Below are 69,024 nucleotides of genomic sequence, written 5' to 3'. Positions count from 1 at the left end.
GTCTAGTAGTGGTATGTTCCATCGTCCGGAATATTTTTGACATGGTCAATGCGAGTATTTGCGACAATAACTCTTATTAGCGCTTCTCCATGATCATGTCGTGACTTTGAACTAGGAGGCCATCCAAATATCTACTAGGTATGAGAACTCTCATTCCCCCAAACGCCACTGCCATCCCAAGCACTAAGACGAGGACGTCTCGAAAAGATCAATGTGAGAGAAATAGCTAAAAAGCTGCTACATCGACTTCATAATTGCTATAGATGCTTGACATGCAGAAGACGGCCTCTTGAACGCCACGTTTCTCACACATCAACACCATCATTCCGACTTGGAAGACACATTGTTGAACATTTTACCCATCAGAGTGTGCGCATTGAGATCTAGAAATGCATTCAAAGATTCAAGAGTAGTGATATTCGAGGATATAGACTTATATCTGTGAATTGACGGAGTGAAAATGTCATCACATCATCCGTTGCATCGCTCTCGCCAGGAGGCTGAGCCCACCTGACCGTCTTTGGTGACTCCCACAATCGTGTTGTCTCGAAATCCTGTGACTCTGCGGTACCTGTAGGCAAGAGCTGCAGATCCTAGTGTTACATCGGCTACACTCCAGACTGCTATCGATAGACGTGTGTGATGTACACGTCCATTCCCGATGGGCGGTACTCTGGCAACACGCCTCATAACTATAAGATTTACAAACTTTGATGCTGTCTTTTATGTACACAAGAGTGTAAACGGTCAAGTGAACAACATCTTACATCCATACAGTCATCGAAGGATCTTGCTAGATGCCGAAACAAGACCGATCGGTTATTTTCCGGGACCGTTTGTCGTTTTCATCCTTACGAAGGTAGATTTTGTGTGGAGTGATAGTTAGTGGTGAAGGTTGAGATTATATAAAAAACCTCGTGATTGTATCCTGAATCAGTGCCGTCAATGAAATGGTATCAAATCGTGGCCAGAGTGACTTTCGCCTAGTTTGACAGAACCAGCATGTACACAAATGCAAAGTATAGGATTTTGACCTGAACTCGCCTGATGGAGAATATTCTATCAGGGCTCTCGTCACCCTGATACTGTAAAGAATATTCAAGCTTGGATGGCTACTCGATCGCCGGGGTTGTCGGCTTGAAAAGACGCCAACAAGAGTGACTGAGGAATTTTTATTGAAATTAAGCTTCACGTTTGTCGGTGTCTTCATCGGATACCTCCTGCCATCTCCGAGTGTAATAGAAATGGCTCTGAACGGGAAAGCCTTTTTCACACAAAGGCCACAGGCCACTTGTCCTTTGTCGTGATGACGAACGTGTACGATAGAGGTCGAATATGGCAACTTAGGGTTGCTATCACCGATCTTCAGCAACTGGAGGTGTCCCCTGGGCTCTCTCACGGACGTGTGCTTGCTTGGGACTTCTGGAGTCTCGATTATGATGGCCGAATCTAGAGTCAACAACATGTATTAAAGCCACCAAAGTACCATAGTGAACCGTGAAAGTCTCACTTATATACATGGGCATTATCCATTACACGCGTTTCAACTTAATCTCGGGTTTTTGGTTGAGGGCAGAGCGACTTTCGACTCTCCACAGATTGAACACACCACACGGAGGAAACTGTTGGACTACATTGCACCGAAAGGTTTATAATGAGCTGCCCGCCTGGTGAAGAGAGGAGTGAAGTGATCATATGACTGGAGTCATGGTCCGGTAGTTCTTACAAACCGCAACCAACGGTCAGAACTCATCAACTAATGTTGTGGCTACAGAACGAGAATTTCGGATGGCTACATCAGCTCTATGATAGTCTTTGACACTCTGGTATCTTTTGTTGCCTGAATCTTCTCTGGAGGTGACGGGTTGGGCTCGCAGGCTCACATCGAAAAATGGAAATTGATTTGGGCGTGAATCAGTAGATGCGCCAGGAAACAACATCTCAACAGCTGTTAGTATATTTCTTTCACTATACCTCGTGATATGGATTTCCTTCATTGGCACTCTTGTCCTCTTGATCGGCCAATTGTTATGTTACAATGTTTCAAGGAACATGATGGACGTCTGAGTTAAAGAGTTTCTCAACGCCACAGATCATAAGCAAGTCTAGTATCTGCAGACAATGTATGATGCTCCTGAAGAATCGTATGGTTTTAGTCAGCCAGAGAGTCTCAGATGGGTTACTGTTGTGGACACCCTGACGTACGCTCAGGGATCTTTCGACGAGAAACGCTATATGTACAGCTCATATGAATGAAGCCTAGAATGCATAATCCTTACACGAGGCTCCAGTGGACGTTCCATCTCGTAAGGTTCGCTGGCAGAGTCTTTCCTGATAAACTGACAAAACAGCCTCGTGCCTTCTAATCTGTGACTCAGACGCCAATATGTTATGGTAGCTTCCAAAGATACTCTTGAGTGTATATGTACTATGAATATGTGGCCCATAGTAACATGATCTTGTTTGATCAACCGATTGCTTCAAAACAAAGGAAGAGCTAATTGTTGGGCCGCTTGAAGACATCGCTCTCAGCCTTAATGTCACTCAGTTCTGATTGAGAAGTAGATTTAAAGTACATAGAGCCATGTCTGAGGTAGTTGGGCGTCGTTGACAGATATATTACTTAGATAGGTAGGTGCTGTAACTTTTGAGCAATTTCTTGAGGAATGAAAGTCGAACGAGAAAACTACATGGAGCGAGATCCAAAGGCTATCTAGTTTCAAAGATTAAACGGAAATCTACATTCCTGTATGTGTAGTACGACTAGCTGCACCTAGGATTAGAATATTTTTAATTGCGGCAAACGCTACAATTGGCGAGATCAAGGACTACACTGTGGCTCTACTGGGCTGTTATACCAAGGCTGACTGCATCCTGAAACATGTCATACCTAGCTGATCTGTATATCCGGTCCTCGATTTCTCTTAACAAACTGATGATATTTGAGCATTCTGAGTTCGCACTCGACCAACCCTTTCGCTTCCTTATTTCCATACCAAGGAGCACAAAATTTCGGCAATGCTATTGAATACGTGACAAAAAAGCGATCTGTTCAGGATTATCCTTCTTTCTCAGGCAGGTATCTCCCAAGTATCTTGTGCAGATGGGTGTGGCTATTTCAGTGATGGTCATAAGCCGGTGAAGTAGAGCATACACGAATGAAGCTAAGTCAAATATCTGTTTGTGAAATATCGATTCATGCATACCTTCTTACACCCGGAACGTTGCAAACGCGCAATCGTCACCCTTTCGCAAACATTGTTGTGATTTCTCCGATTCGTAGGCACTTTGGGCAGCTATGATGTGTATGGTGTATCAGATGCCTCTTCAGATTTGGATTGGCTCTTGTTTCTTCCTGCTATCTATGGAACAGGCCTCGTGTGTTCCACACAACGTTCGTTACATGCGCGGTTGCAATTGTGTCAGATCACATACCAAAGGTATCTGAAACCGTGACTCTATCCATTTGCATAAACCATAAACATCTCACTTCTCTATCTTTGCCAATGTGCTTATGGACTGGTCGGCTATTCAAGAAGGTTTTTTCCTGGCAGTGTAAGACTCATTTTGATGACGAAGGCGTGTTTGCATCATGATATGGATGGACAGTGGGAAGGTAAGCATTACCGAGCTGAACCAAGCAAAATTGAAAGGTAGCGGTTAGCTATTGGAGGTTGACGCCGCGTGGTGCTGGATTGCAATGTGCTGGTGTACTGCAACCCAGCTAATGAACAATGAATGATGTGCTAATAATAATCAAAAATAAATGAGTCATAATTTATTCATAACGAAGGATCCTTACTTGATGTTCATTGGTCGCTAGTTCCGTCTCCCTTCTTCTTCACATCACAAAACCACAAATGAGGAAGGCGAGCCTACCGTCACGATCAAACAGGTAAGAGCTGCATCGTATCAAAGAGAGTCACGCCATGAAGTACATTTGCCATAGAAATACCTATGCAAGTCGCCGTCTTGGCTGTGACTGTAAGGATGAAAATACCAAACATTTTTGACAACTCAGTTGGTCGCGGATAAGACGTGAAAGTAATCTATCAAATAACATCCATCCATCTAGATCTCGAAATAGAGGAGACTCTGCCACTCATCCGCTTCCTTTTCTTCTCTGGCATGAACTCTCGGAGCGTGACATCAACAAACAATGACTTCATCAACATTAGGAACCATGTTTCTTCGAGTCCTTTAAATTTGCTGAATCTTTCTCAAGAACCCTGCTAATAGTTTCTGGTCTTGGTGTCGTCTTCTCTTTAAGGTACTCCTCGTTGCAGTGACTGTCGCGATAGCCACCAATCTATCCCCTAATTGCAACAGACGTACACACAATTCACCTTTTTTGGATGGTTAGGGCTATTACAGACATCCAATGAGCCTCCAAATGCTGACCTCATGCGAGAATCCTCCACGAGCACGTTCTCATGTCTAGAATGTCAGTCCCTCACTACAGATTTTCGTTTGGAGGATCTAAGAATAAGCATTTCTCTGCTCCAATAACCCGTGCAAGCTTTGCTTTGATAAAGGGGCAGACTAATGCTTGCTCGAGATCCTTCAAACGGAAGGCAGAGAACTCTGAAGGAACAAGAGAAGGATCCTCCAAATGATGTTAGTAGGCCTTGACACTTGGAGATCGACCTGTATGGCGTTCTAAGACAAGGAACTTTGCCTTGTACCTTCATCGGTCTTTGTATTTAAGTCTTCTTAGAAACGATCCTTCAACTATAATAATCTTCCAAAGTTTGCTTCTTTTATTTGCATCGTTCTTGTTGAAGTCTGCCTTCAAAGCACCGCTTGTTAACAGTGGCAGTTGCGAGATTATCAGAGCAAAGCGATGGGTGCCATGTGATTGTGGTAGAGGCAAGGAGGTGGAATCCGTAGAATGAGGTCCTGAGGTCCGTCTGACGCGATGATCAGTTGGATTTGGACGTCGACTATAAGAAAAATTCACCAACCTTCCAAGGTCCACACCTCTCAAACGAGGGTGCAAGAGATGACTGCACATGAACAGTACGAGACGCGCGTTACCATGTAACAATACTATGCTAATTGCAGATGTCTTCTCGAATATGTGGTGATGCTTGGTGGTGATGCTGATTATTCAAACCTCACTCGTTTGATTTGGGAATGATTACGCAGTCGATGATGTGACCTCCAAGGTCTCGCCCAAGCACTCTTGCATCCCACCTCTAACCGTACTGAGAAAAGGTGGGAACGAGGAGATATAGAAACCTTGCCCGACATTATCTGGTCTGCACAATCCACCAAATGTTACCTGACTCTATTTCGGCTGCCCTATTGTTTGGTGAGTTGCTGTGCATTTTTGTTAGACATGCAAAGTGTGTCTTTGAGACTATTCGCAATGTTCCATCCATTTTATGATGGAATTTACATCCATCCATCCTGTTTCATTGCCTGCCGTTGTTGCTTCTAAAAGCATTCATCCAACATCAAACCATCTTTATCCCACTCTTAATGGTGGCCATATTGCATCATACTGACTTGAATCTCATCGCTTCTAGGTGGAGTTTCAGATCAGCTTCTCTGCTATGACGACTGATGGCACTCAAGTCCTACACTTTCTAGGCTTGTGTATGTTCAATACATGTTGAAAGATTGGCACTGATGCTGACGGAATTTCCGCCAAACAATACGTGGTATTTGGCTAAACAAATTGCCTTTGTTTTGTCTTTGTTTATCGTTCTGGTACTGATACTAACGAATATCGCTCCGTTGGGCTGTCGTGACGTCGGAGAAAGGACATCATGACCTACCAAACCATATGTAAACTCGAGGTCATCATTTTGCAAACCAATACATCCATTTATTCTATTTCATCTACCTCAGTTCATGATGAAACTAGCGGTTATCGAAACAAGCACTACATTCCTATCTACCAAGCGCTTAACTACTGTGAACAAAGTACCATTATTGCGACAATATTGAGTTCGATTTGCTGCTCGTCTATATCACCACGTCATGACTTTTACCTACCAGGATATCCAATATCTACTCTTTTTTCCAGAATGAGAGGTGTTAAGCCTTCTTCTTCACCACGTGACACCTACTCATCGATCATATGGTTTTGGAGAACGATTACCAAACTGTAAGAAGAACACTACGAAGGCTTAGATGACTCGACGGCATAGCTGTTTTGTTCTTCTTTATGCATTTGGATCCTAGATCATGATCTTCGACAGCGCCAACAGTAAGGTTAACTTTGGTCGGGATTGCTCACCAAGAGAAGCCCATTGGGTCCATGAATTTTATTTGACCTTGCTCAAGGCTCCAACTGTCGTTTCGATCACGACTTAAAGGGTTAATGTGCATCTGATCATCATTCACTGAATAGTCTGCCTCTCCTTACTAACATGACTCCCATGCAATAATGTCACGGACGAATAATGGATTCTGTTTTGCTTCATACGAAATTGAAGGTGGCCGGTTATGAATCGTCACATTTCGCGTTTGCTGATGAAGATGAAGACTGAGCTCCGAGGAGCTTGAAGACAGTCCGCTGGTAATAAGAATCGTGATCTTCCCAGTGCAAGTTCGATGCCGCAAATTGAACAGAAACAATGGGACCGTTGCAAGTCTATTTGGTATGAGAGCTCGAGAACCATCAATGCCACTTCACATTCTGCACATCTCTTTTCAGCTTGCCATGGGTTTCTGACATCGGACGGTTACAGAAATCTACGATATAGCTGGCAATCGTTGTTTCGTGGTGAAAGTGTTGTCTTAGAGGTAGGTAGGTGATATTTACGTTATGCTGAAACAAAGTTTTGTGAGGTATCGATTTTGTTACTTACAATTGATTCAGTTTACATGGAATCAGGCATATATCTGTTTCGGACTTCAAGAACATACCTTTCACACTCTCGAACGTAATGCACCAGTATGTCACGCTTCCCAACTTTCTCGTCAATTTAGCCCCATATTCTGCTCATAAATGGAGTCAAGGTTGTTTATTTGTAGTTAAACAGGACCGACCGCTTATTATTCTGTGGTGGTTTGGTCGTGTCTGTGTGTTTAAATATGACACAATGATACAAACTGCTATCTGACGAGCACCTCACGACCAACGGATTTAAAGGAAGGTTTGAAACACCTTCTAGAAGACACGGACACCACGTGAAGAATGGCTTTGGTACCAGCTAGCAAATTCCCGGGTCGCGCCACATTTGGAACCGCACATGCTGTGCTAGTACATTTTGCCCATAGTTGACCCAATTTGATTCTTCTTACACTATAGACGTATATGAAATAAAGCCAATAAAGCTCTATTTTTGAACAGATTTGCAAAGAAAGCACGTCTTTTGAGAAGAGTCACTGTTTCCTACTTGAGGTGACGTGTCTCGTGTGGCAGTCTTGCAGTCTTAAAGTTCAAGCTCAATAACTGGATTAATCATACTTTTCTCCTAATAGGTAGAAAATATTCTTATGAAGGTACTATCCGATCGACCAGTCGCAGCTGTGAAATTGGCTTATTCCAAACACCAACTACTACTCACGACGATTAGCCGCTTCCAACACCACCAGCACGTCATATCGAAATCTATGGCCATTCCTCAAGAATCGCCTACACGGTATCCTTCTATTCGCCTATGCGAGCCAAGGGTTGATGGGTCACGATGAGGAAAAGCAACAGTCTGGGATGTTTTGCAATCACGATGTAAAGGAGCCAAAAGCGTCTCAGGATACATGTCATAGATACGGATCTGCTTTGGGATCCTTTGGACATTTTTGTTTCCGTTTATCCAAGAACGAATGTAAACCTACTATAGAGGAATCGCAGAAGCACAATCTTAGGATCTCAAAGCTCGTTTATAAGTACGAGCGATGGAAAATACACGCGTTTTAACCAAAATATTCGGTTTTGGTTGAGACGTTATTCGAATTTTGACTTGCAGCAGCACGAGCAGGTCACGTCAACGATGTGGATGGATTTCCTAGATGTTATAGCAGCAAAACGAGGATCACAGACTGCCAGTTTGGTGATGATGCTACTGCTGTCGCTATACAATCTAAATCGACCGTCCACTGATATATGATGGCAAATCAACCAAACACTTGTAACAGACATGCTGGTTTGCAGTATAGAAGGAAAGTGGTATCGAAGAAAGCCGCTTCAGCACGCATCAAATAACGTGAATTGCTCACGCTACCATGAATCTCATGGGATGGACAAGCTTGCCATTGAAAACGAACTAAATAAATTGGGTCGAAGACATACATCATCGAACAGAAGCCAAAAGAACGTGATCAGAACCTCAAGGAAATATATTTGTCCCACCAGTGCTTCTTTTGGCCTTCACGTACACTCTGGTCGCTTTGCAACATAATCACCTGTTTGGAAAAACACTGACATCAATGATTGAGGTAGAGAACCTACTCCAACGAGCTGCAAAGTAAGCGATGTGAAGAGATAGATGGCCCCTGACTGTGATCTCAAGTACAAAGCCTCAGTTGTGATCCATGCACCAGGCTCGTCGCCAGAACACGTTGCTTGACCTTGTCGATATGTATGGTTTACAACTAGATTTCTGCACATCATATGGACGAGCTCTGGAATATTCATGTGAGGCCCAAGTATCAGCTGCTGGGCCCCTTGAATTGCTAAAGTTGAGATTGCCCGGCAAGTTGGACTGGATTTTGAAAATGGAACGATTTAGTGCCTTCCAATCTGTGACTCAGACACTAACATCTCACCAGGATCTCCCGACGTTGCGCTAGAACGATAGTAGGCTGGTTCTTTCTATCTTGAGGCGAGCCTGTCTTATTGTGACCAACAGACTGCATCGTCGACAAAATGGCTGCATAGGAATCGCTAAAAGAGAGAGTTTTCGGGGAGTTTCTGGCCCAATTCTGATCGCCATGTAAGCGCTTGATCTATGTAGACTGTATTTATGTGATAAGACGAAGTTGACCGGTATAATCTTTGAATGGTCAGTTGCTGGAAACTATTTAGTACTTTCTGTGATGAACAATGTCGATTGATTGAACTATGTGACGTGCCCACCAACGACAGCCTAGTCGCAAAGACCAAAAGGTAATTTTGATCCCTGCAGATTGCATACAGCCTGCTTCAGTTAAAATCAGAATTTTTTTGATTGCGGCAAAATCTGGAATTGTCCTGCTATGAAACAACACAATTAGGCATATTGTACTTCAATTCTGAAACCGCAAGCATTATCAAATCTGTTATTGGAAACGGCCTTATCGACCAGAATCTCGAGTACCTTGGAGAAACGACTGGTGTCTTGTGTTTCGAAATCGTACTTTGGTTTTGTGGCTTTTCTCCAACATTTGCGATGCAAGGGAGTCGCATTATAATCATTGGGTGACAATAAGACAGACAGAGATATGTTAGAGTAAACGTAGCTATCGCTAGTAGGTATTGTTTCTGGACCACAACGTCATGACTCGTGATGCGCTCGCCAAAACGGTTACTCTATAGGAAGTACTATCTGCCAGATGAATCTGTTTCCTACACGCCATGATTACTACTAGGCATATTTTTCATTCGAAAAGAACGCCAACGAACCATCTTCATCTTTGTAGTTTTCAAGAGTGGATTTCAGAGAGTACATGAATATCTCAGCTATCAGTATCGCCATAAAGAATTCTCAAGGTTGGACCGGCCATACTCTCAACCTATCGATCCTTTACATGGCCACTTGCATCCCGGCATTCTTCTCTAAGGATCTACTATAACAGGCTGATTGAGCTAAAACCCTGTTGCGATAGGCCTCAATATTCAAATCGCCCAATTGAATTCAGACTGTCGTTTGGAGGATCTAAGAATAAGCTTTTCTCTGCTCTGTTGGTGCTATGAAGGAGCAGACTGATGCTTGCTCGAGGTCCTTCAAACGGGCGTTTGAACTTCTGAATGGTGAAAGAGCATCCTCCAAAATGTTTCAGATAATTATTACCGCTCCGGTGCGAGCCTACTCTTGAATTAGCAGCTTCCATAACATGACCTGCGTTAGTACCAGAATCCCCGTCCAGCAAACAGCCTTGACATTGTAGTTGCAAGGCAGTTCTGGTCGTGCTGTCATAGATTCCATACATGCCCGTAACGGCAAGGAAGTTCTTCTTGTTGTTCCGTAATGCGACCTGACGACTTTTGTTAGGTTTGGAGTTGGAAGAAGTTTCGGGACTGCCAGTGACAAGTGAAGCAATTACGCGTTGTGAAGCAAAGCAGAATGAGTCTTTGCTGCCGCCACGATGCCAACTCAGGAGAAACACGTCCAGTAGCTTCAACACTCAACCAACATTGGTCTAGGCTTGAGAATCAGGCGTCCAATAATATCACTTATCAATAATCACTAGCATATCAATATCAATAAATCAAGCTACTCTAAGCGTTGAACTTGACAATGAACGCGAATGTCACTGAAAGGCAGGAACGCTACCTCAAACAATCTTGCAACCACCACTTTTCGATTCGCAGCCATGGCATGGAGAGCAGCAGTGTCCAAGTACAGAAACAGTACAGTCACGCCAGCTTCCAAAGAAAACTGGTATCAATTTCAAACATCGTCGGTATTCACGTCCACTGACTATGTGCCGATATGTTCAAGTAAAACGCTGATTGCGACCAAACTACAAGCCGGAGGTAAGTTGCTCGTATCAAAAATCCGTGATTTTGAGCAGAGATCGTTCTGTATCGGATAGTCGTCTTGAAACATGTAATGATCAACATTGGCAAATGTATCATCAACATTTACGATTTGTTGCGCTATCGTGTCGTAACCACCTTATTTCGTTGCAGGAGGATCTTCAGTCGCTATTATTCCACTAAGCTCTACTGGCCGTTTGGCTTCCACTCCAACTCTAAGTCTCAGTAGTGTGGTTATCGACCTGGATTTTTCGCCATTCAATCACGGCTTGCTCGCTGTTGGCCACGATGACGGATCTGTTCGCGTCTTCCAGCTACCACCTGAAGGCATTAGTGACAATACTTCCTCATCAACAACATCACTACCACCGTAAGGAGATACGAAGAATCATTCATAAGACGATTTTGCTTGATCTACGATACAACCTTGACAGCTCACACTAACATTTGGAATTTTTTCGTGTCTAGGTCACAGAAGAGGGTTGATGTGGTTCGTTTTCATCCAACTGCTTCAGACGTACTCTCCAGTGCATCGAATTCTGAAATCTCGCTTTGGAATTTGGAATCTACAACAAAGCGAATAACGTTTGACAATGACGGTGCTCTAGTCAACTCGTTATCATGGAAGGATGATGGTTCCCTGTTTGTTACAACAGCCAAGGATAATATTGTTAGAGTCTATGATCCACGTGCTGGTGCAAAGATCGTCGCTTCTTGTAAAATTCACGACGGAGTCAAGCCCGGAAGGGCAGTATGGTTGGGATCGTCAGATCAGATTGCTAGTACTGGATTTAGTAGGTTTAGGGATAGAGAATATGGGCTTTATGATATAAGAAAACCGGAAAAGGCTGCCACAGTTGTGAAAATGGACCAAGGTACAGGTCCTTTGATCCCACTTTACGATGTGGACACGAGCATATTGGTCATCGTTGGAAAAGGCGACACACGTATCAATTGGATGGAAACAAAGGACTCAGATCCATGGCTTATGCCTCCAGGACAACCAACGATCCTCCCAACACCATATGCAGCAGCTACGCTTATTCCCAAGTACTCTTTGGACGTATTGCAGTGTGAAGTTGCTAGACTTCTTCTCGCCACTAGTGATGGTCTCAGTATAGTGCCTGTCTCATTCAAGGTACCGAGACGCTCATACATCGATTTTGCTGGCGGTAAGTCAGAGTCTACTTTAATAGAATAGCTAAGTATGCCAACATTTTGGTTGTGTAGATATCTTTCCCTTGACCAAGTCAGATATCCCAGCACTCTCCTCAACTCAATGGTTTGCTGGTGAGAACAAGGAATGTACCAAAATATCTTTAGACCCTCGTAACGCTGTCTCCGCCACCGCCACAAGCCAACCCTATAAAAGTCAACAAAGTGTCTCTACTTCCTCCACGTCGTCAGCTCCACCCACCGTGACAACCCTCTTCTCGAAGCAAATGCCTTCAGATACTGTGGCATCCCCGATATCGTCTTCCCCTGTAGTAACGTCTCCCGTAATCAGTAGTCCTTTAGCATTGAACCCAGATCTTGCGAGTCGTATGACTAGATCTGGCTCCGAATCATCTATAAACTCAACATCAAGTGGCCGAAAGGGCTTCATTGCCATGAAGACGAGCTCGTACAGGTTCTTGACAGGAAAGAGCGCATTAAAGTTTGAAGACCTCAAAGGCTTGGCCACAAATGTACCATTTGAAGCAGAGATGATTGACGCGAATGAAGACTTTATCTGCTTTCCAATGGCAGGAAATGGCGGGAGACTAGCTGTCATAGATGCAACCAAACCGTGTAGATTACCCAACAGATTACCCTGCTTTGTTGGAGGTTCCGACCTCACCAGTTTCTCCTTCGACCCTTTTGATTCATCGAGAATAGTAACGGGATGTGATGATGGCAAGGTGAGAATATGGAAAGTACCATCTGGTGGTTTACAAGGTGAAGATGACGAAGCAACACCACAATCTCGCTTCTCAGCACATGAAAATCGAGTCGTCCACCTTGTGTTTCACCCTGCTGCGAAGGATGTAATATTGACATCTTCACCAGAACGGGGAACTCCGGCAGTCAAGATCTGGAATCTTGTCACTGAATCCGTAATTAGTAGTTTAGCACACCCAGATCAAATCTTAGCATGTTGTTGGAGTTGGGACGGTACGCAAATCGCAACGTGCTGTCGTGATAAGAAGATTAGGATATTTGATGCTCGTAGTGGAAAGCAGCTTCAAGAGGGTCCATCGCATGATGGCATTAAAGGTGCCCGAATCGTCTTCCTCGGTGACTCTGGTCGTCTCGTATCTTTAGGCTTTGGAAGAGGGTCTCAACGAGAGATCAATATCTACTCGACATCATCCTTGTCTTCGCCATTGTCGACGACCGTCGTTGACACCAGCCCATCCTTATTCGCTGTCCTATATAATGAACCTGTGTTATATTTAGTAGGACGTGGCGAGACGTATGTGACAATGTTCGAGGTTGGGGATTCATGTACTTTCTTGACTCGATATGATGCACCTGGCATATCCCAAGGTGTTGCATATCTTCCGCCAAGAACTGTTGATGTGAAGGCAGTTGAAATGGTTAAAGGGTTCCGCCTGACACAGACGGGTGTTGAAAGTATTAGTTTCACGGTGCCACGTCTGAAAAAGGTAGAGTATACACCTCTGAACAGTAATTTGGGGTAAAAGTCTGACTCTCTGCGCACGTATTAGGAATACTTTCAAGATGACTTATACCCTCCAATCCGAGATACTACTACACCTTTGTTATCAGCTGAACAATGGGCTTCAGGTCAAAACTATGAATGGAAATTTGTGTCTTTAGCTCCATCAGACATGACGCCACGTAAGTCTTGTACAATGCTATTGTAGATTTGTGGTCAGAAAGTGATTTTTTACCGTCTTTTCTTGTAGTGTCTCAAGCACCACCAGACGCCGTAAAGCCAGGGCAGATCAAAGCGAAAAATATGGTCCGAGAAATGACTGCCGCTGAGCAAAAGGCGGCGTCTATGAAGGCCATGTGGGAGCAAGCTCAATTGGAAGCAAAAGACGACGTCTTGCCACAAGACAAAGCCCAAGGTGTTGCGGATGATGAGTGGGATTGAGATAAACCCTGTAAATCATAATATACGCAGCTGGATATACTTATATTCGATGAACTGATTCCGTGTTTTGCGGTCTCGCGAAACATCAAAATTCCGGTCTGCCGACTTTTTTCAGATATTGTATGTATGTACTAATTAATCTACAAAAAGATATATCCATGCACTGCATCTTACAATTTATGAATCTAAAACTCTGCTGCAGAATGAAGCTGGATGGCATCATTCGCTGGGTGCCGGCTCAGGTATACCTTATCCCTAAACAAATTCCAGATTTCCATCAGACTGTCTTCACGATTCCCTTGATCTCGATCAAGCGTAATATCTTCTAATGTTTTGCCTGCTGTTTCAGGCAGCCACAACGTGAATATGAAACCCATGCACATGAAGAGGGCAAAGACAAAAAGTAATGATGGGAGAGCCGCGTTATGCCCACCAATGTCTTTCAATGGACCTAAAAGAAACTTATCTGTCAAAGTCAGGGTCTAACTTCAAAGAGCAATTGTATCGACATACCAAATAGAAAGGCACCTAAAATAGCACCCAACTTCCCACTTGCTGCTGATATACCATGCGCTTGCGCCCGAAATTGTGTAGGGAAGACCTCGGAAGGGAGCACAAATGTTGTCGTATTCGGTCCGAACTAGCGAAAGGAGTTGTCAGCAACGGCAAGTCAGCCTAAGCCACGTTCATTACTCACGTTGAAAAAGAACTGTGCAATGGTATAAATGACCACAAACAAGCCTGTCGAAAGAGACAAGATTACATTATACCCAATAGAGAGGATAAAGAGACACACTGCTAGCGCCGCAAATCCAATCAGTTGTATAGTCTTTCGACCGAGCTTTTCAATCAGAAACACCGAGGCCCAGTATCCTGGAACTAGAAAAGGTTGGTGTCATTCAGTTTGAATTTGAGCCTCACAGAGATGCAAGGACATGTAATACCAGTTCCTAGCAAAGAAATGACAAGATTTCCGATGGCTCGATGCCACAAGTCATCAAATGGTTCCTTGCCTGTTCCGTACCCGATAGCTTGCAACACGATGCTCTGATTGAGTTGTATTCCATAGAATGCAACATCCAAGCAAACTTTGGGCGAAAAATGGGGTTAACACACGATGATAGAGGGAAAAAACATCATTCATTCTCGCTTACACCAAGTCAAACAACACCCCAGCAGCACTTTGAGATTTCGCCATTGCCGAAAGTATTCTAGGAAGGGTTGACTTGACGAGAGGGTATCGTTCAATGTATTGGCGGCATCAAAGATATCTTCATCTTCACTCTCGGCGTCTTCAGACTGTCGAATACTCTTATGAAGAGGCTGACTGGTTTCATGTAAGGACGACGTCCCACATTCAGTATTCTGGGCTACATGAGCAGCATATCGAGGCGATTCTGGCATTGTAAGTCGGAAGTAGATGGTAGCTAGAGCAGGAATGGCACCAAATCCCTAAGGATCAAAATACATGAGCAAAAAAAATTCCAGGTAACAGGACGGATGGTTACTACCAGACATATTCTCCACACATCATCGAGATACAGAAGGTCGGTTCGAATGCGTGCAGAGTAGCTGGCAAGAGACATTACTGCCACTAGTGCTGCAATCAGGATTCCAGTTCCTTGATTCGCAAACACAATTGCAATCATCATTCCTCGATTATGTTTATTAGCAAACTCGGATGTGATTGTTGCTAAATTGCACACGAATACGAGGTTCAGTTTAAAGTAAACCATTGTATCCGTTAACCCACAGGTACCCACCACTTAATGGATAATCTCCACCAATTCCGAACCCCAATATGAGTCTCCAAACGAAGAGTAATCCAGCAATGCCAGAACCACGGGCAAAGTTGGCTGACAATGCAGATCCCACAGTCGCAATAAAGATGATCATGAGTTCAGTTCCGTAGATGCGCTTCCTCCCAAGTTTATCAGCCAAGTAGCCAAACGTGAGTTGCCCGATCAAAGTTCCAAACGTGGCAGCTCCTTTGATGGCTGAATCCAGGCTCGAAGGTACTTTTTGAGAATGGAATTGTTTGGTCAGAAAAGAGACGATATAGTAAGCAAAGGGATGAAGTAGACAGCCTGATGAACGAGCGAGCTATTCACGTACTCTGTCCCTCAAAGTACACGTAGGAAATCATCGGCATGGCAAGATTTCTAGGTAGAAAGTAGAAAAATGAATTCAGGAGCGCTCTCCAGCGTACTGACGCGTTTCCTCTCACATGATAAACACTACAGATCAAATGTTGCAGGCAATATTAGATGATCATAAATCACATCGATAAACACGATCACGACAACGACATACGATCATAGGCGTCCAAGAAAAAGCCCACTCCTGCTACAAGAATGGTCTTGTAATGGATGTATGTCCACTGTTGCGTGTTTTCAAGTCCCTGCACATCCGGCATCTTGAGTCTAGGAGCTCGTACAGCGAAAAGGAAACTCTCTAAGCTAGCTGTGTAGCCCTTAACTAGACCATTTGGACCATGCTCTACGTAGTCGGTCTTGGACTAGCCGATGAAAAGGATGTCACTGTGAAAGGGCTTGAGGCAATCAAGAAATGTGAACGCGTTTATTTGGAAGCTTATACGAGCATACTGCTAGTCGAGAAAACTATATTAGTATGGCATATAATTTGACACGTTACGGAACGTGATTTCCGCGTGCTGGTCTCGCACATCAACGTTTTTTTACTGCTTGTTACGAGATCAAACCCACGCGGCGTATCTGGATCTATTATTGGAATTCATGTGTCTCTGAATGGTATCAAGATGTTTGGACTAATACTTTGCTCCCTGCTTTGCTAGGAAGAGTTTTATGGCAAGCCTATCGTCATTGCCGACAGAGAAATGGTTGAATCCGAAGCAGACACCATACTGGACGGTGCAGACAAGATCGATGTAGCTTTTCTCGTAGTAGGAGATCCATTTGGGTAAGTATCTCGCTCACACAAAGACAAATCACACACTTTTTCACACCCTTCAATTCTTGAAGTGCCACGACACACACTGATCTCATGTTACGGGCACGTGAAAGGAACATACCGACAATGGCTATACACAATGCGTCGATAATGAACGCTGTAGGAGCATGTGGACTACAGCTATACAACTATGGAGCAACTGTTTCGATTGTATACTTCCAAGACGACTGGAGGCCAGACTCGTTCTATGAAAAGATCAAGGGCAATCAAAGTTTGGGACTACATACATTGTGTTTGCTGGATATCAAGGTCAAGGAGCAGAGTATAGAGAATATGGCTAGGTATATTATAGGTTCTGTGGTCGATATCATTTTTTGGTGATTTCGCTCTCATGCTTTCAATAGAGGACGCAAGATATACGAACCACCACGATACATGTCTGTGAATCTCGCGGTTGCTCAACTTTTAGAGATTGAAGAAAAGAGGGGTGAGGGTGGTAAGTGCCAAAAAAAGCCCTCCTCGTGCAACGATAGACAAACGTAACTGACTTTTGGACGCTCTCAACTAGTTTGTGGAGCAAACACCATAGCAGTCGGACTCGCACGTGTAGGAGCGTCCAACCAACGCATCGTATCAGGTACCCTGTCAGAGTTATTGAATGCCGACTTTGGACCTCCTTTACATTCACTCGTCCTTGCTGGGAATATGCACTTTTTGGAAGCAGATGCTTTGAAAGTGTTCGCTCTGAACGTCAAGTCTATTGACGAGCACGGTCACATACATCATTAGAAGGTGATTTTGTACCATAGACGGGATTCTTTTTCGGATGCAATATAGACGCCTCACGCACTTGCAAGCTGTTTCGCCCCTGTTCTTGGTCTGACTGAGAATAATATCTGCAATGTATTAAGAAGGACTATGTGTTTACTTGTCAGAGTCTTGATGAGCTACGTGCATCACACCAGAAACAGTGTAGAAGGCCACATCCAGATCGGAAGCAGAGAATCTAGGCTTGGAGTTCTTGTCACCATTACTTGTTTGAAGAGCATTGTAGACCTAGAGAGGTGGATATTTGCATAAGCCGAACCTGTAATGCAAGACGAACTGGGTTTTTTCATAAATCGCTTCATACCTCGCAAGCACTGGAATCCCATTGGTTACCCCACAGCTTCAAGCTTTGAAGGGTAGTGTTTTGTTGGAAGGCTTGTGCAATAGCTTTTAGTCCAACACTGGTGATCCCATTGTTATCAATAGTCAACTTTTTGAGCACCGTGTTGCTCATCAACATTTTTCGGCACTCTTCGGCTCCTTGATCTTGAATTTTACAGCTCGATAGGAAGAGGGATCTCAAGTAAGGTTGTTGTCTCAGTTCCATGAACAACTTGCAGGATCCGTCTTGAGTAATCTTGTTTCTATGAAGCGTCCTCCGGTCAGCTTCTTTTTTTGCATAGGCCAACTTGCAAAGGATATTGCTATTTAAACCTACCCGCTAAGATCAAGAACTCTCAAACCCTTATTTGCACCAACAGCGGAGGCAAAATCATCTACAACACCCCAATCAGTCAACCCCATTTTACGTAACCTCAACTCCCTTAATGTCGAGTTAACACGAAGAGTACGACTCCAATGAGATGTGAATGCATTCTGGAGAGATTGAGTGGCTGATGAAGTAGGTGATGCGTTGTCAGACAAGTCCAACACAGTTATAGTGGCATTGTTTCGAAGTACAGTGGCCAAGGCAATGAGAGGATCCAGTGTGAGTGAGCAGCCACTCAAATTCAGGGTTCGTAGCGTTGTATTCAACTAGATTTAACGCCAAAAAGTCAGGCCTTGAACGAGGCATGATCTCAACACACACCTGTAGCATGCTCGCTAGATCCATTCCACCTCCTTTTCCTATGTCGTTATTACTCAAATCCAACTCCTTGACGTGATCATTCAAAGTCAAGGCATGAGCGAGTGCACTGCCACCATCCGACGCAATATTGTTGGATTTCAGTATGATGGTCTCAAGAAACTTGTCCTCCTACCAGAATACGTGTTAAATTGAGCATATTAGGCTGGCGACAATGCATGAGTGTCCTGTACCGTTAAGAATTGCGCCAGCTCCATTACACCGTCATCACCAATTTTGTTGTAGGATAGTTCCAGCTTCTTGAACAGCGGCACCGAAGAGAGTGGCGTTATCAAGACTCTTAACGTGGTGTCATCTAGTCTCTACAGTGAGTGCATTGGAGAAGGCGGTGAGCAAATAGCCTCCGTACACACAAAGTACACTACAATGGCACCTGTTCTCGAAGTGGCGCCTCATTTCCCATCAACTTTAAAGCAGTTGGAGGCATCGAATCATCCCTTTTATGAAGAGCGGGGTGAAGAATGAGCTACGTCTGTCTGTGATATAATGCCAACACCAAAAGCATACGTCTCAGCCAGCAAAGATTGGATCAGTCCAATTGCAGGCGCATCTTCTACGTCTGATTGTCTGCAAGAATCCGCCAAATGTTGTAGCCATGCTTTAGCCTTCAAGCATTCCTCCTCACGAACGGCGGGCGAAATTTTCGGCACTAGTGGCATTTTGATCTAAAGAACGAGGACGATTAGCGGCGATTAAATGGCGAATGATACGATACAGAATCGATATTTTAAGACACACTTACCGGTTCTCTCCTGGTTGTCCTAGATCTCAAGCTTGATGTTTCAGCAGCAAACAAAAGTTTCATCAAACAGAATTAGTTCCAGTTGACCAACACTATCGTTCCAAGTCAGAAATTAACAAGTAATGTTATCTTCGGGCAATAGCCTTACTCCTACACGAGTCAAAACTCGTCTTGGTCTGCCAGCTGAACGAGTCACTCTACATGAGACAAATCCAACAACATCAACCCAAACCTCATCGCCTGGCAGTAATCACAGTAGCAGTAAATCTCCCAGACCTGCCTGGACTACTGAATTCAGCTCTCCAGCCCAACCGATCTCTCGTTACGGCCTGAAACCATCGACATCAACCTCACATTTGCCAACTACGCCATTCAAGACTGATGTAAACAAACCAGTCAACCAGCTGAGGGGCAAGGATCCTATAGTCACAGGGGCTGGCATCTTACTCGGCGTAGGGGCTGCGTCATACAACAACAACAATTCTACTGCTGCTCACCTACAGAAATCACATGGACGAAACACTCACGCCAATACATTCAATGCAAACTTGGAAGCTGCTGGGCGCGACATGCTATTGTCAGAGCTGCAAGATGCTAGAAAGAAGCTCGCTCGCTTGGAACTATTGTTAAAGATAAAGGACGAGAAAGTGCGAAGTCTGGAGGATGACTTTGAATCCATGCAGCTCAATGCTTATGTGGAAAATCAGAATGCTACTGATGCTGAAAAGCAGCTTGCTCATCTACTCAAGAAGGAACGGGAACGCAGGTATGCTTAATGACTTGGAACGACATAGTGTAGCATGTTTCAGTAGAATGTTTCACGTACGATGATTCACGTATGATGACTGTCCTGGCCTGATTGGCCTGACTCTCACTTGATACTTTGCTGATCCTGGCAGATTCTTATTTGACCCACTGTTGACTTATTTTCTAACCGTTAGTGCCAAATTGGATGTGGAATTGGAACAGTATCGATCAGCATTCACTACTGAACGTTCGGACAAGGTCGACGTCAGCATGGATTTGACGAATGTATTGCGAAAGTTGGAGGAAGCAGAATCTGTGAGTTGCATTTGTGAAAAGAAAAAAAAGTATAGCATAGATCGCTCACACCAGAGTATTCTCTTTAGGTCATGTTGGCACAACAAAAGCACATAATCGCCGCAGAGCAACAAGGCAATCTGCCAAGGTTGGTGTCTACTCAAACACAGCTGAGTGTCTGAGGTCATCTCTAACAAACCTCTCCGTCCTTTGCAGGACAAAATCTATGCAAGATAATCGAGCACAGCTAGATGCTTACTTGAATAACAATGCACCGTCATACCGTGAAAAGGTGGATGAACTTGAAAAGCGGATCTCGTCGTTGGAAATATCGTTGGCCAGAGAACGCAAACTACGAGTTGAAGCAGAACTACAATTACAGAAGCAAACCGAAAAATAAAGAACTCGTGACTTGTGTATAGTACCCACTTTGAACAAACAAAATCTTAGCATTTGTAAACAAAACATCCAAGTGTGCCTCCTCTACTTTTCTATGGTTGTGATATTGTGTGCAAACTATACTAAACAAAAAAGAAACTGGGCAAAAGTGCATATGTGTGGTGTATCTTTTTACTCGTCAGCAGAGGTCTTCTGTTTCTTCTTCTTCTTCTTTTTGGGTTCTTCGCCACCATCATGAGCTACTGCAGCAGGTGGTGCTTCAACAACGACTTCAGCTTCTTCAGTTGCCTTCCTCTTTTTCTTCTTCTTGCCACTTTCAGCTGCATCAGATTCTGCTACTTGCTCTACTACTGGTTCTGGTGCTTCTACTTCTTCAACGACAGCAGCCTTCTTTTCCTTTTTTGACTTTTTCTTCTTCTTGCCTTCAGCTGCGGTATCTTCCGCCGCTGGTGCTTCTCCTTCCGTTATGGGTGCAGCAGCGACTGAATCACCATTGGTTTCAGAGTGCTTTCGTTTGGTTTTTGTTGATGATGTTGGTTCTGGGCCTGCTAGTAATATATCGGATGCATTATTGTAGTTTTTGACGCTATATAAGGATAAATGTTAAATGCGAGCTGGCAGTTTCAGCGAAAGCAAAAAAAAGCTTCTGGTAGGTTATAGCGCACTGAGAGAGACTTACGCAGACGTATTCATCTTGGAAGACTTGGGACCTCGCGACTGACTAGGAGACGGTCCTCCCAACTCTTTAGCTTTACCACGACCCTCCAACTGTTTAAGACGAGCTTCGACCTTGGCTCGTTGTTCCAAACCTAATTCTACAGATGGTTCCTGTCCTGGCTCAGTTTCACCTAACGCATCTACACGTATTGACAACGCAGCCTTTGTAGCAACAGACCTGGCAATCTTTCCTTTCATCTTGGATGACGCTTGGCCAACCAACGAAGCATGATAAATCAACCCGTATTTAGGTGTATCGTGTTTAGACTTTAAAGCTCTAAACAAGGCCTTTTCAGCACCGAGGATCTGGACTGTCGATGCTGGATATTTAGCCAAGTTGAGTAATGATCCGGCGTGGGCAATCAGTCGTGCTCCAACCAACTCGCCAACGAGACAGGTCAAGTTGGGAGCAATAGCAGCCATACGGTTTTTTAAATAATCATATAATTGGGCTCGGTACTCGGATATGGATATGATTTGATCACAGAGGTAAGTAATGTTTTCAATATCCTCTTCATTGATTTCAGTACCCATGGATATTTCAGCAGCGTCCTTGACTTCGGTTTCTATTTCTTCGGGCAGGATGCTACTGAGGTCGACTGTAGATGCATTCGAGCGGTATCCCATGGTTTTGACTACCTTGGCATATGCTAGATTATCCACCACTACTTTGGTCATTTCGGGAAAGTGCCATCCATACCACTCCTTGACTCGCATACTATATGTGTTTAATTCCTTGTCCAAGTCATCCAGCAAATGAATGGCTTGAATAATCATCGTGTCGACTTTATCTGGAGAGAATTTGAGCTTGTATCGGGATAGCGAGTGTGATAGACCAAGCACCATAGCATTCATGTCTGCTTCAGCGATACCCGAGACCAAAGCATTCAATTGAGACCTTATTCCTCTAAATAACTCGTTCACTGTGCTATCTGATACGACTTTGATGCCCAGCTTTTTGGCAATTGCACCTCCTGTACCAAGTGTCGAGTTTTTTTTTTCAGCACATAATTTTGTTTGAGCCAATATAAAGCCACACGTTCAGTTTCATACCTAGCTTTGGATCACCAACAGCCAAAGTTCCCTTTAAATCTATATCCGACAGCTCGTCGCTCAGAAACTTTTTCAGATTTTTTGACATTTTGCCCTCAACCAATGCTGTGACTGCCGACAGCGCATCTGTTGTATTATCAAACTTCTGGAAGGCTTTCAGCTTGACACTATAATAGTAGATTTGATAGATTAGCTTCTTTTCTTGATTGCTGTATCAAATAAACAACCAAAAATTTACGTCTCGTTAGCCTTGACAGGAGTTTCAAAGTGCTTGTGTATATCGTCTGGATTTGATAGCTTGCCATCATCTGCCATTCTAAACAACGCATATCCAGCTGGAGTCTCATAGAGCACTAGCATCCCTCCGGTAACCATGTCTGTTTGTATCTTGTTTTTTTCAGTGTGTTTGAGTACACTACTCGAGCTCGAGTTTGGCAAAAAAAAAAAACTCGCCACGTCCTGAAAAGCTATTTGGGAGGCATAAGAGCGAGCGTAGAGTAGTCCTCAGGTATTCATTACGTGTTTAATGAAGATTTCAGTTGCTACGAGGGACCGACCGCATGGAAATTCAATGCAAATGGCCTGTCAAATTTACACTACTGGAGGCAGTGTGGTGATATTTTGGAGATAATTTCAGACGCGCTACCGTACGGTTTCTGTCTAATGGAAGACTCTTCTATCTCAGGGAAGAGCATTCTCGGTATGTTGAATGTAAGAACCGCTAGCGAACGGTCGGCTCTGGAAGCATCAACGTACTAAATTTCACGCATATTCATTTTACACAATTTAAGAGTCATACAATTACAAAGATACAGCGCTCTCGATGATATTTTGGTGGATTTGATCTTTGTCTGGACTCGCCGGTGGGTGCAACGAAAAACTCGAGTCCAGGTTACGTTTTGTAACAAAAATGCCAACGTATTATTAATTTCTGAGTTTACATCTAGAAATCTCCCACCAAATCGCTTGATTATCAAAGCTGTATGCATCACTGCCTGAGTGGTCTTATGATACTGCCAGTTTCGTTTGTGGTTGAAGGTAAACCACGTATAGCATCGACCACAACACTTGCCAAAGGTGACACTTTGGTATCGACCATTAAGCTCATCACCATTCATATTCTCACAATGCTTACCCAATTAGATTCTCCTCTATGTCTTATACCCGGGCTGAGAACCGGCGTTGGCCGCATTAGAATCTTTTGGCTTCTGACGAGCTGCGAATTCGAAAAAGCCAAAGCACTCTCCACCACTACAACAACGAGGACTCTGCCATATTGCAATCACCAGTTTCGGCAAACGCAAAAGCTAGTTTGACACATCTCTCATCCAGCATCAATACCTCGATTCTCGGACGAAGCCACTACAACAATAGCCAAAGTCTTCAGAGCTACACCTGATTTGGATCCTAAACTCTACAAGACTAAAGGAATCAACCATTAGTGTCACAAATATATGCAGCAAAGTGAAACGATCTAGAACGGTCCCCCCTTCAACCAGCAATACCTCCGCACTCGGACGTATCCGCTACTGAGTATCCCACCCTTCCCACCTCAATGACGACAAATTATTCTAATTACTGCTGGTACTAGCTTCATCCAATATGCTAGCTGATTCCTTTCACAAATCCATAACAAGTTTCGACGATCTTGACTATTGAAGAACTCTTCGTAGACATATTCGAATCTTCTGGCGATGGTCTCACAATCAATGTCCCACAATATGTCTGGAACCCTTCGAACTGGTATGACAAACTCTTTATAATCTCTCCAGACTTTGCGATTGTCGTCAAGCACGAGAGGTGTGAATGGCCCTGCTGCAGGGTCTGCCAGGTGTGGATAGAGCTCACGCACATATTTGGATACCTTTGGCTCCCTCCCAAGGGATTTATGATAATCAAAGGTCTTTCGAACCGACAAGACAGTTCCTTGAAATATGTCGTGGCCCAATGCATCCACAATCGCATTGGCATATCTCTGAGAACCGAGAGTACACACACTTAACTCAATTAAACCAGAGGTTCTTGGGTCGCTCGAATACTATGACTACGGCATCTTCAGCTGCTACTTGGCGTGCTACTGCTGAAGTAAATGGACCATCCAATGGATACGGCATATCTTTACTACATACGACGTCATACGACGCTGCCTCCTGGGCCCAAATGGTCTTTAATCGGAAGTCAGTCCATATGTCATTCTCTCCTCTGGCGCATAAGGGTCTCCAACTGTGGATTGAAACAAGTGATTTGGCGTCATCGAACTTGGTATGCATTCTATCGTCTTGGATTGGAGGAGCTTGTTGAACTCTTCGACTTTCGAATCCTACTCTAAAAGCAGCGAATGTAATGATTGCTGCAGAGAACATCAAGAGGCATACCATTATAGGGGTTCGACTCCGCAAACAATATTCATATCCATAGCCATGTTGGCCACTCCTTGTAGCCTGGGGACTTCATTCTTCGCTTTCTTATGGGTCTTCCCTCTATAGAGGGGAACGATGAGGATTACTAGTAGAGCTTTGACGATTACTTGGCATGATGAAACGTATGTAAACTTATCTTATGGATGTGTATACGCGGTATCTGAATGTTTCAAGCGTCGTCTGCTCTATTTCACTCCGTCGTCCTCAAACTTTGTCCTTGTGCACCTGGCAAGAGAAAATTGTCGAGTTAAGCAAGTCATAATACCATATGTATGAACATATATAAACTGTTCCTTCAATGTTATCAAATACAATTTTCCATGTAAATCGTTTTGTTTTGACGCGAACTGAACCTTACTGGCTGCCATTGACACGTATTCGCCTGGGGTTGAGTTCCTCCAGATCTAAATACTTTTGGCAAATAGCAGACACTGGATTCATAGATTCTGATATAGACAAAACTGAATTCATTCTCATTACTCTACCCTTCCAAGACTGACACGTCGCTAGAGAGGTTTTGTTGAAAACGTAGTACGAGCCATATATGCGGTGCTGAGAGGCGCAGGGGACAAACGATGGGTAATGACGAGAATGAGAAGCCAACACGCGTAGATTGCATATTCAAATCAATTGCAGCTCGTTTCGATCATGAATAGACCTGCCTTCCTCGTGAATTCATGCAACCGTTGACATTTTTGGCGTTGTTCAAAAAGAAGAGTCTCGTCTGTCGTCTGACAGACGATTCAAGGATAAATCAGAGATTTCAGCAACGAGGAAACTCAAGGTCAAAGATTTGGCCCTCCCAAATTTCAACATTTGCTGTAGATAGCAGGTTTTGAATCAGCATCGTAAAAATCTGTAACTTTCTGTCTTGTTTGTTCTGCACTTTATGATCCTGTCGACTTTAAAGGCATAACTATATAGACGCCACGATATTGAACCACGCTGTTATTCCTGGCCCATGAATATTGCTTATTCTTCAGAAAACACAAACGAGATAGCAATCAGCATCTCCCTCATATTTAACCCACGAATCGCACATAATGAATAGCCTAGGTCGCCGTCAGATGCAGAGATGCACGGCCCTCCTTTCCCAGTACAGATACGACTCAACAACATCATCGTCAAGCAGCAAAAAAGCACGAAAGCTCGATGTCACAGACAAGAGAGTAGCAGCCATCAGAGATATATTATATGCAGAAACCACAAAACCGACCCACATGCCTCATGGACTGCCTCCACAGATGGATGTAGCCCATATTAAGCCCGTCAAGGACACCATTGAACGGGCATGGGCTGTAAAGAAAATGGATGAGAAGCACGCCATCGTAGATGAGGTCAAGAGGAAATATACCGCAATGAGGAAGGCTATGGAAGCTCTACAGTCTATAGATTCTAGATTGTTTGAAGGTGCTGTAGCAAATAATCGTATTGAACGAGGAACAAACCTACATCCAGCAACTAGCACCCCAGACAATACTACTGCTGAAGGCGATGCACAATCGCCACAGCCTGTATTGGTATTTCCTCGCAGATTAAGGGTGCCAACAGAGACTCCACCTATCAAGGGATGGAAGTATCAGCTCACAGCTCCAGAATCCAATAGTGATGGCAAGTCAGCTTGAGCCATCATGCCACAATTATATATATATAACGTTTACAATATTTACATGTCAATAATACAGTTTGCATTACTACTACTAATCTATTCTATTCATCGGTAAATGGAGTATTTGCGCCAGATCCATTAAAGGATTCTTCCATCTCTTCAATTCGTTCACTAGGCTCCTCTTGTCTTATAATAAGGTCGTCTGTGTTTGCTCCTACTATAGATACTCGAGAGGCTTGTTGAGCCTTCGTGGCTGAATAACCATCTAAAGATCTTATGGCATCTGTGACGGCGTCTTTGACAGTTCTCTCACCAGCTAGCTGCCGTGAAGCATAATTTTGAAGATTACGAATAATATCGTCGGCACGTTTCTTGTGAAAAAAAGACAATTCTTGAATCAACTGCGAGTCTCCATGATTTAGCAAAGATGCAGTCTTATCTGCGGCCTGTTGAAGAGATTCCAGCTGAAAGTACATTTCAGACAGTCGCTTGGCTCTACCATCGTCGGAAAATCCCGTAAAGATGGACGGTATCATGGACCCAAGAGCTTTTGGTACGGCTTCCAATCGAGAGATGGTAGTTACATGAGCTGCTACTTTTGCGGCAGCATCTGTATATGTGTGGACACGATCTTCGTGCTTCTTCAACACGTTCAGTCCGAAATCATGATGCGATTCGTATATGGGTTCACCGATATCCCATACATCTTCCAAACTCTACGAAAGAACGATTTAGATCTAGAAGATGGGAGTAGGTCTAGGATGGAATGGAGGCTCGAGTAGATATGTGTGCTCAGACGATCTTTGCTCTCCTTACCTGCTTTCCCATCACGTCTGTCACTTTTCGCATCAAATCTACCATCGAAGATTTGATGCTAGATTCGAGTATGAGAGACGATGGACGGCCAACATGCCATCGTAACGTTCGTATCTGATTCGACATATCTGGGGTTTAAAATAGGAAAAGGTCAACAATCTCAAATTTCATGGGAACGCACTAAATCCAGAAACAACCCTACCTTTACGAGCCTTTCCAAGTCGCTTCGCAGCAAGTCCTGTCTGCTTCACATCAATATTTAGCATCGAGAGAGTCGTATCCGCATTTCTCCATATCGTGTCGTTTTCTAAATCCCGGATTACAGGCGATACTGTATCGGCGACCTGCTCCTGTTCATGCTCTACCTTCAGTTTTGTCCTGGATAGTATCATATCTACTTCAATGTCTGTGACAACACAGAATTCCCATACGAGTTCTGAGTGTCTGAATACAGGATGTTGGAGTAAGAAGTTTAAGAATCTATGCAAACGTCTGACAAGACGTCGGAGTTGTCGTTGCGACAATCCTTCGCCGGGTTTGACACCAACGCCAAATGCAGGATGATTCACGAGGTCCTTGAGCTCTGGCAGACATGCTTCGGGCCGCTCTACTAGCAGTTGCTGCCTTAAGAGTGCAAAGTCTTGTAGTTCTCTATGTACAGTGGTAATTGACGATATATCGGGATAAAGTCCAGATTTGACGACGAGCACTATTTTGTCGTGCAGCAGTGGAATGGCTCTTGCCACAGAAGCTACCCGTTCTTGCTGTTTATGCTCTCCAGAACGAAACAGAGAATAATCGTCTAATAGCTCTCGTATATCTTCGTTCTTGGCAAGATCAGCAGCGGTTTTGCCCTGCAGATTCCTAACAGTCTAAGTGATGCAAGAAGGTCAGATTATCAGTTAACCAAATATGCATTGGGAATATATAAATGACACTGAGTTACAGGATCAGCTCCAAATTGCAAGAGCATCAAAACAATCTCTATGTGTTCAGCATCTGCTGCTGCGTGCAAGCCAGTATTTCCCTTGAGTGAGGTCTCATCGACAAGCACTTCTTCCCCACGAGACAGAATCTGTTCGACCAAGACAGAGTATCCACGGAAACAACATAGATGAAGAGTTGTCCTGTGCCCTAGATCTTTACTATTTATATCGACTTTTGGGTTTTTGACAAGCACAGAGACGATCGGTTGTCGTCCGTGTTGACAATGGTACAGTAACGGCGTCAAACCTTCAAGGTTTTTTATATTCGGATTTATATGCGGGAGGTATAGAAGCAAACGGACCATTTCCAGGTTGGCTAGATGTAAACAGGTCGTGCCGTTTGACGTGGCAGCGTTTACATCGGCTCCTGCTTGAATTAGTTTATCAATCATCTCTATATTCTGCAGTCTACATGCTATAATAAGTGGCGTTTCTCCATTCTCATTGCTTTTGTCTATGCTCGCATCTTGTGCGAGCAACAAGTCTACCTGAGCGAAGTCATTTAAGATAACAGCGAGGTGCAGGGATGTATTTAGGGTATAGTTGTAGGTATCAGGATTTCCAGGATGTTGATATTCGCTGGAAATTCTTCGGACGTTCAGATTTATGGCTGCATCTTCCAAGTAGGTTCTCCACGCCACATAAGATTGACATAATGTAGATACTACAGGCAATTGACGATTTTGAGCAGCCAAGAGCAACGCATTATTTCCATCAAAATCTCGAGAATTTACGACGGAGACCCACATGAGCGTGTCTTCCTGGAATGGAAACGACGATTTCGAAGGTGATGGGGGCGACTGTAGCGACTGTTGCGATACTATAGAATATCCTGCTAGATCTAACATTCGTCCTACTTCTTCGACATCGCCACTAATCACAGCACCCCAGAAAGCAAGGTTCTTTATAGACAGATCGGCCAAACTGTCTTTATTATTCGTGATGTAAGAAATCACAGCTTCCAATGTGGATAATCCGTAGCCCAATTCTCCTGATATAATATCGTGCTCGAAGATGAATGTCTTCATATAATATAACGTGGACAAAAGATTTACTTGATTCGACCGTATCAACATAAAGATCATTAAGGGTATAAGTTGGTCGCTAGTCATCGTTGGATCTAATAGTTGCAAAGCGGATCTGAATATCACCCGAAAATGGGAATGGTACTCGTCACGACACTTACCTGATCCAGTCAGAGCGTATATGCTCCTCATCAATTTCTTTATTTTTTCAAACGGCGTACGCAGTAGCGATATAGACTTGAATTCTGTGACAGCAGCGACGACGTTTTTCCCATAGTTGAATCTCAGTCCCATCTGATTGATATCAAGATGCTGTATTCGACTCAAAGCGTCTGCCATGTCGGCATCCTCGTTACGATGAGCCCTTTGTAGTATGAAGTAGCAAACTTCATACGTGTTCTCCATCACGTAAGTTTCTGTGACTTGATAGAGTGTGTCTACAGATAAATTTAGACGATGAAGAAGTGGCTCTATTCGTTCATGTAGACAGGCAATTCTCTCGAAGCAAAATCCAAGCAGCTTCTTGATCTACAACAAATCAACGGTCAGATACGCGGAAGAAGTTTGCTCGCCGCCTCTGAAACTTACCTCAGCAAGTAAAGCATCCAGTTCTGTCAGAGTAATCACTTGATCGTTAAATTGAGCAATTGCTCCATCAATCTCATTGAGCTCCACATCGCTTCTGATTTCTCTGAGTAGAATCGGTAATGTTGCTGCCGATTCAGCCAGATGATAGTCTATCTCCTCTACGTCAGGCTTTATAAACGGGACGTCAACTAGATAAACATTGATGGGTTTCACAATGTCGTCTCGGTATAGAATATCCGCCAATACGTGAGAGATTCTTTCAACAGGAAATCCTTGTCCAGTTCGAATAGTCCCGTCCTGCAAATAAACCTGCTTATTGTTTACAGTTGTGTACTCGTCCTCGTTGTATGTTGGTCTCAAGACATGAGCTAAAAGAAATAAAAGAGGTTTGAATCACACGCTTCTTATGAGGACAATCTGTTCCAGGATTGCACTCACTTGCGACAAACTCCTCACTGATAGAATTGGCTTGGATTGAGGTAGCTGGCAGACATAAAGTCCAATCATTCACGTGGATGTTTGATATGTAATGTGGGAATTTCTTGCAGATGGCATTGAAGAGCAGATTGTTTTGTATGATAACCTCTAAAGGATCTGCCATATCAGTCTAGATCGCTCAAAAGAGAAGCCGATGAAACTAATGAGAGCAACGTAAGCCGAGTCAGACCCCAGTCAGAATCTCTCAAGCAAGAAGGGAACTGGATCAGTCCGAGAGCAATATGAAAGGACTCGGTCAGCGACTGTTCACTAAGTTTGAAGTGAAAGAGGAGCTTTAGTGATGTTCACGAAACTGTCGAAATGTTGCAAGTTTTCGATGCACATGTGCCCAAACAATCCAGTGCCAAGCTTGCTGAAACTTCTTTACAGTCAGAAGTTCGCAGATTTTCTTACTTTGGTATCTCCAAGTCGTTCAAGTTCGCGTTTGAAACTCACAGCTTTTCAATCCATACACAAACTCTCGAAAGCCTTACCAAACGCAGTTGCTTGACACACTGTCCACAATGAGAGTGTTAGTTCCAGTGTATCAGCTTGTGCAACGAGCCGCGACGTGTCCCGTTAGCGGTGGTTGACTTTGCAAAACCGCGAATGCAACAGGGACGCGATTTTTCCCTAAATCTTGTATATATAAATCTCAATAGAGTACAGCGAAAAATTGCTACTATATAACTTCAACCGTTATGCTTCCTTCGCATATGAGCATTGAGGTTATCCTTCCTCGTGAATGATACGTTGCAGACGGTACACGGATACTGTGGTTTGCCAACACCATGTATAGTCATATGACGTTTCAAGTCGGATCCTCTGGTGAAGCTATAATTGCACATCTCACAATGGTACCTCGAGGATTTGCTTTTGCCCCTGCTAGCACCACCACCAGCAGCTTCACTATAAACACAAAACCAGTTGAGCGTTAGCAACTCAAAACACCTCAACTGCATTTTGTCTTACTCTCGATAGGCCATAGCATCTGAAATTGCTGCATGAGCTGCTTCTCGTCGTGGTCCTGCAATTGGTAAAATATGCGTCAGTCGCTGTATAACTTCAAAGCACGAACGTTGGCTCTACTTACGGACTCGACGATAAGTTTCCTGCTCATGTGCATCATGCGCATCATGTACATCTGGTCCTTCATCCTCTTCCATATCATCAGAAGAGTGGTGAGGAGGCGAGTCCACAATTTCTCCTTGGTTATAACTTTGGCTTCTCGGTGTATTATCTGTGGAATCGACAGTTTCTTTCTTGCATGAAGCAGGATCCACCTCCATAGAGTCATTTGCCTTGTCACCTCCATTGGGAGTCTCTTCAGAATCACTATCTATGATTGGCATGCGGTGGGTAGTTGGAGGTTCTGGCAACCTCAATGTCGGTCCGCTAGTTGTTATGAAATATGTTAGATTCAATCGAAGCAAACTATTTCAAGTATTTGGCACTAGCTTACCCTGTATCCACAACACTTCGAACAATTCGACTTGGGAGCAGGACGCTAGATGGACTGTTATGCGAGGCAGCGGACTCGGATAGGCCCTTGAAGCTCTCGCGTAATGTCGACAATATACCAGACTCGGATTGGCTCTTGGAACTCTCAAATAATTTCGACAGTATACCAGCAGCGACGAAATCTTCGTCGTTTCTGTCGACTGCTTTGGCTTGGAAACTTGAATCGATATTTTCTGTTTCGATATCTGGTTCGGTCTCGTCGCAGTCTTCCGGTATTCTACTATCGTATTTCGGTTGGTGGTTGGAGGCAGTATTATTTGTTTCGAAGTCTTCAGGGATTCTACTATCATATTTCGGTTGGAAGTTGGGGGTAGAGGTTGGATCATACATGTTGAAGTTGTGGTTACTGCTATTGGCGTGAATGTTGTTGACATTGCTGTTGTAACTCCCGCCATGGGTATTGTAATTCCCAGTCCAATCATTTGTGGCCTTGGGGGGCATATATTCGTTTGCGGCTTCCATCATACCAGGAGCAGGGGATATAGGGACGACTGGATTCGTGTGTGACTGACCGTTTACATATGGCATTGGTGGTGGGGGAATGGATGATGAGTATAAAAATGGTTGCTGAGTAGGCTGTTGAGGATACGAAGATTCACTGTACACTCTGCCAAAGGAGGAATAAACGTCTAATTAGCACTTGTGCAGTATCAACACAGTATCAACACAACAGTCTTACCCAATCTGCCAGCAGACACGAACTGCCAATAAACAGACAAATTTGGTCCATGTTGGAACCGATTTGACACGTTCGAATATTGTTGCTAGCTGATGAGCTGACGGACAAGGTTGTAGTCTCAGCTTGTCAGATAGAACATGCGCATTCTATCATGACGAGTTGTTCAGCTTTCAAGTATCACATCGAATATTAATGCGAGGAGGCTAGATGCAGTAGACTAGATTACTGAAAAATCAACTACCAAGCCTTAACTTACGCCAGTTGGTGCGAAGCCACACTGCAACATATCAGTGAAGAAGGCACAAGGATTTTCAGCACGAGTGATTGCTTGGCTCAACTCGTCAAAGCTCCAGTCTCCGAGAAATGCTCCCCATTCCCATTCATTCTATAATTGTTGAGAAGGATGAGATGGTAGAACAGGAAGGTTTGAAAAATCCAAAGTTTTACCTGTCGCAGTAGAAATAATACATCAGCGACAAAAAATGTGAAATCCATAGGTTTGAATTTCAACAGTGTGTTGATTGCCTCTACCCATGACTGACGATTGACCTCATCCTCACCGTTAAGGTGCTTTTGTTTGAAGAACTCGAAAAAGTTCTTGGTGGATGATTCCTATGTACAACAGGGAGGCGTCAAATAACAATTCATTCAAAAGACCTATAATCACATACTCGATCCTTGTAATGTGCCCAATCTGGAAGCTTGGATGGCATAGATAAAGGCACTCGACTTTCTGGCACAGACACACGTGATGATGGGAGGGATGGTGTATAAAAAGCGGATGGAACTGGTTGTTGATATGTATAGGCTTGTATGGGTGGAGCGGCTGGAACTTTTGGAAGGAAAACGAGGTTAGTCATGGAACCTATTGATAGAATAGCGAACGACATTACTTGGAAGTGGCTTTGGAGCTATCAAAACAGAAGGGTATGAGATTCAATCTAGTTAATTTGTTGCATGCGAGCTTACCAGTTATCATCGATCCTTCGGACTCTGCCTCCTCTCCACCTAAAATTGACAAGGTTTAGCAGAGTTTGTTGTGGCTCATTGACTTTGACCAGGATACACACTGTCTGGATTGATAGCATGGACATGACTCAAATGTACTAGTATGTTGCTAATATTGTCTATAACAATGAATATCGGCATGAGTATCGTTATGCATTGCGTTCGTTCTAGGCGTTCAAAGAAAAAGTGGTGGTGGTACGACTTGTAAGACCGACTCACATTGAGGTAGCTTTCCCAGCTTTCCGAGACCTTCGTTTCCAGTCTCTCTGAATGTAGGATGCTTCCAGTACTTTGAGCAGTGCAGGCACTTTGCAACCACTCTATAATCGATTTTTGCCTTCCCGTCCCAATCTGGCCTGCAACGAGTGGGAACAGTCAGTATATTGGTGAATGGTATATATAGCGGATGAAAGACAGATATGAAGGCAATGATATGATCTTCATATTCGAACTCGCTCTTACCAAAACTCGATATGAGAGGTAATCTGCCATTTTTTCTTTGTTTGCCCTAAATTATTGAGATATCTGTTACCCCAAGCGTCGGGAGCGTTCATTTCAAGCAACCTTGGTAATGACGAGGTGAAATATGCGGGTCTCTTGCAATCTCGTACGCTTTCAGAAGGTCGATGTGTTTTTTCGTTTTTCGCTTTTGACTGTCATCGACCGAAGAATCACTGAACATGAAGGCACACTTCAGAGGCAGAGAGCCTTCCTGGGGGATTCATCGAAAACAAAACTTGTATCATTGCATACTTGTAATGTCCTCTTTCCTCATTGTAATAGCTTGCGCCTACCTCCGGTCGACCAAAAACTTCGAAGTGATCATGTGTGACAAGATCTGAGACAACAGCAGTTTCCCAACCAGAGCGAAGCAGCTCATCATATAGAAATGTAGATTCCCAGGAAACACGCAGACTATGGAGATGAGGTCTGATGTAGTGCTTATGAAAAAGATCCAGGTATTTGCAAAAATCTGGAACTCCATGGCCATTCTTTCAATGATTTCGTAGCATCGAAGGCTACTTACGATGTACGATCTACTCTGTACTCAACTGAACATTTTGACGACATGCTCACTCGTTGCTGTACAAACACAATGCTGTCGACATCAACCACAACCACAAACCCAAAGATCTACATCATATTACGCCTATCATCACGAAAGTGATTATCCAACACCACCAAATACAGGGCAAAGAAGATTTCTCTGATCAATTACTACAAACTTCTTTTCTTTGATCTACGAACAATAGACACAGAGCTACTGTACACAAATGTACACTTTCACCACCAGTGACTACAACATCTTTGCAACGCCATCCAGACCGAAGAGGTATTTGGTATTTGGCTACATTTTTGCTCTTTGAAAATTGTCACTCGTCTCTGACCAAACTAACTTCAAACTGCAGCTCAAATCGGCTTTCCCTTTCAACACCAAGGTATCGCTGCAATACGGCATCATCATTATCATCATCTTCATCATCATCTCCTCCCGAGATTGAATTGAACAATGTCGACCGCATCGATGCTATGCCAAGTCTCTGTTGCTTTCCCTTCATTCCTACGCATCCTTTGTTAAGCCGAAGTTGACTTAGGCTCTAAATCCATCTCAGCCGATGCAGAGAGTGCCGGTAATAGCAGTGTCTGCTTTCATCAACCATCATCGTTTACTCGGACAGACTCTTCCAGTAAACCACAGCTTGACTGCCAACGAGATGCTTACCCAATCTGCTCAACTCATGATCATACCAATCATAATAATGATGACCATGCCGATGTTACTCTTGACAAGGATGATCCCATGACCGACGATAATAATGATGATGATGATGATGATGATGATGATGATGATGATGATGATCAGGAAGATAGTGGACACGACCATAATAACGACAAAGAGCATGCTTTCGGTGAAGACAAGGATGAAGATGATACAGACCACGACGAATACGGACCTATTACCAACCATACTAATACCAACAATACAATTCCAATACCTATTAGTGCGCTCTATGCAAATTTGTAGCCCGCTGCACGTCGTACGTGGCTCGTCACCACGATAAGGACCACTTAGTTATCCGATGGAAATACTTGATATGCAATAATGCGACTACACTTGTAAAGAGTACTTTAGAAATCATTTGCGCAATCGGCATGGTGCAAACTTTGTTGAATGGGCCAATGGTGAACAAGTAGAGTGTCCCTGGCTGACTATATGACTTGATGTTGCAGAATTGATGGTTGAGTCAATGGTGAAGGAGTGGTGTGTCCATGGTTGACTATATGAATTGAAAATTATAAATACGTGCGGAGGGCTGAGCTTGCTTGAGAAATATAGGTGGAAACCTTTGCTTTGTAGAAAAGATATTATGAATAAGTATCAACATCCACGAATAGTTCCTCGTTATCGTGAACTTTTCACTGATTGCTCAAAACGAACAATAACTACTATAAGGCTAGCTCCCAACTAATGGCCTGGGATCTGAAGCAATGCCAAACCCGACTTCATCAGCATTACACCAAGAAATTTTCAATTGGCGTGGTTCAATGTGCCTATGAGACTTGGCTTGATTGACACCTCGTCCTTGACGTCCCCACGGCAGCTTGAAAGTAAAACGACAAAGGAATCGCTGTAACGGCTTCACAAAAGCATTCCGGACTGACTGAATTGTCCCTTTTGTAGCCTCCTGGTGTCAGAATCATTTCTTGCGTGTTTGATTCCATTCAATCATCACGGTGACCTGGAAGACTTTGGAAAGGACATCTTATACAACGACCTCCCAGAGTATGTTAACTTGACGCATTCAGCATTATGTCTTGATGGACTTGTTACTTCCTTGGAACGAGTCAACAGCAGTGGTTTCTGTATTTCATCAGAGCCTTTACATGCAACCATGAGCCTTGGAATAACTACGATGTGTATGAACATAAAATACCGAAATGAGTAGTGGAGTGCCCCGGAAAGTGGCCAGTTTTGGACAAATTTCACCCTTACAATTGACAATTCAGCAGTCTCAAGTGCCAGCTCGGCTATTTAGGAATCGATTACACTGTAGTAGAAATCCAGGGAAATACCGCATGCAGTCTGACGGCGCCTAGAGCATTAAGAAAGTATAATATCAGTGTCACGCTTATACGCAGGACCGTGATTGTTGAAGAACGGAAGATGTTTCTATTGACGTGGCTACAAAAGTTGGAAATTATCACGCAAAGATCCAAAAGGATTTAGGAGTAGTGATGATGGGTTCTTATGCTTCGTCGACTTTTATACCATTCAACATACTAATTGGTGAACATTTGCCAGCCTCTTTGAGTTTTAGTAATGGGCACGTGAAAGTAGGCACGAACGGGTTTGGATTTAATCTTATGCCGTTGTTTTGTTGAACTACGTGAAAAATTCTTCATTAACCTTCGAAACGCATCTTTAAAGGTCCAGACTACTTATGAGCTAAAGGCGGAAGCTCACGAGCTAGAATCACGTAGTCGTTGGAAGGGCAGCGTTGATGTTGTATTGATTGATCGTGTGGAAAGATTTGAGCGCGTGCTGTCGTTGGCGTTGATTGATACTCCTCATTTGTGGTGAGTATCAAAGGTTTGAAATTTGGTTAAGTAAGGAGCATGACGTTGGACAATTACGAACATATATCAGGAATGGAGCTTTGCGCTAGAATAGTGACAAGTTACAAAGACCACGTGCAAACCCAATTCATTGTGATATATCTACTAGGCATAATTCTTCTAATGTACTTTCGTATTAGCTGAGTACTCAGTCAACCTCAGTGGCAACGGGAGGTGCCTTCCACATGTTTCTTGCATTGGCCCAGTCGAGCTGATGCTTCCGAGGTGTCGTCGCTTAATATAGTGCTACAACAAATGCAACAAACTGAATTATCAAAAGGATCTGTTCCACACTTGAATCCAGACACTCAGTTTGCCTTAACATCGTCACGAACTACAGATCTGGGATCGAAATGGGTGTGGAAGAATCAGGAGGGTCGAAACGACAGAATAGTGTTGGACGTGGATCTTCTGGTACCCACGACTGCTGTGCAGAGCATATCAGTGCCTGAATTTGAAGTTAGACACCAGCTTCGTTTACACATTGACTTGAAGGTTGGCCGAAATTTAGGTAGGATACTGACCTGTGCTATAATAACTACAGAAGTGCCCCATGTCAGGCTACCGCACTAGCGCATATAAAACCTTCTAACTAATTTCATTCGTAGGAGCTAGCTTCCCTGTAAAAATGAGCTGTTTCAAACGCCTCAGTGCAGACACTCTACGGCCAGAGTGTTTTCTGCAAGAAACTTCATATCACCAGGCTCTACAGATAATGAGACGTGTCGGGCACGTCCAGAACGTGCCACCTCCAAGCTGGAGTAGAAAAGCGTGAAAGTCTGTAGTATGTGTGAAGCCCAACTTCCAAGGCTTGGATTGATTAATGTATTGGCTGTAATGTTTGTAAGAATGTAGTCTAACGACCGAATAATATGTAAAGTTCTGTGCAATTTGACGCGTAAATACTCTAGAAACATTGTGTCAGCTTTCCGTCGACTTGCCGCAAACCTTCGTGTATCTGTTGTGAAGAACTGCCGACAAATAACTCAAAACACCTCGACGTCTCAACATATTTGAACTAGTTGGAAGACTGGGGGGATCGCAAAATGTCGAAAGATTTACCTCGATGGTTGAAAAGTCCCCTATTGTTTGTTGCTCTTGTCGTAATTGCTGGCAACGTGAAACGTGTGTCTGCCAACAGCAATCAAGCGCATCTAGTATCCATACCCCCAACGAGCCAGTTACACCCTTTTAGCACTGTAAACGATGATCCAAACTGCTTCAACTGTCTGCTCCCTGCATTTGAATGCTACAATTTCGCAAATTGCTCATCATTTTCTGGAAAATGTATCTGCACCCCTGGTTTTGGAGGAGACGACTGCTCTCAACCTTGTACGTGTTTTCTACTGTATTGCTGGAATTATACACTGCTATATCTCGTCCTATATGTCATTTGATTTTTTGGAACTCTTGCTCAAGTCAGCTGACTAAATTGACAAGTCAGATCGTGGCAAAAATCATGAAAATTGATATTTACGCTTTTGCTCGCGTACGTAACCATTTCCTTTTCGCTATAGTATGTGACTCTTTGGCTGATGGGAATCAGCGGCATCCACGTACTGGTGATAAATGTGATTGTACAGAGGGCTGGGAAGGAATCAATTGCAATGGTATTCAAGTACTTGATCTCCTTGCAATTTCTTTGTGGAATTCTTCATTTTTTACACCGTCGTACGTATCCATTAGTCTGCACACAAGATAATGCTTGCAACCCTATGGTCATCGGAAAAGAGAATGGAACTTGCTACCATGGAACTCAAGTAGTCAAGAGAAATTTTATGCAATGTGATGTAACCAGTTGAGTATTAAGCATTATTTTAATCTTGTGTCACTAGTTGGATTAACTCGAAACGATATACATTAGACCAGGGAATTTTGGATTTGCTGAAGGAGAGACCTCCACAAATCACCGTTGATTGTAACAGGACGTCAGCAGCTTGTGCCTTCCAATTTTGGATTGATCAGAAGGAGAGCTTTTATTGCGCTTTGGAGGGCTGTGACTTTATTGAAGGTATCTAGTCTTCTTGAAGCTTCCTTTTTTTCCCTGCACAGTCCAACCTTCGTCTGCAATAGAAAACACGTATGCCCGAAACGTATCAAAGTATAGATGTGCTAGCATCCAATGCAAGTGCGTTCCTGGACGTATGTTATGTGGAGAAAAGGATTCTATCGACTTGTCAGAATGGATGACAGATCCGGATGAAGGACCTCGTGGTCCTGGCCAAATCTCGTGTTATGAGGATAATATAAATCCAACCCCATCCAGAATGTGTCGATTCGAAGAACCCAATATGAACAAGTTGATTGCCGATTTCTTTGGTGATCCATATATCACTCTTAGCTGCCACTCTGGTGAATGTCTTCACTACTCTGAATTGCCAGGATATGAACGACCATCACCTGGTCAAGGATTCTCACCACTAGTCATAGTGTTACTGACAATTGGTGGTGTAGGATTGATTGTCGTCGTATTTGGATCGGTTATGTATGTTGGGCGACAAGGTGACAAGGATACAAAGGGATATCTTCCAATTGATGGAGAGGAGCCTGACTTTGAACAGCAGGCTGAGCTTCGACGACAAAACATGATGACGAATCATGTGCCTTGTACCTTGATGTTTAGAGACCTATCCTATGTCATAGATCGTAAAGCTCGTGCTGGATTCTTGTCTATTGGAGGATCTACTCAGTCTTCTGCTAGACCCAGTGTAGCGGAAGGACTGCCACCTCAGCCTGTATCCGCTACAGGAGACCGTATAGTCGTATTAGACGGTGTACAGGGTATTGTAAGACCTGGCGAAGTACTGGCCATCATGGGTGGATCTGGTGCAGGAAAAACCACATTTTTAGATATATTAGCCAGGCGTAACAAGGCTGGTATTGTTGGTGGAGAGATTCTAGTCAATGGGCATTTTGTGACCGATGAAGAATATAAGTCCATCATTGGGTAAGTGTACAGAACAGACATTGAACCAACAAGCTGATTTGATTTGGTCTGAATGCGTTTTGATATCATCTTTTGTTGCTCAGGTACGTTGATCAAGAAGAGACCTTGATGGAGACACTGACGGTCTATGAGACCATCTTGTATTCCGCTTTGTTGCGATTACCTCGCTCCATGTCATACAAAGCTAAATGTCAACGAGTATCAGAAACCATGCTCGAACTGGATATTCTCAGCATCGCCAATCGACGTGTTGGTGGTAAAGGGGAACGAGGTATTAGTGGTGGAGAGAAACGACGTGTCTCTATAGCGTGTGAACTTGTCACTAGCCCTTCCATTCTATTCCTGGACGAACCGACTTCTGGCCTGGACTCGTACAATGCGTATAACGTCATTGAGTGTCTGGTAGCATTAGCTCGAAACTTCCAGCGAACTGTAGTATTCACCATCCATCAACCCAGATCCAATATCTATGCTTTATTCGATCAACTAGTGTTACTGGCTAAAGGTCGAACAGTCTATTCAGGGCCAGCTCAGGAGCTCGTTATCGACCATTTCTCGTCGTTGGGCTTCGATTGTCCTCTAGGTTTCAATATTGCCGATTATCTAGGTATGTTCATTGAAATTTTGAATCAAGGCTTGTGTTCCACATGACTCACAACTCCCTTTTTTGCTCCAGTCGATTTGACGATGCATGCTGTCGAGACGACCATGAATGCAGATTCAAACAATCCGTTAATGCAAAGTCCGACAGATGCTGTAATAAACTTTGAGACACCTGCTCCTTCACCAGGCCGACCAGGAGTTAAGAGGAAATCCTCCATTCGTGCTCGTCAAGAAGAAAATCTGTTTACTCCACATGCACGATCAACTCATCCTAGCCCAATGAGTACTAAACGAGAACTATCATCAACAAACCTGAGCAAATCCAAGTCTCCTGCTGCTACTGGCTCTAATAATATCGAACAGACACAGAAACGAACGGATGTAGATGAAATAGATGACTCGCTCAATGATCTTTTGGACGAAGATTGGGGTGCAGGCCAGCAGGCTGGTAGTGGTGCAAACCCATCTAAATCGAGACAGGGCTCGTCCAAGAAATCACCAAAATCTCCGTCGAATGCCGATAGATCCGTGCTATCAACATCTGCACCGGCTGGTTTAGGCCTCCTCGGTGAAGCATCATTAGCAGGTCGTGAGTCGCTATCGTCTATTAGAGCAAGACGACAAGCGTCAGTAGTAAATGGCTCTCCCATTATATCCGACCACCTACAGCTTCTGATTGATGGATACTCTTCATCGGATATAGCACGACAATGTCACAATGAGATTGAAGCTGCTGCAACTGTTACTGGGTTCAGTGAGCTGCGACGAGCGGCTTCTACTGGCTCTAATGGAAGATTTATGATGGGAAGGTCAGGTAGTAGTGAGAACAGAAATGGTCTTGGACACGGATCGGATGGTCGCCAGACTGGTCAAGCATCCGCTATGCCGTATCCTGTTGCTCAACGGCCTAGCAATGCACCTGTTGCCACTGGAACAATACAAAAGATATACGACTTCGTATTCCCAAATACTGCTCGAGCATCATGGTGGGATCAATTCCTTATATTGTCTGGTCGTACCTTCAAAAACTTGTATAGAAACCCGCTATTACTGAAGCTGCAGTACATATTGTCTGTGGGTCTCGCCATCATATTAGGACTCATGTACTACAAACTTGGTTTTGACTTGCCTAGCTTCCAGAATCGTATGGGCCTCTTCTTCTTTGTTTGTGTTGTATTTGCTCTTGCATGTCTTAGCTCAATGCAGGTACGCGAATGAACTGATGCATACAAGCTTAAGCATTACTCTTACGGCATACGGTTCTTACCTATTTTTCCCTCTTTACAGCTGTTTGCATCTGAAAGGTTAATATTTATGAGAGAACGTGCGAATGGTTATTATAGTCCAATCACCTACTTCACTTCCAAAGTGAGTTCACATCCTATTGTCAACATCGACTTAGGCTCTCGGTATTAATATTTTTTGTTTTCCTCCTAGATCTTGTTTGACTTGCTACCACTCCGTGTCGTCCCGCCAATCCTCCTAGGCCTGATTGTATACCAAATGGCAGGCCTTCGAGCCGACTCTCCCGAATATCTCCTAAAATTCCTCTTGACGCTGGTATCATTCAACGCTACAGCAGCGGCAGCATGTCTACTTATCTCCATCATGGTACCCGATCTGGCATCAGCGAGTCTGGTAGCAACAGTAGTAATACTATTTGAAATGCTTTTCGGAGGATTGCTACTCAACAAGCCATCCATTCCTGTATATTTGAGTTGGCTAAATACCGCCAGTTACTTTAATTGTGCTCTAGAGGCTCTTGTTGTTAATGAGGTCAATGGACTCAAGCTTTTTGATGACAAGTTTGGGCTAATGATTGATGTAAGATTGGCGTGTTTCTTCTTGGCCGCATAGATAATATGACATATATTGATTTTTTTTGCAGGTTCCTGGAGCTATCATATTGAAGGAATTTGGATTTGATTCGCAAGGGTTTTGGCCAGATATTCAAAGGCTTGCTATCATATTCGGTGTGTTGACACTTGTATCGTTCTTGTGGTTGCAGTTATTTGTAAAAGAACGCAGATAGAACAATGTCGTGTAAACTCTCTGAAAGACATACTTATAACCGTAAACATAACACCCACATCATCGTTTTTTGCGATTTCCAGGCTTGTGCTACTATATATTAGGTTCTGTGAAAATGCTAACATATGCTAAAACTAGTTCAAAAGGTACAAATTGCAAGGGTAAAACTACTTTTAGAAACGACCACCACGATTACCCCCTCGTCCTCTGCCACGATTACCATGAAGATAACCGCGGCTCCCACCAGATTGTTGTCCACTCATCAAATTATGCAGCTCGTTATGCGTCGCCTGATACGCTGCAACGTTTGATGCTTGTCCAGCAGCCGTACCATATTGAGCATATCCAGATGATGGCCCCACAGCATTTCCTGTTTGTGATACTCTACCAGGCTTGGATACCATACTGGAAAGTATTTGACGAGAGACGTCTCCTGCTGATGGATCTGCGGCTGTTGACGACTTGCTCGGTCCTGCACTACTACCACCACTGCTGATGTTGGCTTCACTTACAGTTCCATCACCAGACGTAGATGCAGTGGTCGTATCTCCTTTGAGATTGAGCACACCTTTGAGTTGAGCAGACAAGTCAACATTTTGACCACTACTGCTAGCCGAGTTCATATTGGCATAATACTGGTCATAGTATCCTTGATTATACGAGCCATAGCCATTTTGTTGGTACCCTTGATATGGTTGTTGATATCCATATTGCTGATATCCACCATATGGGTTAGGATTGTGATATCCATTGCCCTCATTATACCCATATCCATAACCATATCCACCATTATACTGAGAATTACCTGCAAATGGCTGTGCTGAGTAGTATGGTTGTTGCGAATGATATTGTTGATGTTGTTGCTGGTGTTGAGCTGGAGGATTATTGACTGCGATTGAAACGTTTACTGCAGGTTGTTGAGCTTCCAAAGCGGGCCGAGCTACTGATGGAGCTGTAGAATGATGAGCTGCTGGTGCATTTGCAGATACGGCAGGCATCGTGACGGCTCGTTTGACAATGGCGATCTTTAAAGTACCAACTTGACGTTCTTCTACAGTCTGAGGGTTAACAGTGTGTGGTTGCAATGGTGTATTGTTGCTATTTGGCGCTGTTGCTGTTGCAGGGCGTACTGTTGCTACTGTTGCTGTTGCTGCTGCAGGACGTACTTCTCCAACATGGTTTGATTTGGCATCACCTCGTGCCATGATAGATTGTGGTGGATTCTTAGACCAAGCTTTCTTATCACCACCATTTGCAAATACAGCATCTGCATTTAACTTGGGACCTCTTCGCTTATATCCATTTACTGCATTAGAATCTTGAGCTTGTGCTTTTCCTTTGCCAATGCCGAATCGATTATAGGTTTGTTGGATTGATGTTTTTGTGGGACGACTTATAGGTGGTTGTGGATTCGAGGTATTCAGCAAAGTGTCCTTTGACAATACCATTCCACGTGAAGGGGCACATCTGATGCAAAAAAGCGAAGTGTTAATTGACAGGATCTCTGAATTCATTTGGGGAGGAAACTTCAACCAACCTATCATCAAGACTCGTTCCTCCCATAAATGGTCTGTCAAATAACACATCCAAAAACACTCCGTCCATCCCAACTACAGTTCCTTCAGCGCCAAATGGTACTGTACCAGCATCAACTACATGCACGACACGATCACCGAGTTCAAATGTTTGATTCGTAAGGCGATGCTTGGCATGTGCGGGTTTCAGAATAGACTGAAAAGAGAGAGTATCGGGTCAGACAAAAATCAGTAATCTCAAATTCCTCTATATGCATACCGGTCTTGGAACATTCTTGACAATGAGTTTCTTGAACCCTGGCAGCTTAATATCTTTGTAAACGTTATCAATGGCAGTTTGAATCTCAATCACCCAATCCTAAATCAATAACAAAAAAACTCTTTAGCGTTGACGCATAATTTCTAAGTTTCTCATTCAAATACTCAAACCTTGGTCAAGCCATTTGAAGCAAGAGGCACTCGTTCCATTTCCTTGACTCCATGAACCTTGAGCCATTCCTTCACTTGATTGAGCTTCTCTTCAGCAACATTGTGAGGGAAGAAATCGGTATCTTCAAAGAATTCGCCTGATCCTTGTTTTCGATCCAGAGCGACGAATATTTCGGGAAAGGTTGTCTACGAGAAAAGAAAGCATTGAGTCCAATGGATGTAATCCTGAAATGATTTCTTCGACAAGGGCCTGACATACCTTGTAGTCCTTCAACAAATTAATCGCCTTCTGACTATACTCCCAGCCGTTTTCAGTCTTCCGCGAGTATCCCAAGACTTTCCGACCTTTGGACTCGAATTTCAAGTTCAACCCTATATTGTGTCTGTTTTCTGTCCTCTTGGATATCACATGAAGTGATGATGCGGCTTTAGCAAGTGCAAGCGAGCTTATGCCAATAAACTTGCAAGCAAGGTATGAAGGATGATATTGCTCTTGACGATGAGCTTCCAATGCGATATCACGAGTGAAATTTAGGCCGCTTTCCAGTTCTGCCTCTTTGGGTACCTACATGTGTTGTTACAAAACGCAGTTAGAGCTCTGAAGAAGCGACAAAAGATGATTCAGGACATACGAGCAATGCGACGTTGAGCTTTTCATCCGAGCAGTCTTGTATTTCTGCAACACAGCCATAGCGTTTACTGCCCAAGAAGAACACTTTAGAGCCGATAGGAAACTCGACTGATATAGGTGGTGGCGGTTTTTCCTAAGAGGCAAATAAATCAGCGGATACTAAAGATTCTCGAATAACACTTGGTACGATCCACGAGGCAGCACTCACTGCAAATCGAGGATCTTCAGTTTCAATACTATCCACAACAATTTGTATTGGCACCATAACATCATAATCCGAGTACTCCTTTATAAGGGCTCCATCCTCCTTTAATGCCATTCCTGTATGACGAAAAGAAGGAAGTCAGAAATCATTCATAATGTATTGATCTCAATAAACCAATTTCAATACCTTTCAGCGGAAGCACATGCAACGCAACTTCAATAGGACCAATCAGAGTACCAAAACGTTTCGAGTAGTGAGATTCAATATTGTCAGCTTCTCGGAAAAATCGATCCGAAGACTCTTGATTGTGTGGTGCCTTGACCACATCTTGGCGACCAGAAGGAGTAGTAGCCAGTGAATAGTGGAAGTATTCATCTGACATTCCTACTACAAGACCTTCTATCAAGAATGGCCAGCCTGGAGGAGACAAACTTATAAAGCTCAATGTCGAATATGGACAATCTGATGACAATTTCATACCAGTAAATATCTTCTTGTCCAGCTTTTCCTTGGCCAACTCTTCAGCCGTCTTGCCACCAACACCATCACTTGCCAATGAGATGACCAAAACCTCTCGTCTAACATCAAAAAAAAAAAAAAAAAAAAAAAAAAAAAAAAAAAAAAAAAAAAAAAAAAAAAAAAAAAAAAACAAAATTTTCTTTAAAATCAAAAAAAAAAAAAAAAACAATCAACATGCCGCCAAAACGAGGAGAAGCCTCAGAAATAAACTTACAAAGCTTCCATATTGAAGACATTGACTGAATGATATCCCAATGTTCCAGTATGTGGCAAAGTTTGAAGAGATGGGAAACCAGGCATCAGGTCTTTGCCTAGTCTCACACCAGGACACAACCCCTTCACAAATCCATGAAGTCCAATGACTGGAAGGTTGTAATCCTCCATTTTGCATACGCAACTATTGATGTCTAGGAATTCCAATTCAACTTAGCCAAAAAGAGATTGAAGTTGAAGAATCAAATTTCCATTACCAGGAAAGACACCAGGAATGACAGATGAATACACATGCACATCATTGGGATCATAAGTGAAACGTGTACTAGGACCCCAATTATTTCGTTGTCGTTCCGTAGGAGTGAGTTGTGCTTCTCGAGCTATATGTCGAAGTGGAGGAGATATGTCAGCAAAACAATTCATGGTGAGAATAAAAGTTTTCCTGTTTTGCTCACCTTGTAACGTTCTCAACAATCGATCTTGATCCACAAATGGAATTTTGACTACAGCTTCCCAATCAGCCTTCTTTCCATTCATATCCAATTGGAAGTCTACTGGATACATGTCGAAAATGGGAGATGCTACATCTGTCATCAAATCCTAAATTGCACCAAGAGTCAGAATCCATAACTGGTACAAACTTTCCTTTTTCGCATCCAACATTCCCACGTACTCTATAAGCTGCAGGAATGAGCGTCTTGCTAGCGGCAGGAAGCACACCCATAAGTTGCTCAAATGGTAGGAATGGTTTACCAAGTTCGAATTTGAATTCAAATCGACTCAAATCGACAATGTCTATAGTTGGAGGTGATGAAAAAACTCACTCGGATTTCGTGGATCAGACATAAACCGAACATTGCATCATACCACTAGTCATCGGAGCATAATGAAACGGATAAAACCACTCCCAAGAAGCGACACCTTCATAGTAGTACAACAAGACCCATTGTAGACCCTCGACATAGTGATATATAACCTTGTCCAATTGATCCTTGTTGCTATAATCAATCTCTAGCTTCTCCTGCGACAGGCAAAAAGGGGTCAGTGACCAAGCAGGATGTCCAGACATACAAACAACTCCACCAACAACAAACCTTGTAATAATGTTTCTTAATTCCCTGAAACTCCTCCTCAACCATTCTCTTTGCCTCAGCTTGCTGCTTTTCTATCGTCATATCACCATCATCCTTGACTTCCATCTTTTCATATCGAACGAGGACACGACTTCTAGCCTCAGTTCCTTCTTCATCACTTTGATCTTCATCAGAGTCAAGTTCGATGTACGATGATTTGACTTTGGGTGTTTCGGGATCTTTGATGTCTTCACCGAAGAGCACCGACAAGTCTTTTGCGATTTTTTTGATAAAGTTTCTGTCTCGAGCTGGTAGATTACTATCAAACCACAGTCGAGCAGGAGCTTCTGGCGGATCATCGATAAATTGGGTGATGGAAGCCAGTAGTGTTTTCTGAGATGGTGTTATCACTAGGAGAAGGTCGGAGTGTCAGCTAGGATACACATGAAGCCACTGGTCAAAGGTTCTTTTTGTTGGTCGTGTCATAATTACCATTCTTTTTGTTCTTCGCTGGCCCAGCAGCTTCTCTCTCCATCTTGGAGCTGAGCCACTTCAAATCAATACGTTCATCTTCAAATTTCTCCCTCTCAATATCACTCAATGCTCGCAATATAGATTCACATCGACGCAAGTTTAGTTTCCCACCATCATTCAAGTATCCTCCCATATCAGGCAATATAGATTTATACTTTGAGAACATGGTTGCCAAAGCGCCGTCGTTGATATGAAGGTTTGGCAAGTTTGGTAGAAAATCATTCCCAACGAAAAATGCCATCAGTATAAAGTCGTCGATTATACGTTCTACATCATATGCGAAGGGTAACTTTTCTTTTAGGGAAGAGAACTCTAAGTCCAAGTATTCACGTAATAATGATAGATGGAGTAAAAAGAAACTCTGGGTGTCAGGATTACTAGATGCCGAAGTCTTTTTCTTGGTTCTCCCAAACGTGACTTCTTCTCGCAGCAAGGCGAAATGAGGTTCATGAGACAAGAGGCCTAACATGATGAGATCTGCGTCCAGTCCATAGAGACAATGCCTATTATTTGGATCATAATCTGGTCGCGACTTTGCGAGACGTAAATATTCCATGATTTTATGTTCTCCTTCTCCTGGTACTTCATGGCCCGATAAGACGACTTGGACGCCATGCCAAGAAGCATCTTCACTCATTTTCTTGTTTACAAAGTATTTTAGTTGGGTCGATAGTTTGGTCATGAATTCCGTTCCTATGAGTTATTGATGCGTCAGTTTTTGGGCGTGAACATGCGTAAATTATTGCTCGGGCCAATTAGATTTTGAAGAATGAGACATTGAATCCATAGCTCCTATTTATCCCACCACACACCAAATCCAAACCCCTTGCCCAATCTTACCTGGCGTAATACAATTCGAATCAAAAGGAGGCTCCTTAGGCAACGCTTCACCCTTCTTTTCAGCCTTTTTTCTCGCTTCCACTGCATCTTTCGCAGTCCGGAACCGGCGAGCTCTCTGTTGATTCATCTTTGCTCTTGGAGCGACTCCGTCAACAGCCATGAAGAAGAGTTTCTTTGGCTTGATTTTGCCAAAAAGGGCATCAATGTAGTTGAATATAGCTAGGAAGACAGCTTCTTCGCTCATTCGGAAATGCACATCTCCATCATTTGGGTGTGAGCAACTGTGAATGATGCCGTTCATATCCAGATACAGATTGTCTATTCAGAATGAGGGATTCAGTAAAACGGAAGATTTTAAAGTATTAAGTCGATATTTTGGCATTACCGAATTCGGGGATGTTGGTCTCTGTCACGAGCTGAGAGCACAACGGATAACGCTCGCTCATCCATCGAAAGAACTACAGAAAGAGTTGTAGTGTTATGCATGGTTTGATAGGGTAAAGTCGGTTCAGTTCATGACAATCTATTCATACCTTTGGAATACCCATCTTTGATTCGTCCTGTTCGTGCTTGCTTTGTTCAAGTAATGTGTTGGGCGAATGTCGAGTTTCTGATCAAGCAAAGAATACCCATCAAGTACCGAACAATGGGAATAATACGAATTTTGATAGCTGCCGTCTCAGAAACGCGTAAGGAGACCTTAAATGCGCGCTGATCTTGTATTAATGTGCAAGCGCTACGAAACACGCATCAGGGCTGTTTGACTGGTTTATGACGTATATTTAAGCAAAATGAGGACTAAACATTGTGCCTTTTGTGAATATTACAGTTTGGCCTGTACAAGGGTTACAATATCTACTAGTGATGGGAATTCCTTTTATACAACCTTCTTCACGTTTCATATTACGGTGAGTGCAAGTTGTTCGCCGTTCTAGACGGTAACTTGAAGACTTGATTCATATCATCGCCCCTTGTACGATCTCTGAAGCTTGATGATGGCTAGCAAAAAGGGTGATGGAGTGAGTAGTGATGTACGCCACGTCACAAACACACAACATCATAGACAAGAATGACATACTTGAAGCTTCCATCGTCGAAAAATGAATATTCCAATGAGGGCACCAACAAGAGTGATTCCAGCCAAGACGAGGCCTGTCAAGGCGGACGATGACAACCCAACAGAACCAGAAGTAGAAGCAGAAGCATTGTTGCTACTGTTGCTGAAATTGTTGATATTCCCAGTGAGATCAATAGACGGCGAAGACATGACACCAGCACCACCAACAACACCACCATATATGCTGTTGATTGTGGGAGAAGCGGTCATGGATGAAGAGTATAGTAGAGTGTTTCGAGTGGGCGATCCATTGATGATTTGTGATGCCAGCACCACACCAGAAGCAGCGACTCCCGCAGGAGAAGCAGCAATGATTCCTGAAGCCGACACGATTACCACAGAAGCGACATTTCCAGATGGTATGGATGATGGTAAGGGCGATGGAGGTTGAGCGATAGAGGGAGATGGATCAATGACAATAACAGGAGATGGACTATTAGCGAGGACGATTGGTGATTGAACTAGAGCACTGGGTGCAGATGGGAGTACTTGTTTGGCAGTTGGCGATGGGTTAATCTTGGCCGGCGTTGGAGATGCTGGCAGGCCAGGGCCCTTCTGAGTAGCCATCCTGGGCTACGGATGAGAGTCTCTATTTAAACCAAGTTGATGTGCTTGTAGTTAGTTCAGTTCAGTCGTCGCTTGTTATAAATTGCGAGGGGAGGTGAATGAACCAACTCTATGATTAACAACTCCTGTTAGTTACGCTACTTATCGTGATATCACAATGAAACGATCGAAAATTCTATTGAAGGTCTCGTGTTGCTAGTTGCAATGACGGTCATGGTTCAAACTGACGCCTTTCTTCGTTTGCAAGCTCTACAAGCATCCTTTTCGTGATTTGACATCAAAATCGACTGTTTTCAAGCCTTATACACGTATTGGATCTCCTTCCGGCCCTCTCAAACCAGCATCTCCTCTGTCCGAACTCAAACCACCAAAAACAAAACAGCCAATCTTCCTAATTCGTGCCAGGCCATCGCTGAGAGAGAGAGATACAGCAGATCATGGCTATAGCATGCCCCGTCGGATCATACGATGCCACAGTCGATTACTTTGAAGGCAACAAGATAAATTCGAGTAAGCTCCTTTACAGTTTTTTCGGGTTACAGCGAGCAGCCATTCTAATACCATCCTTTTTTGCCAGTCATCTACGCCCAGCATCTTCAGATATCTTATCACAATTCATACAAGAGAATACAGGACTTGTCGTCCGGAAACAAGTACGGATGATGTTTATTTGCTACATTGCTCCAACAACTTAGCCTTTGAAAGCAATGGGTCTGGAGCGCACGGTTTCTAACTAGGCTGATCTACTAGTTACGTTCTATATCTATGCAACACCCCGGCCCCCGTCATCACCGATTATGCATAGTAAGTGGAATCATGTGTTTGGTTGTTTTGTGAGGGTCTGTCGTGCATCCAAAAACCATACTATTGGTGCCGGCGAGAGCAGTATAATGCTTCCAATTCAAGTATTCAAGGCGCTTCGGAGCCTCATCGGTCCTCCCTTTGTGATCCTTGTCTCACAATCCCAACACCGCCGCTTATAGCACCCTCATTCAAATCCCAGTCGAAGTCGTAGCAGTCATGGACGAACCCTCCATATCATTCATTGAGCGTCTCGGTCAGGCCTCACTTATCAAATACGTGTACAACTCTGCGTCACTCGTCTCCCCATGTTTGCTGCAACAGGTCGCTGCTGGAGCGATACTGCCACTGACATTAAACACGGGCTACACTGAAGCCGTAAATGTAATATTCGGTAATCCAGACTCGGCAGCAATCAGTGGACCATTCGTGTCGCTTGGATATATGTCCGAAATTCATCCAATGGATCGGTTTGAGTGGATTAAAGCCTATGCCATGTTCTTCCTCATTGACGAACAGGCTGAACTCCTGTTCAACGCAGTGCAACAGGAATATGATTGTAACAAGATAAATCGTGAGCCACAGATCACTGACTATCCCGCACGTGTCGCATGGATGAGGTATCAGAGTGGATATTGGAATACACCAGATTTTCTGTATAAGGAGGCTCTGATACAACATGCAGGAGGACTGTTAGCACTGCCAGCAACAGGAGACGCAAATGTAGGGTGGACTACTGCCGCTGATCTAGATCGAGACCTACAATACGCAGATTTCGTTATCGACAACACATATGTCGGTGGAAATGCTGGAAATGGAACTCTTGCTACGGAGCCGGTATATACATACTCCAACTTTCTAAATAACTATCAAGTGAATTCCTCGTCGGGATTCCGTTTCCAAACGAATTCATCGGTTTATCGGACGGATCTCATAAGGACGGCTGGTGGATACAATGGTGAGAAAGTTGCAAACTTTCAAAAATGAAATACAGTACCTCGAGATCTCATTTTTTGGTGTAAAACTAGATTGGTCTGTATCCATACACGCCTATCCCGATGTAATGCTGCAGGATTTAATCCACATGATGGTGCCATCTTATGAACCCGACTGGCAGTTTGTGTGGATGCGCAAACTCATCACAGGTGAGTTGCCAGAAAAACAAACACAGAGTCACCACCTTTGAATAAATCTAACGAATCTTTGCTTAGACGCCTACCAATACGTAAACCCCGCTGACTGCTACGACATTAACGCGTCACCAACAAGGCAAACAGCTGTTTGTCCAATCCCAGCCCCAGCAATATATCCCATCGGCGTGAGACTCGCCGACACTACTCCCACACCAGCCGCCGCGACCCCAGATCCCCCTACCTCTGCCGGAACCAGTAATAGCAACGCAGCCACAACACCACTTGGCCTAAACACAACAGCAGCAGTATTCATAGTCTTGGGCATAGCAGCCGTTATCGCCCTCGCACTCTTCCTAGTACGACGCATCCACCGACTACAAAAGAAGAAACAATTCCTTGCTGCACACGGTGGCGGCGGAGACGCCATACAACTAGAATCGCCAACAGGTGGATGGAGTAAATCAGGTCGTTCCGGTAAAGCAGACTGGTCGCATGTCAAAGTTGAGGACGCAAGACCTGAAGAATTCTCTGAAGGGTTTTTGGACGCAAATGGGAATAGTAATTCTATTGGTGGTGACTTGAAGGTTGATACAAGTGCGCTTGTGATTGCGGGAAATAGAATGCCAAAGACTGCATCGCCGACCAGTCCAGGTGATTTGGATATTGAGGCGTTTTTGGCGGAGAGGAGGCGGAATGGTGCAGGGTCAGATGGGTCGCCGTCGTCGCCGATAGGGCAACGAGTTGGGATTTTAGATGGGCAGGGTTTCTTGGGGACGTTGGAGCGTGCTAATGCCAAAGTTGCTGGGAAGGGATATGCTACGTTGGAGCAAAATGAGCAGTAAAATGGAAACGAGGCAGCAGGGCCTGTTTAGGATAGCTGTCTGTCGTGTCTTCAATCTCCTAGATCTCTCTTCTTTTTCTGTGGTTGTACAGGTTTCTTGTCTTTTTAGTAGCTTTCGCTGAATAACGTAATACTGGCAGTCGTATTTCAATATTGATTTTTATAATTTTTCTGGCGCATTTCGTGTACTCGCATAATCTTTAATTAAAAAGCCCAAGACGATGCAGAAAAACAAAAGTGAAGCTGTTTTGTGTTGTTCGGGTGTGTTTATATATGTTATACTAACTGACAGAAATGGATTGAAACGAATTATGCGATTATTCTTGACTCAAGAAGTATCACTGCGCCAGACCTATATGCTCGACAGGTCTTGTGAGTTCCAAACCTCAAAAGCCAAAAAACGTCCAATGCACAAATTGAATTGCTTACCCCACGCCATAAATGCCGAACACGAGCATCAAGATCTTCAATCGTTTTCGATCCCATGTTACCAAACACGGTAATCAGTACCTGTCCATATCCAGGTCTACAACCAAATGAGCATTCAGTATCCTTGTCAAACGTCGAGTTGCGAGACAACCAACTTACGCAAACGCCGTAATAGGCAGAATAACAACATCTCCAATGCCTCTAGCATGATCACCCCATTCCCTCAAATCATTCCAGTCAACTCCATTTTCAGCCATATGTCCGTATATAGCAGCCGTCCATGGCGCTGGACCCGTCAAACGAGGTACATCGGCATTCTTGATTTCATTAGGTGTCATGGTTGACAGTTTGGAGAATATAGAATGTATGACTCGTGAGAGGATAGGATGTCCTGCTTTTGCTGCCATGGCCTAGGAAGCGAGGCATAATTCGTGAGACGGCGTGATTTTTGCTTCTCACGACTTGGGGATCACTGCTGATACGTACCCATTGACACATTTGCATGGGGGTTTCATAGATTCCTTTATAGTCTACTGAATTGTTTCGTTCTACATCGGTTTCCAGCCCGACGATGAAATTGACTTCTTTTAAAACCGGCATCGTTTGGTCCTTATACTTCCATGATGCCAAATCGTTTGCGTCTAGCCATTTTTCGACTGGCCGCAGTGTTAAGGTGTCTACATCAGCGTACTAAGTGTATGAGATATGTTAGGACATACCCCAAGAAACGACAATGTGTTTCAGGACACAAAGAAATGAAAAGTCCAAAGTCTACTATTGAACTCCCAATGCACAGGACGTACCACACCACCAAAAGTATTCAGCACAAGGTACCTAAAAATATCAGCCTTGTGCACCTTCTTTGGCAAATCCTTGAATGTGGCATATATCGTAGGGTGCATCACTTTAACCATCTCTTCTAGCCCAGTGTCGTCCCACAATATATGAGCAAAACCCAGCCCGGAAGTGACTTCAACATTCTTCTGCCTCCAGCTCGCCACACTTTCGGACACATGAGCAGGGGCGTCCTTTACACTGGTAGTCTTCCATGTCTGATGTATGATGCGTGGAATGTTTGTGTGTGGAATGACACCAGCCGTGCCTATTTTAGAGTAAATGTATGCTGCTGATAGTGCAGCTTCTATTGCGGTTTGTGGGTTTACTAGAGGGTGTTTGTATGGGAATGTGGTTGCGAGTGTTTCTAGCATTGGGAGTGTGTCGTCTGTCTTCACGGTTGATGGATCAGGTATTACCCAACCTAGTAGTAGGGTGAGGCTCGTTAGTTATAAACAAGCAACAGCACAATTCGACCAGCAAGACAAACAAGGAATACAGCTCAATAAATACAAGAATATTACTTGGCACCTACCATTAGTATCTAGATTCTTGTGAGGTTGTGCTTTCGCAGGTTGTCTGTCTGCTTCCTCGGCAACTAGATCCGGGACGACTTTGATGCTGTCAACGGCATTCTGAGCATCTTGGATGATGCGCTTTGAAGGCTTTGCAGGCTGTAAATGATAAATAAAATAAATCAGCAGCACGGTTATTCCAAGGGCTGTCCAGAGTCTACGGAAGGAGAGACCACATTTCTTGAGACTCCTGATGAATCCACCGGGGCTGGAATGGGTCGCTGGAGTGGGTAATCCGATTGCACTGGATCGTTTTTTGGGAGGAGGGGGCCTCATGCTGCTCCTAGAACATGAAAAGTTGAGATTTGAGGTTTTGTGAAGAGTGTGTAAAGCACAAATGGCTGACTATAGCCAGCGAGATCCGAGAGGATCTTGCGCCTTTTTGTTGTATCGTACTTGTGACTATCTCGACGTGTAAAATGTACTCCAGCCGTTGAGTTGAATACGTTTGTGGAGTTGTCATTCGTGTAAGATCAGCTGCAGACTCAATCAGAAACGCGACTTATATTTTAAATGTAGACGTTAAATAGCCGTGATAATAAATCACGGCTTCTATTTTTCGCAAATGCTTGACCTGGTGCTTGACTTTTTCAGCTCACAATTCGTACCTTACACCAAATCCCTGTGCATCAGCTGTTTTACATTAGACGCGGTTGAGTAGACCGAGGATCATCTATACGATAATGCAGACAGTTGCACCTGCAGCTGGTCCTCTTCCTCCAGCCACACCGCCGTCGAGTGTCAAACCTCGAAATACTCGAAAACAAACTGCTGAAAGTGGTGGTGTTTCTGCCGGTCCAAATAGCCAACGAGAACAGTTACCAGGTACTGAGAATCACTCAGAACTATTACATTGTCATCATCGTAATTCAGAACTATCGTCATGGCCATCATCCGTGTCAAAGAACTGGGCATCTTGAATACTGACATGCTACATTTCCCTACCTAGTTGACAAGGTCGAACCAATAGTAGATCTGGAAAGGGACGGCGATTTCGGTGAAGAAAAGCAATTTCGCGAACGAGATATCGATGAAAAGACACTGGCTGGAGGTGCTCATCTTGTTTGTTTTATGCATCTTGTCGAAACACGCTCTGACTAACAACCAACTATACTCTCGCTCTTCTCGCTGCTCCTGCAGATTACAATCCACGTGGAGACGAACCTGTGCCCACCTTCACCAAAACTCCTGAAGTCATTGACGATTTCATACGCAACTATCTGGTCAACAAGGGGATGTTTGTTGCCCTGGACGCCTTCCAGGTAAATCATGATTTGGTCTGCCTTTGGAATGAATCTCGAATGTTAACAATCCTATGTCTAAATCCAGAATGAGTGGCATGACTTTCAACAGCGAGGACGATTGACGGAGGAGGATGTCATTCTCGTACCAGATGTATATCAAAAGACACTCGAATTAGAGGAATCATTACGTAAACTACGAGCCGATCTAGATCACGCCAAGACGAGAGCCGTGTAAGTTTGCTGACAACATTCCTTCGTGATACACTTCCTGATTTTTTTGTCATTAAAATTCAGAGAGGCTCAAGCAGTGCAAGAGAAGCTGGGAAAGGAACGTGATTTCCATCGAATGCATCATAAACGTGTGGTCCAAGAGAAGGCTAGACTCGTTGGTGAAGTGCGGAGGCTGAAAGAAGCAACAGCACTGTATGAGCCCGAGTTGAAGCAGATGAGACACAAGTATGAAGTCGCTATGAAAGAAAAGATGATGCTGAAATTAGAACGAGATAGGCTGCATTCCAAGGTACCTGGTAGCCTTCGAGGAGATATTGTACGATCCTCACTCACTTTTTTGATCTGTTCATAGGTCTCGCAGCCAAGCAAAGACGAATGTAAGATCAGGTTGAAACTTTCTAATGGTTGCTCGCTCCGTTTTAATACCAACATGATTAACGTTCCATCATTTTATGGGTCTTTTTAGCTAAGGAAATCTCATCACCGGCTCCAAAACCCGCCGAACAGCCGGAAAAGCCTGAAGCCAAACCCGCACCCACTTTACAACAGCCTTCTCCTCTGTCTGATATACGAGACAACCCATACTTGAAAATGGAGCTTCCAACTGCTAAATTAGACGGCTATTTACGTGTCAGGACCATAAAGGCACACGATCTAGCTGTTAGTGCGTAAGTTTGTTTGAGTCTTCTATATTTTGCCTCCTTCTATATCTTCCTCTTGGTCATCAATTGCGTTTTCATAATCTCACTTTTCTTTTTTGTCAAAGCGTCAAATTCCACCCAAAAAAGATGATATTTGCCACCGTATCTGACGACAAGACATGGAAGATGTGGTCCTTCCCGTCTGGCGAATTGATCATGAGTGGCCGTGGCCACCGAGATTGGATTGGTTGTCTGGATTTTCATCCAAAGGGAGCTCACCTCGCTACAGCATCTGGAGACTCGACAATCAAGATTTGGGATTTCACAAAGGGTGTAGTGACTTTAACTTTAGCTGATCATCGTCAAGCTGTTTGGGCGTGTGCGTTTCAAGATGGTGGAGATGTGCTGGCGAGTGGATCACAGGATGCGACTGTGAAGCTTTGGGATGTTGCGACGTGAGTTGGGTTTGAGTTGTTATTGCGTGTGTGTTCTCGATGAGTCTCTTATGTGACTTTCATTTTTTAGGGGCCGATGTAAAACAACGTTACGAAATCACACGGATTCAGTTTGTAGTGTGGCGTGGCAGCCATATTCGAATCTGCTGGTCACCACATCAGCAGACAAGAATGTTTGTCTATGGGATGCCCGATCTAATTTATGTGTTCGAACGTTCAGTTCGCATCAAGCAACGATTAGTTGTGCCTCGTTTGCCCTCAAGGTAAGCTATCCTTCGATGTAATCCAAGTTTTTTTTGGATGTAAATCAATCCTTATGTACATAGGGCCAACAATTCGCAACATGTGATACAATGGGAATCGTCAAAGTATGGGATGCTCGCAACATGTCTGAGTTTGTCACTGTTCCTTGTGGCCCATCTGGTGCCAATCGTGTTTGCTTTGATCCCAGTGGATATGTACTTGCCGTCGCCTCTGATGATGGATTCTGTCGCATGTAAGTGTTGTTTAGATTCTCCGGATATTAACAGCTTTCCATTACTTCTTTTTTGCTTGTTCTAGACTGGATTTGGTAGATCCGGCAGTTCGAATGCATGAACTGGATGCCCATGAAGAAAGTGTGCAAGGGGTTGCTTTTGATCGGTCTGCAGAAAGTCTTGTAACTGTTGGATCAGGTATGTCTGACGACATTCAAGAAACTCAAGTATTGGACGTTCGTGTAGTAGTAACCAACAACCCGGAATTTAGATGGAACTGTTCGTATCTTCCAGTAAACGTAGAAAGCTGTTTGTTGTATATAGTAAAATATAGTGATTTTTATACTACCGACTTTTTGAACCAACGCTTGTAACCGTTTCATAATGGTGAGCAATGGTGAGAAGAGTAACCAGAAGTTTAAAGATGTGATTACGCGTACATATCAACTTGTTTTGGCAACGTAAAGGGAGACCAGTGGTATTTCTAATCACGATCGGAGCCAACTTACAATAATTCCAACAATTCTGACACAACACGTCACTGCAGGACAAATGTACAGAACATTAACCAGACAGAGTGCCTTGGTACGAGGTCAAGTTTCATCCCGATTAGCATCCTCTACGTGTCGAGCTTGCATCAGAAACAAGTCAGATGCATTGAATTTGAACAAGTTGTCAGCTTTAAGGAATATAGGAGATAGCTTGCCGCTCCAGACTCGGTATACTAGTGTCCCAAGACGCTGTGCAACCACATATACGCCTCTGGATGGTCCATCTGCTTCCGATAGGATTGCTCTGAGTGACAATCACATTACATTTGAACCAAACTCTTTCAACTCATTCTGGAGCCATAATCGGTTGGACACACTCTATTAAACATCTTGTTGTTTTACATTTCGTTGAATTATGAGCTGATCTGTTTTCGTCATCGTTTACCTAGTACTCTTTCGGAAGCTAGTGTTGATGAAATACCGACACACCAACGTGGCAATTCAATATCTGAAGGAACGTCTGATTTAGAAGCTAGTTTGGCTGCAAAGTCGCCTAGTATACCGGATACAACATATTTAGATGCCGGATCAATCGAGAGTCATGTTGGTGGCATGCTACACACCACGTCACCATCTCCATCCACCGTTATGACAGAGTTTAATAACACACGCTCATCGCCATATAAAGTAGAAGGAAACACGCCGCCATCTGGTGGATCAGGAAGCAGTGGATCTGCACCTCCTCCATCAGACGACAGCAAACCACCCGCTAGTAGTGGTGGATCAAGCAGTGGTGGTGATGGGAAAGGAAGACGTAAAGGCAACGCTCCAGAAAAATCTGAAAAGACATCTGATGCATCACCTGTAACACACGCTCTAGAGCGAGTGCAGATACCACCGTTATATCCACAATTACTCGCAATCCCGTTAACTCGACGACCCTTATTCCCTGGGTTTTATAAATCACTTTATATTAAAGATCCACAAGCTATTCAGGCAATCCAGTCGCTGATGGATCGGAGACAGCCGTGGGTTGGTGTCTTCTTGTCTAAAGATAATGACTCGGATATGGATGTTGTGACGGATATTAATCAAGTGCATGATGTTGGGGTGTTTGCGCAGATTACTAATGTGTATCATGCTGGGCCTGAGAACTCGGCGCTGACTGTAGTAGTGTTTCCTCATCGACGCATTAGAGCTACTAGTACAGTTACGGCTATGAATCCGCCACCACCCAAGGTTTGTAAATTCTAGGATTGGAAATTATTGGTTACCACTAAAAGGTTTTTTTTGGTATCTTTTAGAATGTCAAGGAAGACTCACCAGCAACTGAAACTGTAGCAGCCGAAGACTCACCCGTCCTACCTATAAATCAACACCTTACAGAAATTGGTCTGCCAGTTGTAAACGTCGATAATCTGGTGGACGAAACCTTCAATCCCGATTCACCCGTTATAAAAGCAACAACCTCAGAAATGCTCAATGTCATGCGGGACATTTCAGCCATCAATTCCATCACTCGCGACCAAGTACTGACGTATTCTGCTCACACAGGCGGTGAAGCTATAGCCAACCCAGCCAAACTCTCTGACTTCGCAGCTGCCATATGCTCTGGTGATACCGCAGAGCTTCAAGCTGTATTAGAGTCAACCAAAATTGACGAAAGGCTACAGAAAGCACTTTTGGTTTTGAAAAAGGAGTTGGCTAATGCGAAACTGCAAAAGGAGATTTCGCAAGAGGTTGATAAAAAGATTACGAGGAAGCAACAAGAGTATTATTTGATGGAGCAGTTGAAGGGTATAAAGAAGGAATTGGGATTGGAGAGTGATGGGAAGGACAAGTTGGTTGAGAAGTTCAAGGAACGAGCTACTCATTTACAGATGCCTGACTCGGTGAAGAAGGTGTTTGATGAGGTGAGGCTTGTGAATATCCAGGATAACTGGATTATCATCTATTCCTTTCTTTTTGCATTACAATGCTCACCTGCAAATTCTAACTAGGAACTCAACAAGCTGCAACATCTTGAACCTGCTGCCTCAGAATTCAATGTCACTCGTAACTATTTAGATTGGATTACTCAGATACCATGGGGTAAACGATCGGAAGAAAACTTTGATATCAAGCATGCCATGGAGGTTTTGGATGAAGATCACTATGGTTTGAAGGACGTCAAGGATCGTATTTTGGAGTTTATTGCTGTTGGTAAACTGAGAGGGACTGTAGAAGGAAAGATTATATGTCTGGTTGGACCTCCAGGTACAGAAGTCTGTAACGTCTACCTTTTGCTTGACTCTTCCCTAATTTGTCGTTTTCAAAGGCGTTGGTAAAACATCAGTTGGGAAATCTATTGCACATGCTTTGGGACGAGAGTTCTTTAGATTCTCTGTTGGTGGGTTGACGGATGTAGCTGAAATCAAGGGACATAGAAGAACATATGTTGGTGCTATGCCTGGTAAAGTCATCCAAGCCTTGAAGAAGGTGCAGACTGAGAATCCTCTCATCATGATTGACGAAAGTGAGTGATGTTCTAGATTTCCCATGGTTTCAATGAAAGCCAAAAGATACCTAACAGATCATCACTCTACGCTAGTTGACAAACTTGGACGTGGTCATCAAGGTGATCCAGCTTCAGCCCTATTAGAGCTTTTAGATCCAGAACAAAATAATTCCTTCCTCGATCACTACATGGATATACCCATCGACCTATCCAAGACTCTATTCGTATGTACAGCCAACATGCTGGAAACCATTCCAGCTCCACTTCTTGACCGTATGGAAGTTATTACTCTATCAGGATATGTAGCTGAAGAAAAGGTCGCCATTGCATCCAAGTATCTAGCACCAGCAGCTAGAACAGCTGCAGGTCTGGATTCTTGGAATGTCACGTTGGCCAACGAAGCAATTGAGACCTTGATAAGGCAATACTGTCGAGAAGCTGGTGTTCGTAATCTGAAGAAGCATATAGAGAAGGTGTATAGGAAGGCAGCCCTCAAGATTGTACGAGAGCAAGTTGTTGTTACGCCGTCAGTAGGAACATCTGCGTCTTCTGAGACAAAGACAACTGCCACTGATGGTGCTAACGCTTCTACTGCCACGACAACAGATCCATCTCCCGCTCCTGAAGTCAAACAAGCTGGTCCTCCTGTAGAAATAACGTCTAGTAATTTGAAGGACTATGTTGGGTCACCTGTTTACACGTCAGATCGAATGTATGATACTACACCATCAGGAGTCGTTATGGGATTAGCATGGACGTCTATGGGTATGTGAAGTTGAGAAGCGACTCTGTAGAGTATTAAAAGGGGGCTCGGTATGGTTGTTTTCTTCCGAAAACGACTCCTCACCCCAACTTTATTCTCGCTCTTTAGGCGGCTCAGCATTATATGTAGAATCAGTGCTAGAAGCAACACCTACAGAAACTTCTAAATCTCACTTCCATCGTACTGGTCAAATGGGAGATGTAATGAAGGAATCATCTACTATCGCATATACATATGCTCGATCCATGTTTGCTCGTAAATTTCCAGCCAATCGATTCTTTGATCGTGCTGGTATACATATGCACGTTCCTGAAGGAGCTACACCCAAAGATGGTACTGGGTTGAATAGTCGATTCATACTACAGAGTTAGTAACATTTTTTTGTGCATTTTCTTTCGCAGGTCCATCCGCTGGTGTGACTATGACAACATCACTCGTGTCATTAGCTCTAAATACCGTCGTACTCCCTAATGTAGCCATGACGGGTGAAATCACCTTGACTGGTAAAGTGCTAAAAATAGGAGGTGTAAAGGAAAAGACGATAGCAGCTAAACGATCAGGAGTCACGACGATCATCTTCCCAAAGACGAATCAATCTGACTGGGATGAGCTGGCTGATTATATCAAGGAGGGCATGGATGTGAGGTTTGTTGAATATTATGATGAGATATTCGACATTGTGTTTCCTGATGTGGACTTGGAAAAGGCTCGAAAGAGTCATAATGCTGCTGCTGTATCATCATCATCATCATCGTCTGCTTCTACAGCGGAAGCACAGTTATAGGACATAATGGCCACAGTCATCACATCGTTTTGGACCAGATATCTTGCATCCCCAGTCATTGTAGTAAGTCAATCTAAAGTATAAATTCCTATCAAGTAATTTTTAAGACTAGCGGGGTGTTGTGGGGTTTGACGTCCAGCAGCTCGATATTGGGCAAGAGATCTGTGAGCTTTCAAACGCGACCTTGGCTGACGATGTAACAGGCAAATGCTTGGCGATTCTTGTCGCTCGAAATGGGAATGCCAATGCTTCAGCCAAGGGGTTCAGTACCAAGGGAAACGTGTCCACGTCACAATATTACAAAGCACGAGACAAAGGCAAAACCAAACCATATCACAATCAGCATGTAAGACTCCCATCCAAAATTGTCACTTGATCTCGCAATATTTTGCGTTCCATCGATTCTCAAAAAACCGTATCCTTGCTTTTCAGATTGAACCAAAGTCTTAAATTTCCAAATTCCAAACAATATGGCAACTCGCCGTGCCAGTTCTCGACGCAAGAAGGATGTCGATGAGGAGCCAACTCCTCGAGTAAATCAAGTTAAAGAGCCAATTATAGACAAGGAAGAAACTCCACTCGCTGCCATCCTGCAACAATCTGGAGGTTTGGGAATATCACAACTTACGAGAAGCAGCACCCATAATGGAATTGTCACGCTTAGCGAAACTACTGTGGAAAGAGGGCAAGTCGGTTTGATAGTGTCATATCAATGTGGATCGTGCTTTTGAGACAAGATCAACGACATTTCTAACATGCTGGTTTTGGTGACAGGTTGAAGGAACACTTGTCTGAGATTGAGTCATTGCTCGCTTCGTGCGATGCCATGCGTGCTACAGGTATGCTATTCTTGGTTGGGATCTCGCTTGTTTTTTTTCAGCAACCTGTTTCTTGACATGTTATGGAACAATCTTGCTTCTGACATATTCTCAACATTCTGCTTCTGATGTATCACTCACCACTCACTCTAGTCGTCCGTGAACTGGATCGCGTAACTCACGATGTAAATCAGCTACGCCGCATGGCCGCCGACAGAGTCAACGACTTTGACCCAAACTTTCGAGTCGATTCCGCCACCATGCGTGAACGACGACATCAAAGACGCTGGAGCCATGGCAGTCATCTAGCATTCGGAAGTGGCAAGATCTTTTATTCTCGCCAGTCGAGACTAAGTGAATTGCTGCAAACCAAGGACTTTCAAACCATATATAATATATTCGTTGCCGTGTTGCCATTACTATTCATAAGGTGGTGTTTTAAATTTAGAGTTTTTTTCTCATCGTCGAATATTAACTGCTGCATTCGTACCTTAGTATATGCATGCAGGAATACTACCAGACGGGACAGGCCATCAACTTTAGCTTGTTGACGTATTCGTTCAGTCATCTGGATATAGTCATGTTTGCTTGGATTGTCATGTTCTTGTATGCTGTGTTGGGGTATAGGTGGAAGCATGCTCATTCCACGATGCCGCTCTGGGTTATGATCCCATTATATATTATTTATCAGATAGCGTTTTCACTCTTTGCTAGTTGGGTAGTGCTAAAGTATCAGCTTGGACCAGGTATGTGGTTGTCACTTCTGCTGAGCAAATGCCAATTTTTTTGTCTAATTGGCTTCACCTTCTTTAGCATCTGGCATGATTGTCATGTGTGAGCAAGTCAGAATGTCAATGAAACTCCACTCATTCTTTAGAGCATACATGCTCGGTCCTCCTGAAGGACGATCTCCGCAAACTGTAGACCATTCATCCAATTTCTCGTCACGACCTTCTCATGACGCAGGGTTCTCGCACTTCATATACTTCATCTTCTCGCCTACTTTATTGTACAGGTACGCTGCATAGGCATGCTCACTGCAAAATGCTGTATCGAACTCATTTAAACTCTCCTTCCCTTTTTTTCTTAGGACGTCGTATCCGAGAACACCGTATGTTCGCTGGACGAATGTGTTTATGCATGGAGCTGAATGCTCGTTTATTATATTGTACCTTTATGTTATTGTAGGTACCATCGGCAATGCGGATATGGTTGTATTTCTGACGTTGCTCTTTTTTCGGCTAGTTTCAAAAATTCCTGTTTCCAGTGATCCAGGCTCCTCATTCGGAAGATAGTTTGAAACTGTTCCTGTCGATAGCATTCAACGCCATGTTGCCATCGATGATTGTCTTGTAAGTTCACTTGAATCCGGTTGGTGTTTTTTTTTACCATTTGACTAAATCAAATTCTTGTGATTTAGTATCTTGTGAGTCTGACTTCAACGTCGATTGAATGCAGGTCTTCGTCGCTACTCATGCATTAAACTCTGTTTCATAGTGGATTCTTTGGCTTGCTACATTGCTGGTTGAATCTATGGGCTGAATTGCTGCAGTATGCATTCTGTGATATCTACTTCTCATACTTCCATCATACTCACGTTTTTGGTCGTATTTAGATTTGCCGATCGAGAGTTCTACAAGGACTGGTGGAACAGTACTAGTTTCAACGAGTTCTACAGAAAATGGAATGGTGAGCACTCTACAGAGAATTCAGCACAAAAGCATAGTATTGATGGGCCTGTAATTTTTCAGGTGTCGTTTACGACTTCTTGTATGAATACGCATATCTAGATAGTGTGGCATTCTTGGAGAAGTGCAAATTCTCCAAATCTGCTTCTAGAGCTCTGGCTGCTCTCTTTGTTATAGAAGCTTCGGCCGTCGTCCATGAGTACATACTCGCTGTTGGATTTCGCTTCTTCTATCCAATGCTCTTGGTGATGTTTGGAGGACCAGGATTACTCTTTACGCACCTTCATCGAGGAGACAAGAATGTGAGTAGTGGGTTTTTCGAAAATGTTCTTTCAAGCTTAGTGACTGTACATGTGTTCTTGAAGTTTCGTCGGCAGTTTATCATTGAACTGTGACGTTAATTGACGTTCTCTTCCTTTCTCATGACAGGTCAAGGGTCAAAACATATTTGGTAAGGATCAGTGTTTTCAAACCCGACACGAACAAGCAACTGACTTCGTTTCAAATCAATAGTGTGGTGTATGCTCTTGTGTGGAACGGGATTTCTCATATCATGTTATTCCCGCGAGTATTACGAACGTCAGAACTTGGTCTTGCATAGAGGGAAACTCGTGAGTTGATGGTTGAAGCCTATTTATCGCGAGACATCACGAATATTTACCTTCCGTCTTACTAGGATGCACAATTCTGGCGTGAATTCGTAACGCCGTACTCTCTTCAATCGTTGTTTGAGTCGATCTCATCCAGCTAAAACCAAAGCCGTGGGACACTTCCATATAATCACCACATGCATACCATTCGTAAAATCGTTGTTCGACGTCCATGGGATACTTTGCACTGTTTACTCTTGAGCTCAAGTGAGCTGGTTGCCCTGTTTCGGTGCAATGTTTAGTGAGTTTTAAGAAACAAGAATTTTGTACAGGTTTTTTAAATGGATGCTTGATCTCGGTACAACAGACCCTTTGTTGCTGGCAATCCTTAACGTTTGAATTGGCGTTTCGATCTGAGTGCAGTATAATATTGAAATTGAATATTTATAACCAGGCTGCGACCCGAGTTTACCACACGAAAAAAACTAATGACTGAATTTCTCATGTATTTTAAACCTCTCTAACAGCCCTCCCACCAACTTGTGGCAGTATGGAATGATGAGTCCATGTATCTGCCGGCTCAGCAGCAACTGATGCAGATGCGAGCATGACGGGCCTTAATCTACTTGGCCGTGCTGCCGTTGGTTGTGCGTGTGCAACTGTTCTCATTACAGATGGTCGTCGACTGAATGTTAGTGATGACAAAAGATCTATGCATTCCATCATGATGTCTGTTTTTGGAGATGTTGATGAGAGGCGTGATAACATGCTAGATGCATCTGGTGAAGAGAGGTAATTGTGAGTGTTTTTTGGTGAAATAAAAGTGCAACTGTGGCAAAAAAAAACACAATCGAAAGTGCAGTGCCACGACTTTCATTGCCCATTGCATCTCACGTACGTACCTTTTTTCAAGAAATTCCTAATCTCACAATCCCGGTCAAACTTCCATCGTCCAACCACTACTACCATTCGATCTCCAGATGCTGGTCTTGTGGCTCCGATCTCTTGTAACTGTGACTGCGAGTGAGATGAAGTAACAGCCGCAGTTCGTGGCCTTCCCATACTACTAGTATTACTAGATGGCTGCTCAAATTCTTTAAGAGCACCAACAATTATATCTAATATCTCATCCAAACAAGTCACACTCTCTCCCGTCACAAGCATCTTCCAATGTGACGGTCGTCGAGCACTCACAAGTAGATATTCACGGGCTTGTATTCGTGTTGACATTAAAATTGGTCGGTCTTCTGTTATTGTATTCGATGATGAGATTATAAATTGAGCAAAGCGGAGACTAGGTTTCTCCATAGGTGACAGCTGCTGATTGAACGGTCTCATCATTTCACGTTTAGTCAACATTCGTAAAAGGAAGACGGAGAAGAAGGCTAGCTCTGTGGTGTTTTTGATGGATATTGTTGGGCCGTCGACTACTTGATCCTCTGCAGACGTTGAAGGTTGAGGCAATGAAAATAAACCAGCGTCAGATACAGACGGTAGAAGCTTCCTCCATAGATTCAAAGCATGCGAAAACAGTTTATCTAGATACCGATCCAGTATGAATGCCGTGAGACAGTTTTCTAGTAGCAGTAGCATTGGTTTGACGTTGTTCGGTAGAGATAATTGGATTGGTAATTCTGGTGAGACTATTTCCGAGCACTACGCAATGTGTGAACGTGAGCGAAGAAAATGGAAATGATTGTAACAGTTGCAACTGGTATTCCAGATTTGTATAAACAACGGGTTTTTTTGCATACCTTGGCTTTCAGACGAACAAAGAATGAGAGTGCTGTGTCGATGAACCCCGATATTACAGAGTAACCAACTGTATCACTCCTACAAGACAGCCGGGTGAGTTGGTGGGCCACTTTTGAATAGACTCCACGTTTGTCATTGTCACTGCTTTTTCTTCACCTTAGCATAACGTATTTAATCATATCTGTAACCAAAATATCAACATGTTGAACATGCTCAACAGTTCCATCAATCGTCCTGCTATCGAGATCTTTTCCTATATTCCAGCCCAAGAGATGAGCAAGGATCTTCGTAATGAAGGATACTTTGTCAGCCGTCCTAAGATGTGGTAATTTGAAAAGGCTGAGCTTTGTTGAAGTATGCAACGAGGCGGAAAAAATGTGCACTAAGACGAATCATACCTTTTGATGAGACATTCAGATACAGCAAGTGATTTGGATAGCAATAGTAGAGTCTGTATGTTTGGTTTCATTTCTAATGACCAAGTTTCTGTCCAACGTTGGATCTCTTGTACTAGAGACCTATTTGGAATTAAAATTCGGGATTGGCAAAAGCGCGAGAAGGGCTTTTGTATGCGTTTTTTGTCCTGCTTTCCGTTTTGTCTACCTTCCGTTAACGAGATCTATACTTCTCAATAAGGGTATACTGGTTTCAGCACTTGTTCGTAACAGACAGATTATGATGTCCAGACAGCCTTCCATGGTATCCATAGATTGGGGCTTGATTTTGAACATTCTCGGCAACAGATTCAAGTTTCGATTCAGCATGATTTCAGCAATCATGCGACTAGATTCAGATGTGCCACCAGCACTACCAGCAATTGGATTTGCATCACTTGTATCTGGTTTGGTTATATCAAACCATGGCACTCTGTGATTGTGGTATTGTCGATTGCAGATCCATTGACAGAATATCTGCAGTACGTTTCGAGACGTCTATAATTGATAAATGCGTGTTAAATAGAGTAGTGTGCGTGCGGTGAGAGCGGGGCATCATGTGAATTAACTTTTCGTACTGAGTTTGATGTTGGTTTATCCAGCAACAGAGAGGCCAAGACATTAACGTTTTGCGGTAGATGGTTTATGAATGTACTTCCATCTAGTGAATATGTGCGAGATCTATTGAGATTTGTAGGATGGGATGAGACAAATTGTGATAACCATTCAAACATTAAAAAACGATACTTTGATAGGATGGAGCCGGTGAGTAGGGATATAGCAGATTGATCCAGTTCTGGATTGTCCTGGATAGTGGAGATCAGGCTCCCAATATCCTCGTAGACGTCTCTACTCATCTTCTCATCCAGAAGCGTACTTCATTCCAAATGGGTTTGACGAATGTGTGTTAATAAGGACGATCTGGACAAGACTCAGGCACAGAGGCACGTGAAGGATACGATACTGGAATTTATGAGTTTTCAAACCACGTAAGAAAGCGATAGATGGTCGATAACATT

General features: G+C 43.6%; 14 protein-coding genes across 14 annotated transcripts; 7 read left to right on the top strand and 7 right to left on the bottom strand.

The window, feature by feature from the left end:
• Positions 1 to 10,467: 10,467 nt before the first annotated feature.
• SmJEL517_g05008 (uncharacterized protein) lies at positions 10,468 to 13,736 on the top strand (the record flags this gene model as incomplete). The annotated part of the gene is made up of 6 exons (XM_031170936.1): positions 10,468 to 10,630; positions 10,787 to 11,003; positions 11,102 to 11,805; positions 11,864 to 13,281; positions 13,345 to 13,477; positions 13,546 to 13,736. The coding sequence occupies 6 exons, from the start codon at positions 10,468 to 10,470 to the stop codon at positions 13,734 to 13,736; spliced, it is 2,826 nt and encodes a 941-aa protein (XP_031023086.1).
• Positions 13,737 to 13,921: 185 nt separating this feature from the next.
• On the bottom strand, positions 13,922 to 16,152 carry SmJEL517_g05007 (uncharacterized protein; the record flags this gene model as incomplete). Its single annotated transcript, XM_031170935.1, has 10 exons — positions 13,922 to 14,187; positions 14,250 to 14,376; positions 14,434 to 14,615; positions 14,681 to 14,824; positions 14,891 to 15,188; positions 15,248 to 15,429; positions 15,500 to 15,754; positions 15,852 to 15,898; positions 15,964 to 15,973; positions 16,050 to 16,152. 10 exons carry the CDS (start codon positions 16,150 to 16,152, stop codon positions 13,922 to 13,924), a joined length of 1,614 nt encoding a protein of 537 aa, XP_031023095.1.
• A 78-nt stretch (positions 16,153 to 16,230) lies between these two features.
• SmJEL517_g05006 (uncharacterized protein) lies at positions 16,231 to 17,456 on the top strand (the record flags this gene model as incomplete). Its single annotated transcript, XM_031170934.1, has 5 exons — positions 16,231 to 16,365; positions 16,552 to 16,676; positions 16,739 to 17,008; positions 17,072 to 17,163; positions 17,236 to 17,456. The coding sequence occupies 5 exons, from the start codon at positions 16,231 to 16,233 to the stop codon at positions 17,454 to 17,456; spliced, it is 843 nt and encodes a 280-aa protein (XP_031023094.1).
• A 135-nt stretch (positions 17,457 to 17,591) lies between these two features.
• Positions 17,592 to 19,241, bottom strand: SmJEL517_g05005 (uncharacterized protein; the record flags this gene model as incomplete). The annotated part of the gene is made up of 7 exons (XM_031170933.1): positions 17,592 to 17,723; positions 17,800 to 18,079; positions 18,154 to 18,470; positions 18,526 to 18,693; positions 18,756 to 18,884; positions 18,956 to 19,019; positions 19,090 to 19,241. 7 exons carry the CDS (start codon positions 19,239 to 19,241, stop codon positions 17,592 to 17,594), a joined length of 1,242 nt encoding a protein of 413 aa, XP_031023093.1.
• Positions 19,242 to 20,935: 1,694 nt separating this feature from the next.
• Positions 20,936 to 22,909, bottom strand: SmJEL517_g05004 (uncharacterized protein; the record flags this gene model as incomplete). The annotated part of the gene is made up of 4 exons (XM_031170932.1): positions 20,936 to 21,350; positions 21,444 to 22,455; positions 22,535 to 22,701; positions 22,773 to 22,909. The coding sequence occupies 4 exons, from the start codon at positions 22,907 to 22,909 to the stop codon at positions 20,936 to 20,938; spliced, it is 1,731 nt and encodes a 576-aa protein (XP_031023092.1).
• Positions 22,910 to 25,997: 3,088 nt separating this feature from the next.
• SmJEL517_g05003 (uncharacterized protein) lies at positions 25,998 to 26,579 on the top strand (the record flags this gene model as incomplete). Its single annotated transcript, XM_031170931.1, has 1 exon — positions 25,998 to 26,579. One exon carries the CDS (start codon positions 25,998 to 26,000, stop codon positions 26,577 to 26,579), a length of 582 nt encoding a protein of 193 aa, XP_031023091.1.
• Positions 26,580 to 26,664: 85 nt separating this feature from the next.
• SmJEL517_g05002 (uncharacterized protein) lies at positions 26,665 to 30,579 on the bottom strand (the record flags this gene model as incomplete). The annotated part of the gene is made up of 7 exons (XM_031170930.1): positions 26,665 to 27,279; positions 27,380 to 27,507; positions 27,582 to 28,251; positions 28,326 to 29,485; positions 29,552 to 29,918; positions 29,979 to 30,346; positions 30,417 to 30,579. The coding sequence occupies 7 exons, from the start codon at positions 30,577 to 30,579 to the stop codon at positions 26,665 to 26,667; spliced, it is 3,471 nt and encodes a 1,156-aa protein (XP_031023090.1).
• A 568-nt stretch (positions 30,580 to 31,147) lies between these two features.
• On the bottom strand, positions 31,148 to 34,217 carry SmJEL517_g05001 (uncharacterized protein; the record flags this gene model as incomplete). Its single annotated transcript, XM_031170929.1, has 13 exons — positions 31,148 to 31,364; positions 31,428 to 31,482; positions 31,549 to 31,850; positions 31,918 to 32,583; positions 32,656 to 32,801; positions 32,912 to 33,040; positions 33,103 to 33,267; positions 33,327 to 33,487; positions 33,549 to 33,566; positions 33,625 to 33,663; positions 33,726 to 33,782; positions 33,883 to 34,019; positions 34,126 to 34,217. 13 exons carry the CDS (start codon positions 34,215 to 34,217, stop codon positions 31,148 to 31,150), a joined length of 2,184 nt encoding a protein of 727 aa, XP_031023089.1.
• A 4,765-nt stretch (positions 34,218 to 38,982) lies between these two features.
• On the top strand, positions 38,983 to 42,863 carry SmJEL517_g05000 (uncharacterized protein; the record flags this gene model as incomplete). The annotated part of the gene is made up of 8 exons (XM_031170928.1): positions 38,983 to 39,041; positions 39,117 to 39,292; positions 39,355 to 40,228; positions 40,312 to 40,835; positions 40,905 to 42,037; positions 42,119 to 42,199; positions 42,269 to 42,655; positions 42,720 to 42,863. 8 exons carry the CDS (start codon positions 38,983 to 38,985, stop codon positions 42,861 to 42,863), a joined length of 3,378 nt encoding a protein of 1,125 aa, XP_031023088.1.
• A 172-nt stretch (positions 42,864 to 43,035) lies between these two features.
• On the bottom strand, positions 43,036 to 49,389 carry SmJEL517_g04999 (uncharacterized protein; the record flags this gene model as incomplete). The annotated part of the gene is made up of 18 exons (XM_031170927.1): positions 43,036 to 44,329; positions 44,400 to 44,593; positions 44,657 to 44,755; positions 44,827 to 45,012; positions 45,086 to 45,391; positions 45,459 to 45,590; positions 45,666 to 45,778; positions 45,849 to 46,240; positions 46,396 to 46,588; positions 46,652 to 46,774; positions 46,850 to 46,994; positions 47,068 to 47,189; positions 47,262 to 47,415; positions 47,489 to 47,877; positions 47,960 to 48,694; positions 48,842 to 49,159; positions 49,227 to 49,299; positions 49,375 to 49,389. 18 exons carry the CDS (start codon positions 49,387 to 49,389, stop codon positions 43,036 to 43,038), a joined length of 4,983 nt encoding a protein of 1,660 aa, XP_031023075.1.
• Positions 49,390 to 50,962: 1,573 nt separating this feature from the next.
• Positions 50,963 to 53,301, top strand: SmJEL517_g04998 (uncharacterized protein; the record flags this gene model as incomplete). The annotated part of the gene is made up of 6 exons (XM_031170926.1): positions 50,963 to 51,035; positions 51,103 to 51,178; positions 51,276 to 51,329; positions 51,509 to 52,284; positions 52,355 to 52,471; positions 52,538 to 53,301. 6 exons carry the CDS (start codon positions 50,963 to 50,965, stop codon positions 53,299 to 53,301), a joined length of 1,860 nt encoding a protein of 619 aa, XP_031023076.1.
• Positions 53,302 to 53,628: 327 nt separating this feature from the next.
• On the bottom strand, positions 53,629 to 55,414 carry SmJEL517_g04997 (uncharacterized protein; the record flags this gene model as incomplete). The annotated part of the gene is made up of 6 exons (XM_031170925.1): positions 53,629 to 53,652; positions 53,730 to 53,826; positions 53,889 to 54,139; positions 54,216 to 54,419; positions 54,533 to 54,987; positions 55,099 to 55,414. 6 exons carry the CDS (start codon positions 55,412 to 55,414, stop codon positions 53,629 to 53,631), a joined length of 1,347 nt encoding a protein of 448 aa, XP_031023079.1.
• A 407-nt stretch (positions 55,415 to 55,821) lies between these two features.
• SmJEL517_g04996 (uncharacterized protein) lies at positions 55,822 to 62,720 on the top strand (the record flags this gene model as incomplete). The annotated part of the gene is made up of 19 exons (XM_031170924.1): positions 55,822 to 55,963; positions 56,088 to 56,189; positions 56,279 to 56,400; positions 56,468 to 56,613; positions 56,677 to 56,902; positions 56,966 to 56,990; positions 57,080 to 57,281; positions 57,380 to 57,709; positions 57,780 to 57,972; positions 58,036 to 58,205; positions 58,271 to 58,383; positions 58,733 to 59,042; positions 59,126 to 59,915; positions 59,981 to 60,589; positions 60,677 to 60,932; positions 60,994 to 61,191; positions 61,267 to 61,938; positions 62,045 to 62,269; positions 62,338 to 62,720. The coding sequence occupies 19 exons, from the start codon at positions 55,822 to 55,824 to the stop codon at positions 62,718 to 62,720; spliced, it is 5,214 nt and encodes a 1,737-aa protein (XP_031023080.1).
• Positions 62,721 to 63,190: 470 nt separating this feature from the next.
• On the top strand, positions 63,191 to 65,977 carry SmJEL517_g04995 (uncharacterized protein; the record flags this gene model as incomplete). Its single annotated transcript, XM_031170923.1, has 14 exons — positions 63,191 to 63,423; positions 63,495 to 63,559; positions 63,692 to 63,968; positions 64,034 to 64,284; positions 64,352 to 64,553; positions 64,629 to 64,722; positions 64,784 to 64,890; positions 64,959 to 64,964; positions 65,036 to 65,089; positions 65,154 to 65,227; positions 65,290 to 65,528; positions 65,656 to 65,677; positions 65,740 to 65,837; positions 65,903 to 65,977. The coding sequence occupies 14 exons, from the start codon at positions 63,191 to 63,193 to the stop codon at positions 65,975 to 65,977; spliced, it is 1,797 nt and encodes a 598-aa protein (XP_031023077.1).
• Between the last annotated feature and the right edge of the window lie 3,047 nt (positions 65,978 to 69,024).

The sequence above is a fragment of the Synchytrium microbalum genome (genome assembly GCF_006535985.1).
Source record: "Synchytrium microbalum strain JEL517 chromosome Unknown SmJEL517_scf0040, whole genome shotgun sequence".
Classification (NCBI taxonomy): Eukaryota; Fungi; Chytridiomycota; class Chytridiomycetes; order Synchytriales; family Synchytriaceae; genus Synchytrium; species Synchytrium microbalum.
Note: the sequence above shows the minus strand (reverse complement) of the source record. Positions and strands in the feature narration are given on the sequence as shown.